The sequence below is a fragment of the Pleurodeles waltl genome, chromosome 4_2 (assembly GCF_031143425.1).
Source record: "Pleurodeles waltl isolate 20211129_DDA chromosome 4_2, aPleWal1.hap1.20221129, whole genome shotgun sequence".
NCBI lineage: Eukaryota > Metazoa > Chordata > Amphibia > Caudata > Salamandridae > Pleurodeles > Pleurodeles waltl.
This window is the reverse complement of record NC_090443.1, coordinates 939,677,557-939,749,645: the sequence shown is the minus strand read 5'-3', so window position 1 is coordinate 939,749,645 and position 72,089 is coordinate 939,677,557. Positions and strand designations below refer to the sequence as shown.

General features: G+C 44.3%; 1 protein-coding gene across 1 annotated transcript; it reads right to left on the bottom strand.

The window, feature by feature from the left end:
* Positions 1-12,322: 12,322 nt before the first annotated feature.
* DMBX1 (diencephalon/mesencephalon homeobox 1) lies at positions 12,323-61,351 on the bottom strand. The gene is made up of 5 exons (XM_069232737.1): positions 61,116-61,351; positions 27,467-27,639; positions 25,127-25,305; positions 24,036-24,390; positions 12,323-13,609 (listed from the first exon to the last, which is right to left on the bottom strand). The coding sequence occupies exons 2-5, from the start codon at positions 27,624-27,626 to the stop codon at positions 13,209-13,211; spliced, it is 1,095 nt and encodes a 364-aa protein (XP_069088838.1). The 5' UTR covers positions 27,627-27,639; positions 61,116-61,351; the 3' UTR covers positions 12,323-13,208.
* Positions 61,352-72,089: the final 10,738 nt, after the last annotated feature.

Below are 72,089 nucleotides of genomic sequence, written 5' to 3'. Positions count from 1 at the left end.
AACCTTTGGTTATTTTTTTAAGTATATATATATATATATATATATATATATATATATATATATATATATAAATATATATTTAATATATAAAATATTATTTTTCTTCGTTATTGCAGGTATGAAGTAACTCTTTATTATTATGTTGTAGTCACGTATCCCTTTCTATCTCTATCACGAACAAAGCTCTTCCATCCCTTCTAGTAGGCAGGTCCTGTCCCAGGGTCTTCCATACCTTAGTTTTGAAGACATTTTAGATTTATTCCTATTGATGTAGTTGATCTTTATATAATCTGACAGACAAATGTGTTTTTGAATTTCATGGTATAGGACAATGTCAAAATGTGATTAATAAATTAGAATATATTTTTATATGGTACGATGACATAAGATGATTAAAAAAAGTTTATTATGTCATATATTGAGAATGCTACAATTTCTAGGTGCCCCAGATACTCACAATTTATTGGTGTCATCCGAGTTGCACTAGTTGTGTTGAGAAAACTGTTTAATGTTAGTACATTTATCTTGAAGTATTTCTACTGTTTTTATCTGTTATTCATACCGAACCTTTCATTTATGTCCACTGTTTGCTCCGACAACATATCCCAGTTATGCATCATGCGCATGAAATATGTTATTAACATGACATGCACTGCAAAATGAGACACTGCGGAGGTCTCATGTCTTCCTTAGTGTTCGTGAGGTTGTACCTGTGTCAACATTTCTTTAAAAGTAGTTGGCATGCAACCTGGAATGTGAAGAGGATGTACAATATAATCAGTTGTTGAGTATACATGATATCAAAACTTAAATGAAACAATGTCAACTTCTCATTTATAGCTGGTCCTGCATCGTTTCTACCAGATAAAGTGGCGTCCTTCGCATAAGATGCTGGAATTTCTAAATTTAGCAAATTTACTTTTTTGAGATATGAATGTTCAACCTGTCTCGCCTGGCGAAGCAAGGCCTAAACTACAAAGGACATTAGATTGCACAAGGAATTTATTTTTCCAATCACCATTAAATTCCTAAATGTAATTTGGTGGGTGATACAAATGTACGACTATATAATTTTACTAACTAGGGAGTTTGTTACTTATTATATTCTCTTGCCACTTTAGCTTTTGGGCACCATGTTACCCTGCACATGCATAGAGCAGGGCATTTTCTAAACCCCTTGGTCATTTTTTTTCTACCTGCCACTCCACTTCCTCTACTCTGGGTAGCCCATTTTGTATACTTTTCTGTCTACATTTCATTTGTTTTCACATGCAAAGCTTCATTTACTTAATAGTGAAAAATTAAAATCTGCCCGGTCCAAAATTACTGAAACCAAACCTATGTAGTCCTGGCATACCGTTTCAGTTCTGTGTGTCTCTGTACCTGATACCGGCCTGAACAAGGGGAGAGGTAAAGATTGGATAACCAGAGCACAGGATGTTATTGGTGCTCACAAATAATCCCAAATGAACAGATTCTGTGAGCTTTACTTTTGCTATTACTTTATGAAACAGATTATTGATTGCGGCCCTAAAGACTGTAAAAAAAACGTTTCTTGACCCCTGATGTTTCAACCTTGTTTTAGTCCTCTCAATATATGTGTAAATTGAAGATACATTTGTGACTATCTAATTTGTATCAAATAAAGCTATATCAGTGCATTAGTCTCCTGAAAAGCCCCGCATTGATAATTTATCAAATGTATCCTCTTTCTTTAGATGCCATTTCTTCTCCTGCTCATTTCAACAAATCTGGCTCCCGCGTGGATTCTTGTTTGCTTAAATTTACAGCAAGGCATTTGAGGGAAATGGCCCAGTGTCCACGGAATCGCCATAGGTTAAGGGCAATGTGATATTGCACCAACACAGTTCCAAAGATCTTCTGCTCATAACACAGTGCCGGTAGTGAGAATGGTGCTAAACACATCTGAAGTAAGCACAGTGATGGATTTTAATGAAATAAATAGCTTGAAACAAAGAAACACTGTGGAATCTATTCTGGCTGACTGTGAAATATGATATTTTGGATGAAAGCTAGGGCTGGAGGTAGCAGTAACATTATTATAACATATAATATCAAAATAAGATATGTTTCACATAAGAGTAATACCAAGGGAATGATATAGACTTTGGTGGACAGGGTCCTCCATGGCAAACGGGTTGGAGTTCCCTGTTCGGCAAACCCTCATTCCACACGTCTACAGCCTAATTTAGAGACGGCAGATCTTAAGTTTTGTATCAACAGAGCCCCCCTTGGGTCACTTGATGGAAAACGTCCTCCAATGGCCTGATGGGGTAGGGGTTTGGGGAGAAAGGACATTGAACCTCCAAGGCCCTAATTAATGTCCTTTTCTTCCTGTCCATCACCACTAAATAAAAACCTTGCAGTGAGAAACAGAAAACATATAATGGCCCCCATGCCCTGGGAGTTAACCCACACGGATTGGGAATCCTTAGCTCTTTGTCTTTTCAGAAACAAGCTCACTTTTAGTAGTTTATTTCTGAAAAAAAAGTTGATGAGCAGCTGTCAAAACAGACAGAGGCTCTCCACCAAACATATTGTACATTGAAAGCAACTGCCAAGGTGAGGATTCTTTTCTATGTAGATATATGATTACTAGGCTGGCAGTCATCTCTAAATTTCACGGACGGTGGTCTGTCAGGGTGATGGAGGTAATGTCTCCTGCCACTCTGAGGCAGTGCTCAGTTTGTAAATAAAAAGGTGCAGGTGACCAAAGCCCTCCTCTTAAAAACGCCGCTGCTGCAATTAAATGTGCGAACACGGAATACTGAGACTGCGTAATCCTGAAGCCATCTCAGGCCTCTTCAATCCATATAAAGCCACCCCCTTCCCCTTCAGCTCACTCGTGCAGCTTTCTACTTTCTCCCTTTGTGACGCTTTTTCGTTTTTCCCTTCCTCCGTCTTTCCCATATGTGTCTTTTGCTCGCAGCAAATGCTTGAGGCCGAAGAATAAGCCTCGGCCCTCAAAAATAAGTGCCGGTGCTCAGCACCGGAAACAACTAGCACAAATTAAGCACTGCTCTGAGGGATAGACTACCATCCGCTGAACTTTAAATAAAGCCCTAAATGTCTTTGGTTCTATTCTTGTTCTTTTGAGATAAATGGCTGAGATAGAAATAGGACCTGTAAACCTGTAAAAAGGGACAGGAATAGGGATTCAGGTCCTGATTCTGAGAGCACTCTTCAAAATTATTTAAATCTTTGCCGCAAGATAAAGCTCTATCTTCCTTGGTTTCTTAATTTTATTAGACGCTGTTCATTCAGAAGACATATGCAAATACTTGTTAACTATTAGCTCTTCTGCATGTTCCTTAATAAAAATACAAGAATATAAATGATCAGCCAATCACTTGAGTCTGCGTTGCTATTTGCTCTGTAGGCATTTCCATCCCTACTAGGTAGAAGGAGATCCCCAAATAAAATGAAGAGTCCAATGCCAGGTGGTGGAGAATAGGATTCAGATTCCTCCACTTTCATTGACATAATAGTTGAAATTTTCTGTTATAAAATTATGTCATTACAACATGTCATGTAATTACACTGCTTTTATGGTGAAATTATGGCATCAGACGACAGGAACTCAAACAGCCAGTGATCGGTTGTTGTTCATCCTGTTTCTAGTGTGAAATGTATCCTAGCATCCAAAAATGACTTATGGATGATTTCATGCTAAAATATGTCTAAACAATGGATTTGCATTTGTGTAATTTTTCATAATGTTCCCAAAATTTAATGTAAGAGGGGCTCTGCTGACTTAAAAAGGTGCTGGCCACATACAATGGCATAAAAAAGTCCCTTATTGTTTTATACTCCTAAGGGGGGTGAATGGTGTGTGGCATTGGTAGTAAAATTAAATGTTTATGGGCATTTCTCGATGCAATTCAAATATAGGTCAGGTTGGGATTTCTTTATTGGGTGGCAGTACGATAATATTTCAAGAACATGCACACCACCATCTGTTCTTCCACCCAATCCTGTATAACAGTCAAGAAATAGCTTCATGACTACTTTTCAATACCAAAGTATTATGGGGAAGTAGATACAATGTGAATCAAGTCCTAATACGATGGTGACAGTGGAAATGTGAACAAAAATGATGCCTGAGTTCTGTCAACATAGTGAAAGAAGGGGCGTTAGTTGGAGACCATAAAGGCGCGATATTGCCATTATCCTATTTGTAACTGGATTCCTATCCTCCTCACACTCTACTTAAACACACCATGCAGGTTTTAATGCGTGCAAACTACACATATAGAAAAACCATAACGAGTTATTGTACGTACAGAATGTTACCAAAACTTGTAAGAAATGTAGGGTCATTCTACTATTCATAGATTTAAACCTGTGACATACTTGTTATACACAGAAATCACCAAAACAGTGAGTGCTTAACTTGCTGAGCTGCCTCATCAGATTTATTTACTTATTTATATACTTGTTTTTCAAATATGTTCTATTTTAGAACTGGTTCGACTGTTTTTCTGTTATCAAACCTTATGTGATCATCAGAAAAAGAGTTTTAAGAAGTGGTCCTGGGAGAGGGGCTTACACTCCACAAACAAGCTTTTTTATTGGACTGAAGGTTTGTGCTCCCACTTAAAACAAGCATTTGCAATGCAATGGGTCTCGCATTTGCTCCAGTTAGAGCTATTAGCATTGTAAATTCTTAACTGGACTTTTCTTGCCACTCAAACTGAAAAAAAAAAAAAAAAATAGTTGACATAAGCGAACCAATTCAAAGTGCTGCGGTGAGGGCGAAGTGAGAGACAAAAGGAAAAAGAAGTTCGCTCGCAGCCAAAGTTATCGACAAAAGTGCAATTATCCATGTAACAGGGTCGATGGCCAAGGCAGTAACAAAACCGCCCTAAGGAGGGACAAACGTAAAGCAGTTACCAACGAAAACAAAGGATTTTTGAAGGGCAAGCCCGTGAATGAGTGATACTGATGGGCGTGCAGTGGGCGTCGTTTAAAGCCCACATACAAACCAACACGTTGGAAAAGCAGCGCTTGTGCGCTGCTATGCTCATTCTAAAAAGTGCTTGAATTTCACGTTTTGCCTTGTGGAAAAGCTTAGGCTGAGTACAGAAGGTCTGATTTGAGTATGGTGACAAGCATATGATCAAGCCTTTAATATGAGACATTAAAACAAAGACAGTAGGCCCGACTTACTTATTGTGAAAGCTATATGGTGAAGGCAATAGGCCTTTACTGATGGATTGTTATCACAGTGTGTTAAAGCCTGCAGACAGGTATTCCATTGTATGGGATATCACAATTCGCCATTTTAATCAAGTGTTTTGGTGTTGGTTACCATCATTGACAAACCTTGGGTGTAGAAGATATACACTGCACTTTAGCACGCCTATCCCCCGGAGGGGCTTTTCAGTGTTTTGCCACACCTAATTGTGTTCTTTGGGAAACATTATGTTAGATGCAATGGTCTGATGTGTTTATTATGAAAAGTTAAGTCAAAAGCAGTAGAGCTGATAATGTGTGAACACATATGTTAAAGACCATAGGCCTTAAAAGTGAACTATTAGTGTACTGTGTGTAGACTATACCAATACCAAGATGGCTGCTCACTGCTATGTTTGTTTTTTACTTTACTTCTGTGTTGCAAGCATAGGTCCACCCTGTGTATGAACCAATTTTTTTCTATTTCCCCTTTTATTCTTTTTTCATTTGCTTATGCTTGCTGGGTTTGTGTGTGTTGTACTGTGGATGGGTGAATGCAAAAATCCGTCAGTGGGAGGATGCATTCATTCATAAGTGCAAGGAGCATTGACAGGGTGTATGCATGGTGAGTTAGTGCATTCCAATAGGACTCGGAAGCTGCCAGTGGGCCTTTACCCCCAACACCGGTCATACACCAACCGACAAAACAGTTTAGTTTGATTGGAAGAAGTATTTATTATGATATATACTTTCAATAAAATTCATAGAAACAATTTATGCAAGTCAATATATGCACATTACTCAAATAAAAACATTTCACTGCAAACTTAATATATGTACTGTTATAGATGATACTTTTTCATTTGTAACCATAAATTATTTATGACAGGATCCCTTCCTGTCCTCAACCTCCATTGGACCACACAGAGACTGGTCGTCACCTGTATCCTTAGGGGGGGCGGTATCCCTGCTTCCTCTGTTCCTTGCCCCCATGCTCAGGGTTCCGCCCCCTCTCCAAACACCAATCAACCAAGGGGTGTACCAGGGCGGCCCAGGGCATGAGCCCCGTGACCACCCCAGTGATCTGGGCTCCCTACCCCCAAACAGGTGTGTCCATCCGCAGGTTGGTCTAGGACTTCAGGATCCTATCTCTGTTGTTATACCGGGGCCCCACCCTTGGGGTCCCCTCGGTTGCTTCTGGTCACTTTATTCTCTCTTTCTGCGCCAAGAGGGTGACCAGGGCCCCAGGGTCCTTCGCCCTCCCCACCAGAAAACAAACACTTAGCAAAGAACCACATGTCTGCCATGAATTGGTCAGTACCTGCATCGGATAGATGAACCAAATCTCTATGAAACATTTCAGGTCCTTTCAATTGTCTATGAGGGATGTTCCACAAACGGCCTGGACCAGGGCAAAGCTTTGACATCTCCGCATTAAGTCGCCTAACTGACACATTGATTGTTCTTGGTTTTATTCCTGGGCCCCATCTTTTCCGCAGCACTATGTGCGGCCAGGCAATGGCTTCATTAGGGAATTGCTTAGCAAGCTTTGTTATTTCTAAGAATATTGCCTCTCTGAGGGCTTTACGACCTAAATGTACCAGGTCGTTGCCTCCAAGGTGAATGATGATGAGGTCCGGGGATTGGAGCCCTGCACATCCACGAGCTAAATCAACCAGCTGCTGCAGCTGTTTAATTCCTTTGCCGCCAACCCCGCATCACCTGAAGGCCACGTCTAAGCTTGTCGCCGGATTTGGTTTACGGAGCTGCTGCAACCGGTACGCCGCCCGACGAACGAATGAATGCCCCAGTACCCAAACCACACGCAGAGCCTTCTACTGCAATAAAGGGAAAATTGTGTGAGAAATAATACAAATTTTTTAGATAACACACATAACCACAGATTAGACCAGCTCCGGCCTAACGTAACGCTTATAACAGTTAGATGACCATCTGCCAATGGCCTTAACCTCAGAGATGGGCAAGCCTGCCCCCGCTGCTAATGTAGCCGTGCCAATCCTGAACGAGTGAGGGGAGTAACCCAGAGGTTCTATGCCCGCTGCCTTTAGTGACATTTTCATTACCTCTGTAAATTGGTAGCGCGACAGACAGTCCCCATTTGAGTGTATGAATAATGCCGTTGATTTTTCTAAAGGGCGCACCTTTAGGTATGCATCTAGGTTGGCTACAGGACAGATAAGAGACCCCTGCGCTGCCCGAAGAGCAATCCTCACCCCTTTTCCTAACTGATCAGTCTTTGATTTGCGCAGCAGTATGGTGGCCGACTTATTATTGATTATTACATCTGGCCACTGGAGACCCCCCGCATGGTCGTTCTTGGATGTACCTAACATTTCCCCAATACGGAAGGCCCCATAGAAGGCCACAGAAAAGGCTGATGTGAATAAGGCAGTCTCAAACCAGAATGAAGTAACTACAGTAACTGCGCCCAGCAATTTTTCTAGTAATTGGGGGGTTATAGGCCGCCTGGAGTCTACCCTGGGGCCCTCTGCTCTTGACCACCCCACCAGCGCCTTCTTAATAATAAAGCCATTGAGTTTAGAGTCTTGCCCTCTTAGCTTGCCGAAAAAACGGATGGCTGACAAGTTGGCCTTTGCGCACGACACAGGTTTACCATTTCTCTTTAAATGTTGCAAAAAGGCACAGATTGCTTCGGATGAAAACCAATCTGAAGAGTTCACTGATTTCAAAAACAGTCTATAATGCAAGAAGGCCCTTTCGTATGCCCCCTTCGTTCGTGTCGCCAAAGAAGACCCTACTAGGGCTGACAGTGCGGGACACCAATCCTCCACAGTGATGTTGGAAACTCTGTCATCCTCTCCGACGCCTGTGGGTGGAACCTCTGAAAATCCTGCATTAATGATCGAGACAAGGCATCAGCCCCATTATTATTTATCCCAGGAACATGTTTCGCCCGGAATGTGATGTTGAGTTTCAAACATTGCAGCACCAGATACTTAAGTAGTCTCAGCACCCATCTGCAGCTAGCTTTTTGTCTATTGATCGACTCAACGACTGCCATGTTGTCTGACCAAAATACTACTGTCTTGTTTCTCAATGTGTCCTCCCAGACAGATACCACTACAATGATGGGAAATAATTCTAAGAATGCTATATTTTTGGTGAGACCTAACTCAACCCAATCAGTTGGCCAATCCGCCCTGCACCAGGCAGAACCTAGGATAGCCCCAAAGCCCACGCTGCCTGCAGCGTCCGTGAATAGGCCAAGAGAAGGGCTGTCGGCAGGGGGATGAGGCCAGATTACCACCCCGTTGAAGTCTTGTATGAATGCCTCCCACACTCTCAAATCGTCCTTTACTTCAGCAGACAGCCTCGTGTGGTGGTGTTTTTCGGTCAACCCTGCCATAGACCTAGCCATGGATCTGGAAAAAGGACGGGACATGGGAATGATCCTCAGGGCGAAATTCAATTGACCCACCAGGACTTGCAATTGGTGCAGGGTGACTTTGGTACGGGATAAGACAGTTCTGATGGACCCCTTAAAAACCTGAAGCTTGTCCAGAGGAAGGCGGCACTCCCCCACTACGGTGTCAATTTCGATGCCCAGAAAAGTGATGCATGTGGAGGGGCCTTCTGTTTTTTCTTGGGCTAATGGGACCCCGAATTCCTTGAACATGGTTGTCAGAGACTGCAGGGCCCAAAGGCATTTTTTAGACTCAGGGGGGCACAAAACTAGGAAATCATCCAAATAATGTATTACATTCGCATGACCTGTACGGCTGGTGAAAATCCACTGTAAAGCAGAACTGAACTGTTCGAAATAACTGCAGGACACACTGCACACCATGGGCATACACTTGTCATAAAAATAGTCCCCATTAAATTGGAATCCCAAAAGATGGTAATCTTCAGGGTTTACTGGCAAAAGCCGGAAAGCTGCCTCGATATCTGTTTTTGCTAAGAGCGCACCCCGCCCCAGACCCCTTAGCAACACTAGTGCCTGGTCTACGGTAGCATAACGCACTGAACATAGAGTCGGGTCTATCGCCTCATTTACTGATGCGCCATGGGGAGCTGATAGATTATGGATCAATCTGAACTGCCCTGGTTCTTTTTTGGGTACTACTCCTAATGGGGAGAAGGGAAGGGTCCAGGCAGTCTCCCTAGTGTGCATTCTTCAGCAATTTTTCTAGCCACCACGCCGGGGTTTCTCACGGCAGACAGAAGATTTCTGCAATGACCTAAGGGGGGGACCTGGGATGCTGGAATTCTAAAACCCTGTGAAAAACCTTTAATCAGAAGTTCAGCTGAAGCCTTAACTGGGTAAACCTTCAGCCAAGGCAACAAAACCTCTAAATGAATGGGAGAAGGCAAGGAAGAACTAGGTACTGGACTTACTCCCCTCCTTAGCTTTGTCCTTCGGTTTCTTAAGGCATTTAAATTCGGGGTGAGAGGGATGCCCACAAAATGCACAGGAGTGCCTGAATTTGCACGTCCCAGGGGGGCGTGAACATACTTTCCTGTTAAACGCCCAGCAAGACCCTTTTTTGTCATTTGAATACTGTGCTGGAAAGGGCTGCTTGCTGGGTAATTTGTTGTTCACGCACTCCAACCAAACATTTACTTCAGTCTGGTCCCAACCAATTGCTGGATCCTCTACCTTTGCCCACCTGAAATCACCGTCATACTCCAGCCAAGCGTTCCCACCGTAAATATGGTGAGCTTTTAAAATTTTGTTCGCATAAAATATCATTGACATACCAATTTCAGGCTTCTTTTCCAGCATGACCGACATAAACACATTAAAACCGAATAACCAATTCGTAATATTCTCTTCTATCTTTGTTTTTTTATCTGTATATGATGAAGCTTTAGCATCTTTATCCTTTGATTCTATTTCCCTTCTCTTAGCCCTTACCAGGCTAAAAATGTCAACAAAATCCCCTTTCCATATTTTCTCTTTGATTTCAGAAGCTACATGTGCGGCTAACTTCCCTGGCCTAGATAGCAATGTGTCTGAACCCGTGCCCTCAGCTGGCGCCGGTGTTTTTATGATGTTAACACCCTGTTCCATGACCTTACCATGTTCTTTTTCAACTGGAGGAGTCTGAGACAGCGAGCCCGGTGCCTGGCTGACACAGGGGCCTGAGTTCGTCACCTGCAATGAAGGAACATTACGCGCTGCTACCAATGCCTCCACCTGGCGCTTAAGTTCAAGTACCGTATTCTGCAATGGGTCACTAGCCCATGGGGTCGTGGGGGGTGGTGTTGCGTTGGCACAGTGAGATTGGCCAACAACTTCGATACTGAGACCAACGTTTGAGTTGTCAGGTCCTGGGATGCCCCTGATTGGGCCATTGCCGCCTGCCCTTGCTCTGTGGTTGTGCTAGCTCCTGGTGCCACTCCCTGCACGATTGGTAATACTTGTGTGGGTACATCCTTGGTTGGTGCTGCTAATGCTGCTACAGAACGCCGTATGTCCGCTAGCATAGCTTCCACACCTCCTGCCGGACCCGTACTAGGTGTCGCCACCCCCAAGCGAGGCCCAGCAATTTCTTCAGAAGGTGCAGCCGCTGCAATACTGGGGGCCACCACAGTGACTAGCTCACTCATAGGAGGAGGGGGGGCGAGGACTGCCTGAGGCGTAGGTTGTTGGACTACTGTCCCCCCAGTCTGTTTTTTATTCCTACGTTTAACTGGAGGAAATGCTGCAGGTGGTGCTACGTGCGCACGGCGCGGGCGTGAAGTGCCTTCCTCACCGTCATCTCCATCTGAAGGGGTAGCCTCCCCATCTGAATCCTCGCCCCCAATTTAGCTAGGACCAATTTCAATAGTTGGGCAAGTTCAGGATCTGTGCCCTTCCTCTTACCCCCCCTCACCCTATTAGATGTCATAATGTAAATGTTAGGTAAACAAGTTATAAGCAGTGTTAAGAAAACCTGCTAAATTAATTAACCTGAAAGGAATAATTCTGTTAACACAATGCCCACAGTACGTTTGCAAAAACACAGTGGCTGACAGACCTATAACACTGTCACGCAATACAGTTTAACAAGTTCAATTGGCGACAATAATACCAACATGAAACAATTATAACATGTGAATAAGCACCATCAACAATCAATATCATAAAACCCCTTAGCTCTAACCATGAAGCCAAGTGAAGAAGGGGGAGATTGAATATTTTACCCAGAATCACTGGACTGCCGATTTGGCCCTAGCGCCACAGCCCTCTCCCACGTGGAACCCAAACAATTAAACCTGGGGTGAAACCCCTAGCAGTTGAGAGCGCGCACAGAACAACCTCCTAAAAACGGAGTTAGCCTCCGTGCGCTCACTCACCTCGCTTTCCATGGAGAAATGCCCAAACACCGATCGATTGACAAGGTCGCTCCCCTGCGCTTGGAATTGTGCGTCCGATCCTCAGGCACCACCGCTCGTCTCTACAAGGTATCTCCCCTGTGCTTAGAATTGTGCGTCAGATCCTCAGGTACCGCCGCTCGTCTCTACAAGGTCGCTCCCCTGTGCTTAGAATTGTGCGTCCGATCCTAAGGCACCGCCGCTCGTCTCTACAAGGTCGCTCCCCTGCGCTTAGAATTGTGCGTCCGATCCTCAGGCACCGCCGCTCGTCTCTACAAGGTCGCTCCCCTGCGCTCCAAAAATTCTATAACAGGCCCATCCGCTCGGGCCACCACGCAAGAAAGAAGAAGGCAGAACCTTCTGGGGGGGGGCGCTTTTATGCCCCCCCACCGGTGCGCGGCGGCCCAAACCGGTCCGGCACTGCTGCCGACCACCGACGTTCCCAATACTTCGGACTTCCGCTCACGCGTCTCGCGAGACGCGCGAGCGGAAGCCCATGGCCAGCCCGCGCACAACTAGTGTGAGGGCCAGGCCCGGCGTCCCCGACCCCTAAGGGGCTGCGCTCCCCCCATGTTGGGGGGGCGCCTTTCCCAACTCACAAGTAGCTGAAGTGGCATCCTAAGCCAGATCTTCTGCCGTTACCAATGGAATGTCAAGATATGTTTTGATTTCACAAGTTTCTGTTGGCAGATGTGATAGACGCAGATCATTTTCATTAAACTAGTCAAGGAAATGAGAATACAACTGCTGTGAATTCAGTTTGAGCCATACAAGCCTTTTTTATTGTTACATTAAACATACTGTACATTGCAAATGTAATATACATAATTTATAAATAGAAGAGTATGTATGTAAATTGCGAGCGTAACGGTTTCTTCAATCTGTATGGTTTACAAGATCCAGTGCTTTCGAGTAGTTTTGTCACTGACCCTTTTAGACCTTTTTTACTAGAAATTTTCTAAAATGGGAAATGAAAGGAAGTGCTTAACAGAGGTAGTCACTAGGCCACAGAAGTGCTACAACAACAGGAAAATGATGCTAATTCATTTCTTGGTCTCCAGCTTTTAACTTTTCACAGAGATGGCATAATTGAGATTTGAACTAAAAAATTCTGTGGTAAAAACAAATCCATACATATTTTCATTTTGCTGAATATCTCCATCTACACATCTGGGAAACCATTCAGGAAATGTCATTTTAAGATCGAGCCAGAAGTGAAATCATATAGAGTAGGTCACCACAATGTGCATAAGGCAGCACTGACATTTACACACAACTGGGGACATGGCACGAGTTTTAGTCTATGTACAAAGCTGCGGATACATTTTTCAATTAAACTTGTACATCAATCACCATTGCACACAACGGTCTTCTCATACCAGTTCTTGAGTATATGTTTACCCAAAATGCCTCTACTTTTTTTCATTATGGGTACAAACACAACTTGAATACATTCTTCTTGCCTTCTCTACAATACTTGTAAGGGAGTCAGTGCCTGACTTGTGCATAAGGCTTCTCAGAACTTGCTCAGATATTCCATCATCTAAAGATGGCCTCCATCGAGAGACAGTACTAAGAAGGCTGCATAATTTTGAAGGAGAACGCCTTGAGGGCCAGGGTGCTCCATCCGATGTCCAGTCCAAAGACCAGTTCCATGACCTGTTTTGCAGTCAGTTGGGTAAAGTGTCGAGTCCAAGGGAAGCCGCATGTTGCTTTGCTCGCAGCCTCAGGTTCTCGATGCTTGTGGTTTTACTGTTCAGGCTTGGGAGGCTGCTAGAGGCCTGCAGTATAGGGGTAGACCAGACCTGCTGGGCGTGAGAGAGGGACTGGTAATACGACTGACAGTGGAGGGAGCTGAGGGGTGCCATGTTGACATTCATTCCCAGGTAGGGTACCGCAGGAGGGCTCCCCATATCAAAAGAGGAGTAATGTACCAAGTTATTGGTGGCCGCCATGTGCTGCCGGAACTGCTCCTGGAGGCGGAAAAGACTCAGTGGGGAGGAGGCATAGGAGTGAGTAGGGGCCATTCCACTGCTAGAAGAAGGAGTCACTGAAGCGCTCACTGGAGAGTCTGCAATATACAAAGAACACAAAATCACTGTTACAGTAACACCAATAGGCAAAATATTGCAAATAAACATGTCAACGAAGCCAGAAGGTAAGATTTAGGTGCTGTGTTGAATTTGAATTTTTTGATACTATGCTGCCAAACTCCCATGGCACCCCTCTTCACATAAAATTACACAGTACTTAGATGACAGTGAGGTTACAGAAAACTGATGCCACCCATTTGTGTATTGATAGAAAGAAACAATTCCATGATTATTTAACACCTGGCCTCTCAGCTGAGTTTACGAAACTGCATTCCACTTGCTGTAATTTTGTATACACGGCAGTAGTCAGAGGACAAGCATTCCAACCTATCATCAGGTCTGAGACTAAGAGAATCTTCCACCAAGGGGCACCAACCCCACTTCTGTAATACCAAGCATGCTGGAGTCATAATACGGTGGCAGGTTCACAAGGGGATGGTCCCTGACTGCCATGCTCAACTCCAGGTGAACATGTTGAGTTCACATTCCCTAGCCGCATGTCCCATTACGGAAGACGCAATAATGACAGCATGTCGCTTGCTTTGAAAAAACTATATGGGCAAGCTTCAATGAGGCGGTCCTTTTCAAGAGGGCCTTATGTCTTTGATCATATGTATGGTGCAAACCGAAAGTAGATAAAGGGCTATGCTAGGCCCAAACACATTAAAAAACGGTGCGTGTGTGTCTGGGTATGTTTGTGTGTGTAGAACCAGTGTGCTGCTATACTCATCCCAAGTCTTTGTGGTGGATCGAATGCCTCCTCCCCCCTGAAAAGAGAGGACTGTGTGCTCATGAAAATGCATGGTGAATCCACACCACAGTCTATGACAGTATCATATGCAGGTAACACACCACAATGAGCCACAGTCCTTCTTGGACAGCGGGAAAATATGGCACGGTGTATGCTACTACACCTTACATAAAATATGTAATGTGCAGGAGCATCAACACGCCCTCTTTCCCCAAGGACAATTTGTTTTAAAAAGCACATACTAAGACACCATAGAAGCACAAGTATTTGTAAAATGATTGATCATTCACCAATTTGAAAGTCTAAATAACATCCTGGCCTATACTATTTAAAGTGTGTCCTGGGCTACCCTTAACTATGGGAGTGGCTTTCTACTGCACCTGGCAGTAGCCCAGAGCACATCAGTGTTAAGAGCATATGTTTCCAAGTGTACAAGTGTTTCCTCTGAAATGACACCCACAGGAGACTGCCATCTGTTATAGGGTGGTGTGGCAATCCCTAAGACATAGGCCTCTTCACTGTATCAACCCTTATAGGTTTCTAACCCTTCACCCATCACAGAAACATTCTGCATACAAGGGCAGTCGTATATTGCAGCCCTAACCATATCACCTGGCCAGGGCATACCACAGGCAGGGGTGTCTTGTCTACCACCTCGCAACTTTGCTAGTTGTTTTCAAGTGTGGCTAGAGACATCTTTATCTGTCCAATGAACCTCATGGAATTAAAAATTCTTAATAAAAATACATACATGTATACATACACAGAAGGGTTTTGGCTAAGCCCTCTTCGTCCATTGGTCTGTCAGTCAAATGTTGCTACTGTCCAGTCACCAATACAGCAAGAGACCATGACTTAGCCCACTTCATCCACTGGCTCACTTGCACTGTTAGTGCATTATTCCTGATCACTCTTAGACCCGTCAGCCTTAGGGTGGTCTTCCCCCAAACGTTTTACCTGCTTGCCTCATATTTGTGCTGATTCTTTTTGTTGGCCTTAGGACTCTGCACACTTCACTACTGCCAACCAGTGCTAAAGTGTGTGTGCTACTCCCCTAAACATGGTTTGGTTGATGTATCCACAATTGGCACATTTTATTTACCTATAAGTCTCTAATACAGTGCACTACATGTACCCAGGGCCTGTAAATTAAATGCTACTAGTGGGACTGCAGCACTGCTTGTGCCACCCACTCATGTAGCCCGTAAACATGTCTCAGGCCTACGATTACAGAGCAAGTGTGGGCAGTTTACACTGCCATATTGACTTGGCAATTAAAACCTCATTTGCATGGGTAACACACCCACTGAAATGTGGAAATGGTTCTCAGAGAATTCACCTTTGAGGCTTTGAGCCCTGAAAGTCTGAAATGTTATTTTGTAAATGCACTTACACTAACCATTGAACATCAGCTGGGTCACTTAATAAGGTCAGCAGGCCTGTTTAACACTTCTGAATTATACATTCCTGAATTGTTTTAATTTGCAGCTACCAAAATTACCAATCATGTTATACACGTTCTTAAGCAAATATCTGAAAAAAAGCAAAATGCAGAAAGACAGCATTTTAAAAATTGTCTAGCTATTTTCTTTGCTGCAAAACTATCTTAAAACTGTGAATTTCCACTACTGGAAGAGCGCCCCCCCAACATGGGGGGAGCGCGACCCCTTAGGGGTCGGGGACGCCGGGGCCTAACCCTCGCACTAGTTGTGCGCAGGCTGGCCGAGGCTTCCGCTCCCTCGCCTCGCGAGACGTGGGAGCGGAAACTCCTAATTTTGTGAACGTTGGGGCAACGTATGGGCAGAACCGGTCTGGGCCGCCGCAAGCCAGTGGGGGGGCTTAAAAGCACCCCCACGGAAGGCTCGGCCTTCTTTCCTGTTGGCGCAGCGGCCCTGGACCTTCTGGCACCATCTTGAGCGGCGGCTGTATTCGAGGACTGGGAGCGCGGCGGCCGTATTCGAGGACGCGTCGGAATTCCTGTTAACAAGGAGTTCAGCAGGCGCGCAGAGGAACCGCTTCAGAGGGGAGTACAGAAGGAGCAGGCGGCAGGTCCCGGGGCACATTTTTTCGCAAAAAAGAGGTGAGTGAGCGCACGGTGACGGGGCTTCGTGTTTAGGAGTGGTGTTGGCTGTGCGCGCGCTCACCTGTTAGGGGTTCCCCCTAGAAACTGGTAGCTTAGAAAAAGCAGGAATTCCCATCGGGGGTCCTGGAAAAACGCAACTTCGCGGTGCGAAAAACGAGTGGGGGGGGTTTTGAGCCTAGGGGTGCAGCTATTAGGCGTGGGTGAATATCTTTTAGGTAGCAAAGCGTGTTAGTGGTGATCCCTTTACGTGAATTTATTATTAGTTATATATGCTGTGCAAATTGAATGTTATTAACTATTGCTGGTGTGATTGTTTGGAAAGTGTATGCAACACGTTGGTTCAATTTTGCTGGTGTTGATTAACACAATTTATTTTCAGGTTCTACAGGAGGGTAATAATCACTAACCTGAATAACTTGCAATTTAATTGGGGGACTGTTTAATAAGATTTCACTTGCAGGGTATCTGTTTTTGGTAAGTGCATTGCAGCTGCTACATCCTTGCTCACTGGGTTTCCCATCTCACTGTTACATTATGGCATCAACTAGGGTGAGGTTGGGGAAAAGGAAGGGCACTGACCCTGACTTGGCCCAGCTTTTAAAATTAGTTTTGGCAAAATTGGGTGACGGTGATTCAGATGGGGGGGACGTCCCTTCAGAGGGTGATGATGGCGAGGGGGGGCCTTCTCGCCCCCGACGTGCACATGTGGCCCCGCGCGCAGCTTTCCCTCCAGTAAAACGTAGGGGTAAAAAGCAGCTCCCAGCAGTCCAACAAGCAAGTGTAATACAGGCAACCCCCCTCCCCCCACCTCCTACAGTGGATTCAGTCCCCCTGGGAGCCCCCATATCTACATCAGTCACAGGGGTTAATCCAGTGCCGCAACCAATCGAGGTGATAGAGGTTCCGGACCCGGCATTAGGGGTGGATGCCATGCTGGCTGACATCCGGCGATCCTTAGCAGTATTAGCAGCCCCATCTGCGGGGTTGCCCGTCCACGCTTCCCACAGTACCCAGGGGGTGACACCGGTGGGGGGAACAGCGTCAGTGATGGGGCGGAGTGAGCAAAATCCCCCAGGAGTGACTCAAGACCCAACAACCCAGGCCCTATTGGAAGTATCTCAGATGTTGTCTAAGCTGAGTGCACCTCCTGCCCCTCCGCCCCCCCCCACAACTCCATGGGCTAGCGAGTCATTTCATAATTCAGTGCAAGATCTGAAGCGCCAGGTTGATGCTTTGGCGACGGCGCGTGTTGTTCCTTCTTTGCAGGTGTCGTCAGCCAGTCCCTGTGTCAGCCTGGCATCGGGCTCGCTCACTCAGACTCCGCAGGTGGAAAAAGAGCATGGTAAGAGCAGCGAACAAGGCGTTAGTGCCACAAAACCACTTGCTTCTGCTGAAGGGTCAGGGGTGGACACTCTGCTGTCCAGGCCAGGGAAGTTAGCTGCGCACGTGGCTCCAGAGATAAAAGAGAAAATATGGAAAGGGGAATTTGTAGATATTTTTAGCCTGGTTAGGGCTAAGAGAAGAGAAGTAGAAACAAAAGAAAAGGATACAAAATCCTCAGCATTTGGCGAGAAAAAACAGAAGATTGAGGAGAACATTACAAATTGGTTGTTCGGTTACAATGTGTTTATGTCAGTTATGCTGGAGAAAAAGCCAGAATCTGGGACCGCTATGATATTCTATGCAAACAAGATATTAAAGGCTCACCATACGTATGGAGGAAACAATTGGCTAGAATATGACAGGGACTTCAGGTGGGCAAAGGTGGAGGACCCAGCGATAGGGTGGGACCAGACAGAAGTGAATGTTTGGTTAGAGTGCGTTAATAACAAGTTACCCACCAAGCAGCCCTTTCGAGCACAGTACGCGAATGACAAAAAAGGTTCATGTTGGGCTTTCAACAGAAAGACATGTTCACGCCCCGCCGGGACGTGCAAGTTCAGACATTCCTGTTCATTTTGTGGGCATCCTTCCCACCCCGAGTTTAAATGCCTTAAGAGATCAAGGGATAAAGTTAAAGATGGGAGTAAGCCCAATGTATAATTCAGCCTTGCCCTCGCCCATTGACCTAGAAGCACTTATACCCTGGTTGAAGATTTACCCAGCCAAAGCTTCTGCTAGATTATTGATTGAAGGTTTCTCCCAGGGCTTTAGAATTCCAGCCTCCAGGGTCCCCCCCTAAAACACTGCAGGAATCTGCTGTCTGCTGTAAGGAACCCTAAAGTGGTCGCAAGAAAAATTGCTAAAGAGCGCACATTAGGCAGATTGGCTGGTCCTTTCCAGTCCCCCCCAGCTAATGACTTTGTCTGTTCCCCCTTAGGGGTAGTACCCAAGAAAGACCCTGGTCAGTTCAGGTTGATTCATAACCTGTCAGCCCCTAGGGGGGCTTCAGTAAATGACGCTATTGACCCGGTCCTCTGCTCAGTTCGCTATGCTACGGTGGATCAGGCGCTGGAGAAGCTGAGGGTTCTGGGGCGCGGTTCACTGCTAGCAAAAACAGATATTGAGTCAGCCTTCCGGCTCTTGCCAGTACACCCCGAAGATTACCATCTCCTGGGATTTCAGTTTAATGGGGACTATTTTTATGACAAGTGTATGCCCATGGGGTGTAGTGTGTCCTGCAGTTAATTTGAGCAGTTTAGTTCAGCCTTACAATGGATATTCACCAGGCGTACCAATCATGATAACGTGATCCATTACCTGGATGACTTTCTGGTCCTAGGTCCACCTAGGTCTAAAAAATGCCTTTGGGCTTTACAGTCACTAACTACCATGTTCAAGGAATTTGGGGTCCCAATCGCTCAAGAAAAAACTGAGGGCCCCTCCACTTGTATCACTTTTCTGGGCATAGAAATTGACTCCGAGGCGGGCGAGTGCCGCCTTCCTTTAGACAAGCTCCAGGCTTTTAAGGGGTCCATCCGGACCGTCCTGTCCCATACTAAGGTCACACTTCACCAACTGCAGGTCCTGGAAGGACAGTTGAACTTTGCCCTGAGAATCATCCCCATGGCCCGCCCCTTCTCCAGATCCATAGCTAGGTCCATGGCTGGTTTAACAGAGAAGCACCACCACACCAGACTGTCAGCTGAAGTGAAGGAGGATCTTAGAGTATGGGATGCTTTCCTGCAGGACTTCAATGGGGCAGTAATTTGGCCGCACCAGACAGTAGATAGCCCCGCCTTCGGTCTATTCACAGACGCTGCAGGCAGCGTGGGGTTCGGGGCCATCCTGGGGTCCGCCTGGTGCAGGGCAGATTGGCCAAGTGATTGGGTGGGCCTAGGACTCTCCAAAAATATTGCATTTTTGGAATTATTTCCCATCATCGTCGCTGTATCAGTTTGGGGCGACATATTAAGAGACAAATCCGTGGTATTCTGGTCAGACAACATGGCTGTCGTAGAGAGTATTAATAGACAGAAAGCTAGTTGCAGATGGGTACTCAGATTGCTGAAACATTTGGTGCTGCGGTGTTTGAAGCTCAACGTCACATTCCGAGCAAAGCATGTTCCAGGGGTGAATAACAATGCAGCTGATGCCTTGTCTCGATCATTAATGCAGGATTTTCGAAGGTTCCACCCACAGGCTGCGATGAGGATGACGGAGTTCCCAACATCACTGTGGAAGATTGGTGTCCCGCATTAAATTCCTTAGTGGTGTCTTCATTGGCAAAACGCACTAGGGGGGCTTATGAAAGGGCCTTTTTGCATTATAGACGGTTCTTGACATCGGTGAACATTCCAGATTGGTTTTCATCAGAAGCAATCTGTGCCTTCTTGCAGCATTTAAAGACCCAGGGTAAACCAGTATCTTGCGCGAAAGCCAACTTGTCAGCCATTCGCTTTTTTGCCAAAATAAGAGGGCAAGATTCTAGGCTCTATGCCTTTGTTATTAAGCAGGCGCTAGTGGGGTGGTCTAGAGCAGACGGTCCCAGAACAGACGCCAGGCGACCCATAACCCCGCAATTATTGCAAAAATTGGTGAGCTCAGTCACCCTGGTTACTTTCTCACAGTTTGAGGCTAACTTATTCACAGCGGCATTCACTGTGGCTTTTTACGGGGCCTTTCGCATTGGGGAATTGATAGGGGCCTCCACGAATGACCACGCAGGGGGCCTTCAGTTGCGCGATGTAACAGTCGATAGTAACTCTACCACTATACATCTGCGTAAATCAAAAACTGATCAGTTAGGTAAAGGAGCGCGGATTGTACTACGGGCAGCGCATGGGTCAACAATATGCCCTGTGGCCAATCTAGCTGCTTACTTGAAGGTACGCCCCATTGAGAACTCCACTGCCCTATTCATACATGCTAATGGGGCCTGCTTGTCACGTTACCAATTTGCAGAGGTGTTGAAGATTACATTACTGACAGCAGGCGTCGATCCGGGAGGGTACTCCCCCCATTCATTCAGGATTGGCGCGGCCACCTTGGCAGCGGTAGATGGCTTGGCAATCTCAGAGGTGAAGGCCATTGGAAGATGGTCTTCCAATTGCTATAAACGCTACATTAGGCCAGAATTAGTATAAGAAGTGATTATTTGTCTTGTCTGCACGGTTACTCGTTTTTCTCACGCAATTTTCCTTTATTTCAGTAGATGGCTCCTCGTGTGGTGTGGGTGTTGGGGCATTCATTCGTTCGTCGGGCGGCATACCGGTTGCAGTAGCTCCGTAAACCGGATCCGGCGGCGAGCTTAGAGGTGGCGTTCAGGTGGTGCGGGGTTGGCGGCTCAGGAATTAGACAGCTGCAACAGTTGGTGGACCTGGCTCGTGGAGGTGCAGGGCTCCATTCCCCGGACCTCATCATCATTCACCTCGGGGGCAACGATCTGGTGCGCTTAGGTCGAAAGGCACTCAGGGAGGCCATATTTCTGGAAATCACTCAGCTTGCTAAACAATTCCCACAAGCATCCATTGCTTGGTCCCACATGGTGCCACGGAAAAAATGGGGTCCAGGAATTAAGCCAAGGACAATCAATGTGTCCGTTAGGAGACTCAATTCAGAGATGTCGAAACTCTGCCCTGGTCCAGGCCGGTTGTGGAACATTCCTCATAGGCAATTAAAGGGACCGGACATGTTTCACAGGGACCTGGTTCATTTGTCTGATCTTGGTACTGACCAATTCATAGCCGACATGCGGTTCTTTGCTAGGTGCCTCTTCTCTGGTGGGGAGGGCAAAGGACCTTTGGGGCCCTGGTCGCCCTCGTGGCGGAAGAAGAGAGACTAAAGTAACCTGAAGCAACAGAGGGGACCCCAAGGGTGGGGCCCCGGTATAACAACAGAGATAGGATCCTGAAGTCCTGGGCTCAACCTGCGGATGGACACACCAGATTGGGGGTAGGGAGCCCAGATTACTGGGGTGGTCACGGGGTTCATGCCCTGGGCCGCCCCGGTACACCCCTTGGCTGATTGGTGTTTGGAGAGGGGGCGGAACCCTGATCATGGGGGCAAGGAACAGAGGAAGCAGGGGTACCGCCCCCCCCTAGGGATACAGGTGACAACCAGTCCCTGTGTGGTCCAAAGGAGGTTCAGGACAGGAAGGGATCCTGTCAAAAAATTGTATGGTTACAAAAATGAAAAATATATACGTATCTGTGTAGATTTAGGATGTGCAGTGAAAACGATTAATAGACTAATTTGCATAAAATGTTTGCATGATTGTAAAGTTGATTTAATGATATTATGATCTTAAACAAAAGTATTTAAATAAATACTTCTTCCAACGAATTAATTGTCTTGTCGGTGGTGTATGACCTGTGTTGGGGAAAGGGCCTGCTGGCGCCTTCCGAGTCCTATGGAAGAGCGCCCCCCCAACATGGGGGGAGCGCGACCCCTTAGGGGTCGGGGACGCCGGGCCTAACCCTCGCACTAGTTGTGCGCAGGCTGGTCGAGGCTTCCGCTCCCTCGCCTCGCGAGACGTGGGAGCGGAAACTCCTAATTTTGTGAACGTTGGGGCAACGTATGGGCAGAACCGGTCTGGGCTGCCGCAAGCCAGTGGGGGGGCTTAAAAGCACCCCCACGGAAGGCTCGGCCTTCTTTCCTGTTGGCGCGGCGGCCCTGGACCTTCTGGCACCATCTTGACCCACCCACCCTCTCCTTAGATTAGGCGGAAGAAGAGAGACTAAAGTAACCTGAAGCAACAGAGGGGACCCCAAGGGTGGGGCCCCGGTATAACAACAGAGATAGGATCCTGAAGTCCTGGGCTCAACCTGCGGATGGACACACCAGATTGGGGGTAGGGAGCCCAGATTGCTGGGGTGGTCACGGGGCTCATGCCCTGGGCCGCCCCGGTACACCCCTTGGCTGATTGGTGTTTGGAGAGGGGGCGGAACCCTGATCATGGGGGCAAGGAACAGAGGAAGCAGGGGTACCGCCCCCCCTAGGGATACAGGTGACAACCAGTCCCTGTGTGGTCCAAAGGAGGTTCAGGACAGGAAGGGATCCTGTCAAAAAATTGTATGGTTACAAAAATGAAAAATATATACGTATCTGTGTAGATTTAGGATGTGCAGTGAAAACGATTAATAGACTAATTTGCATAAAATGTTTGCATGATTGTAAAGTTGATTTAATGATATTATGATCTTAAACAAAAGTATTTAAATAAATACTTCTTCTAACGAATTAATTGTCTTGTCGGTGGTGTATGACCTGTGTTGGGGAAAGGGCCTGCTGGCGCCTTCCGAGTCCTAAGTGTTGTATTCTCAGCCATGGGCCCGAATTTAAGAAAAGTAGCACTGCATCCAATGCTTCACCACTTTTCTTGCACCCCTTAGCACCCCACTACAGCAACCATGTATGGTCCGTCTTTAATATATGGTGCACCATGGAACAGGGTAGGGGCAATAGCGTCAACATTAGTGCCAGAATTTTGGCACTAATCCTGCAGAGTACATAGGGGCCCATTGAAAACAATGGTGTGCCCCCTTTTAATGCCTGCTCTGTGCAGGCATTAAAAATAGCCGCTAAAAATGGCACAGTCTAATCGCATAGATTTCACTGTGACATTTTTGCGGTCCCCCTAACAGGGGAACACCCCCCTTGCATACATTATGCCTGGCGCAGGCATAATGTGGTGCACAGAGTTACAAAGTGGCGCAATGCATGCAAATATGGTGCTGCGAATAAAAAATATGCTAATGTGGTGCAAGGAGGTGCTAGGCCCTCCTAAATTTGGGCCATGGTTGCACAGTGTGTCACACAATATTGGCTCCCTTCACATATTACTTGATAAGGAGCTGATCACAGCATGGATCAAAAGGTGAGCTGGAAACCCCTAAAGAGTTGTTTTCCAAATCTTGTTTGGGGCTTCTGCACAGCCGATGTCCCGTACATGCGAAAACATATCAATATATCCCTGACAGTGTGAGAAACTTTGAGTGTGTATTTTTTTGTAGTAGGGTTTTGAAGTGCCTCCCCACCAGCAGTGCTCTGCACAGTCTTGACTTCCTATGGCCCTGCTCCTTCCTCTGACACAGTGAACAATATTTAGAAGTTAGCAGGTCTTTATAACTTTTGGTCGATATATTCTGTAAAATCATAGGACTAAAACAACTTCCTCTGGTCCACTCACCTAATTTTGGACTTGTTCGCTTGCTGTGGAAAGACTTGCCCTCAGCACTGGTGCTTTTGTCTGGCTTTAGCTCAATGGGTGGGGTTTTGAAGTCTTCCTCTCGGTCTGTATTGTCTTCTGCTGCTGATTCGGCGCCAGACTGGTCTGAGAGAGTCAGGTTTAGTTCGGTGCGCGCCTCGCTCTTCGCAATGTGTGGCGTTTCCTGCTCCGACGGAGAGGTTAGTGCTTCCGGTGCAGGCTCATCATTCTTTCCTTCACTGTGACTGACCTCAGAGTCTTTCTGCTTCTGCAGCTGTTCTTTCTGCAGGCTGCGTTGCTTTTTCCTGAACTTAGCTCGTCTGTTCTTAAACCAGACCTATGTAACAGAAAAAATGGAAGAATATATGTTAAATAGAGGCCCCATTCACAAAGATTTCAGCTGTAAGATGCAGAGAACTAGAACAGCAAATGTTTTCCCTACACTTTAATATAGGGATTTTTGTAGTGGTTGTATGTCCTTCACTAAACCCCTTCCCAACCTTTCCTAAACCCCTCCCCACTTCTCCCTAAACTTCATCCATTAAGTAATAAATTTTTCCAGCTCCCCCCGCCAGTCACTCCCATAATTACCACTAATTAGTAAACTTACATGTGTGAGTATCCCGCCACAGGAAGAGAGGAGAGACAGGGGTGAAGATTTACATTCATAAGTTTGCAGATAGAATTTTGTAGTAGTTTGGTAGTACTGCTGTAGTACTGCTAAATGTACTACAAAATGCAGTGTGCGAATAGGCCCCAAAGCTTTCGGACTTCAGACAGGATATTGGTTTGTGTAAGCAAAGGAGATGCTATAGTGACTCAGGCCTGGAGGGCTTCTGTTATCAGCCACTGAAAGGAGATTGGCTGTATGTACTGCTAGATTCAAGCCTATGACCTTCATATAGGACACAGAACCATTTCATATAGATTATTTTAAGATATTTCATGTGTCCCATTACACATCACCCTATGTATATATCTGGTCAGCTTTTAAGTGACCACAAGTAGTCCGATTTAAAGAACCTAACATATGCAAAGTCTACACTTGCGAATAAACCTGGAGGATGGGGTACCTGCACTCGTGCTTCGGGGAGGTTGGTGCACATGGCCAGCCGCTCCCGCATCACCACGTCTGGGTAGTGCGTCTTCTGGAACGTCTTCTCCAGGGCCTCCAGTTGCTGGGCAGTGAAGGCTGTCCGGCTGCGCCTCTGCTTGCGATGCTGAGATCCATAACGGGCTTCCAGGATGATGTCTTGAAATGTACAGCCGTTGGAAAACAAGTCAAGTGGCCAATTTAATTATTGGAAATGGTGACACAGCGAAACACAAAAGGTCATGTATACAAATGTCTAAAAATAACACATTACTATAAAGTCATCAGTTTCTTACATGACCTACACAGTCAACATGTCCCTACACGCTTAAAATGTTGTGATCACATGATGGTTTTCAAATGCAGTGCACCAAATTCCTAAATGTATTTCCCTTACTTAATTTTATTTGGTAATGCAGCAGAGCAATACAATATCTGTTAATCAGATTACTGGTTACTGCCAGTTTCCACCTTTCCCTGAACTGAAACTTTGACAGTAGTTACCACTAATGTTACAACCAACTAAAGGACAGTGTGAACGTATGCTCAAAAAATAAACAATTAGGAAGAAAAGGTGCATACCACAAATTCTTCAATAGGAAGTATGGTGTCAATCATGTTGCTTCATAAAAGTATTATTATCTTTTTTAAGTGGGTGCATTTGAATTAAATAAGTCACAGAAGATGCCCTAATAACAACAATAGGAGATGCAGAATGGGAGAGCAGTTGCCCCCTAATGCCTGATTACAAGTTGAGTGGAGCACAATTATTGTGTAGGTTTGCTCTCTGTAAAATCATGAGGGGCCTGTTGTTCCTAAACCTGGATTTAACTGATGCAGGGACAACAAACCTGATTTTACTACCTAGAAAATCTAGGTGGTAAAAATGCAGCCCATCTTTAGTTGCCTCAGTCCAACCCCCTTCAAGGCACAATGGGAAGCAGGATATACCTCTCGCAAAGAAATGTCCTCCCCTTCTGTCTAACATCCTGCCTAGCCCATTGTGCCCAGCCTCTCATGCACCAGCCCCAGACATATTTACTACCTGCTCGGAGCAGGTGGTAAAAGTGAGCATAAATACTAACAGAAATGTGAATACTGTGTGGAATTCTGCCTGGTAAAACGTCTGAAAAGTTATCTCCATTCCTTGGGATTCATCTATAATTGCAAAGTACTGGTAGGTTGTTAGCTCATGATACTGGTGCTTAAGGGTGAATAGTTACCACCTTGCAAGTATAGTGCAACTTATATTCGGCTCCAAAAACCAAGTGAATATTGTTCTGCAAGTTAGATCAACGTTGTGTAATTGCTTTATCAAAACATTCAACAACTGAACATACCATAGCAGATATAGATGCCATTTTCAATACTTAATACAATAATTCAACCCAGCATTAAAGTTACCCTGTGTTGTCAATCACGTGATGTGCTAGTTCAAAGAGACTGTCACTGTCCAATTAAATGGTATCATCTTTACTATACTTTGCTTTTGTTTTAGATTGCAATTATGAGCGATTTGGACGGATTATGCTGCCTGAATAACCGCAAAATCGTTGTTCTTATCTAGGTCATCCCATCACTGAACTTGAAGAGTAAAAAGTCAGTTCCTATATGAAAATACCATCCCAGAAAAATAGCCAATTCCTTTCTTAGAATCATACAAAATGCCCAGTGGTACATGTTGATTTTTGAAGCAGAAATCAGTGGAGCAACAGAGTGTTCAACAGCAAGTGTTAGTGCAGGATATTTTACACGTCATACCAGAGTTTAATTTGTGACGGTGTTTTCCAGTGCACGGCATTAGCACTTAATTCATTAATTCATAACTTCAGCTCTGATTTATAGTAGTCCACCACATGGGGACGCTGTTCGCCTATTTCTAAGCACAGCACGTCAGCCGAATGCTAACAATTCAATATACATAAAACTAATAATACTAGTGTGTCCAGGTCATTCTTACAGCTTTGGGTGACTTGGAATAATCTAAATTGTCACATTTGGAAAAGTCTGATGGCATTTGGCAGCACTGGCGAGGCAGCCGCCCCCTTAGAAATACCTTGCGTCCTGACAGTTTTTGTTTTACAAATTAAGCACTGGTCATACTATTATTGGGTAAAAAGAGAGAAGAGGTATCTCTATGTGAAGCGCCCATGGGTCGTGGGAACATGGAAGGTTTTCGTGAGTGACCGGAAAAATAAAAACATTAAATAATGAATCATTCTCGATTATTTTCCTAGAGTAAGTTATGTGTTTATTGTAGGTTCCCTGTCTACCTTCTGATAGACTGAAAGGTAGTATTATGTCAAATAGTTGTTCTTACCAGCCAGTCTCTCTGCCAGGGTCAGGGCATGCACAGAGGGTCTGTATTCAGGTGCATGCTGCTGCTGAGCTTGCTGCGCCGCCTGCTGGTGGAGATTGTACATTGCACTCAAAGAATTCATGGCATGAAGAGAGTACCCATTCACTCCATAGTGCTGCATGATGAACCACCACCTAGAGACAACAAAAAGAGAAGAACAAACGTATTGAGCATTTTGAACCACTCAAACATCATAACACTAATGGCCGGGGTCAAAATGAATTCAAAGACAGTAGTACACAGAATTCTACAGGAGTTGAGTTCCGTGAAAACACCCAGTTGCAATGAAAATCATGTTACAGTTTCTGAAACATTTGGCTTATGTATTTTATGGTTTGTAGCAGCCATCCCTAGGGTATTAGTGCACATACTCTGGGCCAGACATCTTTTGTTTCCTAATGCATGAGGCCCTCTGCAGCAGACACTGCTTGTGTATTAGTACTTATTGTCCCCTAGGTCGGACATCTCTTGTGTTTTAATGAATAAATACACTCTTTGTCAGATATTAATTGTGTGGTAGTACCTCAGTGAGATAAGCCCATCTGCTTTGAATCAAACCTCAAAACTTCCATAAAATGCATCATAAACAACCGTTTAATCTGGATTTATTTTCATATATCATCACTATGTGCCATGTTATATTACAACAGAAGTGCAGAGGTTGAAAATACTAATGTTGTACAACTCTAACTGTGAGGAAGCACAAGAGCTGAATATGTAAGTGACTGAGTGAAAGCCATTAAACAGAGAAGGCCAAGTGAAACATTCCTACTTAGTGACCACATTGGCAGAAGGTGGTTAGATTAGTGTGGTTTGCATTATTTAAGCTTAAGGAATTCCCCAGCAGAATTGGTGGAAATAGCATGTGGTTCTCATATGGGAGGAGTCACAATAACTATACTGAGTGAAATGAGTACAACAGATAGGACTTGAAAGGGGGTTGGAGTACCACATATGTGGCATGACGGTTAAAAGGGATATCTCCTTTATGTTGGAAAGGACTAACCATCTACTCCTTCTCTGGTTTGTTAACTTGCTCAATGCACCAGCAGTAATCCCACATTGGTTCTGGAGGTCCAAAATTTCAGGATAACCATTTTCTATTGATTTTCACTTCTAATCATTGTTTGTACATTTTTATCCTAAAATCTGGTGAGGCTCTTCTTGAACAACGCTGGGCATCCCCCACCACACCAAAATGCCTCAAATAGGATTGTAAACCGAAAGATATACCGCTTTTAAATTTAATCTTTGATCTTCTCTTTATTGCCTTGTTATGTTTCCTTTCATACTTGTTTATTGTTCCTTAAGTTGTAATATTTTCCTTGCAGATTTTTATTTTTTTATTTTACCACCTCTTCTTTTCTTTGTTCTCACAATTATAAGATTACATTTTTCACACCTAAATACAGAATAGTTGACGATGTAGTTAGCTCAAGCAGAATAAGGAACAGAATAGCTGTATTTTACAACAAACATTACCTAACTAATAAACCTTCCTTACAGATTCAATTACTCATAAAACGACAATCCTATATTTATCTTATTAGCTTGAGAGCACCTTTGTTATGTTAAGCCTTTTGCGCATGGCTATCCAAAGGCCTCGCAGTGTTTTGTAAATAACATAACACATTGAAGTCGGAAAATACAGTAATTAGTCAGCAGGAGCCTGACTTTAATATGAAAAATGCCGAGTTGAGAACTAAAGCGAATTTTTAACTGAAGCAGAATTGACTATACAGCTGAGATGCAGGTAAACTATTTGGGCAAAGCAGATTAGCAATTCGAAGACAAAATACTTCGTTTTCCATTTCTGCCATCTCCAGCGTTCCCTAGGCAGTCTGTGAGTTGGCTTTCAGTGCCCTTGTGAAATTATTCAACATTTTGTGTCATATTCTTGGTTTTCAGGTGTTCCATAAACGACACTCATTGTAAACTCCCATGGAACGAATACTGTCCTTCAAGGAGGTGAAGACATGTATGAAACTCTTTATTGTTTTGGCATGTGTTTAGATTTGTAGATCTAGCTGCAGGAGGGAAAGTGATTAGATATGTTACAAAATAATGTTCTATTCATCTTTTGTGTCTCTTTGCTGGAGTATAAATATAGTTGTATTTGAATCGTCTTCATAAAGGTCAGTGGTCCAAATATTTAAATTACAAATAAAAACAAAAAATACATTCAGAAAATAGCTTTTGAAGTTTTGGCTGGGACAGAAAAAGTTTACAGCATGTTTGCACTGGCAGAGAGAGCACCCAACCCACCGCTGATACTCACGCCCCAAGCTCCTTCTGACCTACGCCCAAACCTTAGGGGATATCTCTTGTTCACCCTCCAGCTACACTCACCCTCTCAAATTGTTCCTTCTCGAAATTACTATGTAGAGCGCTACATTGCTCTCTAGTTAGAGGGACACTTTATAAATCCCAATACATAGCAAAAAACATTTGAAATTGAGATAGGCATTGGTTATGATGCATGATATATCTCTTCAATACACTGCTCCAGAATTAGGAGTACACTATAAACCATAATTCATGCATACACACAAGGAATGGAAAATGATATTGACTATGTACATTCAGTTATAATTAGACACCTACGATTTTTTATATACAAATGTAATCTTGCATAAATCCCAATTATTGGGTTTTGTTTATTTCACATCATTTCAGTTTTTCTTGTTCTTATGACTTTTGCATACTTGTTCTATGTGTGGGACTGGTTCCAGTAAAAAACCAGACGAGGGACCAATATATTGAGCAAGTATCCTGTGAACTTTTTGTACCCAAGGACATACATTAAATACAATAACTGCCCAATGTGTTCAGAAGATATCCTGTATGACTTTTCTACGCAAGGGCATATCTTGCTCAGTTTGCAAGCAGACAACCAGCCACATGTAATCTGAGTTATATACAATTTCTTTTTTATTTGTGCGCATTATGAGTGAGGGAAAATGACACAATTTTGAGCACACTTTGATATACCGTATGACTTATTACTCCTAATCTCAAGGTTCCTGCCTCTTACCTGAACCTGTGACATTGTTCTATACTCGTGCTATCATTTTACTACCCATGGTTAAATATATTGTCACAAATTCCTAATGTTCCCCAAATCAGTGGATGCCACTCTTAAGGTTGTTCAATGCAAGTGGCCTGTTCATGGAACAAGCCATTGTTGAAAGGAACTGCACTGTTGTGTGAGCTGGGTTCCTCCCACGGTGAGATTGGCTGGAGTACTTCAAGAAACAGATAGTAATCAGTTCTGTCCTACATCTCTCCGATGAAACAATGCACATCTCATTATAAATTAGTTAATGAAAATCTAAAATTACAGTAAAATATAGTATTGTATAATTGTAACATTCAATAAAATTAGCCGAAAACCAAAATCTCTCAGACTTTATCCTAAAGAGTCATCCTGAGGTGAATTTCTAATTATCATTGTAATATCCTACACAAATTGACTCGAGCACATGCATTGGATGAAACATTCTGATTTGCTACAGAGTCCATTTGTTGTGAAAAAAACATATTTGAATAAAAAATGTCAAAATAGATTATTCAAAAATGCAATTGTCTCTTCAAAAATCAAAAAACACATCAGTTAGCAGAGGTCAAGCAATTTATTATTCACAAATATTACTCTGCGCTGTTCTCAAGCAATAAAATAAATATATTTCGGCACATTTGTCAGTTTCAAGACACATTTGTCAGTTTCAAGTCAGGCACCCTCTGTAGAGAATCGAGTTAACCAGCAATAAATAGGGTTAACTGGAAGTTAACACGTAGCTATCCTGTATGTGCCTTTATGCTTGGTCGACCTAGAATAAATTAAACACTTAAAAAATCCTGTGTAGCATTTTTTTCAAATAAGAGTCATTCATCAAGTCAGCACTGTGTTGTACAAGCTGTCGCATTGTGCTTACATTGGTTAAAATAATCTTTATATTCCATTAACCAAACAAATAAACCAAGCATGCCCACTGGCTCAGCGGAGCACCTTCATTCCTCAAATCTGCAAATACATCTCTTAGAACAGATCATAGGCACTGCATTTTCTCTAACATGTGGCGGGCACTGCATATTGTACGACTGATATTAGGTACTGCATATTTCCTATCTGGAGCTGACACATATTGGATGCCGTATATTAGGCACTGTATCTCCCATGTCTAGTGTCGGGAAGTCCTTTTCATATCTCTCATTCTAGGCACTTCATTTCCCATGCTTACTGGGATGCACTGCTGCTTTCATGGGCATGGACATGGCAGGGGTCCCCCTGTGGCCCCAGCACACCCTTGCTGCCATCCTTTCCATGGCAGTGCAAACAATATGGAAATGCTGGTGGTAAGTGGGATTGCAATCAGTAAGGATTTGCTGAGTTCAGTACCACCCTGGCTGAATACAACCCCAACCGCTGTCACCAAGTCAGGAACAATGTTCCTGGCGCGACGTCGGTCTTTAGGTGGGTCCGCCTGCCAGGGCCGTACTGTGGCGGTTGGACCTTCTGGAAGGCAGCAGTCCGACCGTCACCACGAGTGTCTCAGTCCTCGGTCTGCCACATACATAATGAGGCCCTAAGTAATTCAATGTATCTATGTTTATATTGCTTGAACACCTTTCACTAGCAATTATCCAGGCAGAATGCATTACTCAAATTTGTGATGAAGAATTCAAATTTCAGAGAACCCTATAACAAGGCTAGGTAAGCCACAGTAAAATGTATAGATTAATGTATGTTTTGCATACTATATTTCCATACATGTCATAGAGGCAAGTCAGCTTGCATTTAATTCACTATCTCAAGTTTATTCTCACGCAACATAACAACTGTCGTTTAGCAAATAGATTGACCTGCAAATGGAGTACCTCTTGGTGCACAGGACAAGGACAAGAGTGTATCGAAATGACAGCTGACTGCAAGGTGGGGGGGACTCAGTGAGCATTTGATTAGGCACTATAGGCACAAAATGTCTACAGATCAAAACTATTTTCAATTGTTTCTAAAAGAAATATCAGAATCCAAAATTCACCACGAAGCCTTACGAACCACAGATGCCAGTCTGTTTTTCATTTACTTTATTCATTATAAAGAATTCTTTAAGCTCAGCAAATGATTGGATGGTACAGAGAGAGGTAAGTGAGGTAATTTTACATACATAGAACACATGAGGTTTGAAGATAGGAAGTGCATATCAACTGTAGGAAGAGTTAGTAGGAAGGTGTTTAACAGTCAGAAAAGTAGTCTGTGAACATCCTCTCATGGATTTTCAGGTCTGTAGAGTTAACTGCTTGTCTCAGTCTTGATGGAAGGTGGTCACATCGTTTTAAGGTTCGAGTGGGTAATGCTAGAACTTTTCCTTTCTGTGGTTTTTTTCTTGATGACGGACCCAAGGGTGAATGATTGAGTTTATCTGCTTTGTAAGTGTGTTTCTCAGTGAAGAGGGTCTTCTTTGTGATGGAGATCAAGTTTAATCAGTACAGTGATTTCCAACTGGAGCCAGAGAAGAGGGTTTGCAACACGTCTGCTACCTACCTGTAAGGGTGAAGTGAGGCACTGTCAGTTTTTAGAATTAATGTATTTCCATCCATCACTTTTTGCCTTTCTCAGTGGAAATTATTTTGAACCTATCTCTACTTTTTTAACAACTGATGGTCTGTGAACCGTTTACCTGGGACTTACGAAAAGACAGAGTGAAAAGGGTTACGGTTAGAAGCAACAAAAAAAAGAGAGCACACCACTCTCTTCAGTTGCAAAGCTAGTAAATACTGTGTATTGAACCACATGCAAAGCAGGTCTCAGAAATATTCATACAATACCATGAAACCAGACAGCACTTAGCACTGGGTGCTGAAAGTAAAGGCTAGAGAGTTGAAAAGCTGCTTTAGGTTCGGCAGTTTCCAACAAGGATAAAGAACATGTGAGCCCTTGGGTGGGATGCTGTGCTGAGCTGTGCTGGCACTTGCATTGTCCAAAGCAAGGTTTCTGATAAGGTGCAATTAGGCTTGCTGCTAGGGCGGCATTGACAGGCATAGGAAGGCACCAATCCTAGTGTTTGGTTGCTTCTTAGAAAAACAGAAAGCTAGTTTCATCAGTCTCCTTTGGCCATTCAGAAAAAGCATATACTGAACCCTGCAATTATAGGATTAATCGGTTCAATTTTGTGGAGTCATTTTGTAGTACCCAATATGACACTTTCTTGTAGGAGCTGTCAGATAGATTTTGGAAAGATAAAAGTTTGGGGCAGGATGTTGAGACTTAATGAACAGGATAAGAGTTCCACAACAGGTGATAAATAGGGTGATGTATATCTAGTGTTTTTTTTTTTAGGAGCTGCACGCCATGAACCTCTAGAAATCACAAGGTTGACACTTTGTCCCGCCATTAGCCTCAAGAAAAGTTTTTAATTTCTTGCTATGGGCTAGGCAGTGCTTTAAGTGGAGTTGGTCCTGCCTGGCAATAATTAAAGCTGACATTGAAACAAGTCCCTATTGCGCCATATAAGCACGTCCTTAATTTCACAGGCAAAAACTGTGGCCTATTTCTCAACAATGACCATAAAAATCCTTAAGGTAATCGATGTCAGCAATGCAGTCCGTTTGCATTTCATGTATTTTATTTAATGTTCTATTTGTATTTGTTTTTTTGCAGATGTTGTGTTTCTGTCGTTTTTTTCATGCCATATTTGACTCTTGAATAGTGCATATACCTGACCTGAGTCACCTTTAGGTGTTCAGAAAGACGGCAAGTGTTTATGAAATGGGATTATTGAGAGCTCAGGAGCTGAGGGTAATGACAGCATGAGATTCTCATCGTACCTGTAAGTAGTCCTTGGCCCCTTTGCAAATCGCATAGAGCATAATCACATATGTTCCATTTGTACTTGTGTTTGTGTGGGAAAGTGTGTAAAAGAAATACACACCTATCAAAATAATGAGAGTGGTAAAGGACAGGAAAATGCAGTGCTTACTGGTGAGTGGGAGGATGTTGTTTGTGGGGAGGGGTGAAGTGGGGGACATGAAAGAAAGTACATGAAAAGACAGTACTGAAAATGGAAGGGCTTAAGTGTCTTCCAGAGTGAGGGAAGCCCTTAATTCTATAGGCCATACTTCTTGGAAAGAATTTCTAGCCACACTTTTTGGGCCTTCTTTGCCTCTTTTAGTTACCCCACCTTTTTCATCCAACTTAGGCACTGGGACTGGGTAAAGACCAAAGAGTGGAGCCCTCAAAGCCTTAACAATGAATATGAGTTCAGTAGTTTAGGAGCTGATCCCTGGAAGGATTGCTTGAGGGGCTTTCTTTTTCACACAGATGGGGAACTCCAGTTAGAGTAAATTTGTACTGTGTGGTTATTATTGCTTGCCAGAGAAGGCGCATTTCCTTGAGAGAGAGTTTTAAGACTTGGAGTGGAGCTATTTGTCAAAAACGCGGGCATGTTTCAAGGCTCTTCTGGCTTCAGTTGGGCATCGATTCAAGAACATCAGGTCAGATGTGATGTGGTTAAATTTATTGGAGCCTGAGAGTGATCTTGCACAGACTGTGGGTTCGGGGAAGGCTAGATCATAACTTGTGTGTTGTGTGAGATTACTCACCTGATTTAGTAGGGTCTAATTTAAAATATTAAATTTTTATATTTTATGTTGACTCTACCATGGCAGAGAAAAATGGAACATGCACAACATGACTCTCTACCGATAATACTTACTCTTTTGAACAGGAGTTGAGGAAAGATAGGTGCTTAAAATAAACTACTTCATAACATGGCGTAACACAATATATTCCCGATTATCTTGCAATATTAATGTACAATCATCAATACGATTTGTTATGGTCGTTCTGTGGGTTTAGCTTAGTTTCGCCTTCCTGTACTTTTCAAAATATTTTAGAAACTACATTTTGCCATATCTACTGTACACTGTGTATTACGGTTTTCGGTATTCGTCTTATTTGCTATTTGTCATGTCGCGGCGCAGAGGCCTCTGATTGGCAGGGCATGGAATGTAAGAAATTGCCGAACTAGCTAATGGGGTTGGGCAAAAGCAAGTAGGCCTGGCGTATTGGGGTAAGGGCTTCGTGTTGGCACTCAATCTATATCATGTCATACACAACGTTCACACACAAAACCTTTAGATGAAAGACTGCATTGATATTTGTCACCCGGGATGTCCTCAAAAGCCTGTCTGTCATGCGCCCACTTCCTTGAGAAACAACCCCCCCCCCCCCCCCCCCCCGCTGACGCTAAAATGCGCAAATCCCCCCAAAGCCGCGATGCCGACCGCTTTCATTGAATCAGCTAATAACGGATTTATTTCCTCGTTTACTAGGCGCTGCGAGCGAAGAGGCGGGAACCCCGCCCGGGGGACGTCGTCGACGGCTCCCAGGCCCGAGGAAAAAACTGTTATCCATTAACATCCAATTATCACTTGGTCCAAGCCATTAATTATAAATCAGCCTTCTAATTGGGGTAATTATCCCCCCTTGGTTAATGTGCTGTGACTGATGCGTTTTGAAAGCAGTGTAATCACTTCATTTGTGCAGTGCGGGGGTGGGGGGGTATGCTCTCGTCTCCCGCCGTTTCATGTTCAGCCTCCCCCCTTCATCATATTGGAGCCTCCTTAAAACCTTATTAATTGTCTGGGAAGGGCTCTCGGGGCGTTATTCACATACTTCGAGTTGTGTGCCTCGGTTTAAACAGGGCAACCCTGCGCTAGGGGGGAATCAGATCTCTGCAGGTAGCCCCGGAACACTTTAACACATGGTGTACTGTGCTGCAAGACTGGTGTAACAACAATAATGGTGGCTTCTTCGTATTATTATTATTATTATTATTATTATTTGTGATGCTTCATAATAATAAAGTAAATTCCATCTATGGGTATGATTATTATTATTATCATTCGTGATGATTCATAATCAAGTTAATTCCATCCATGGATATTCTTCTTCTTATTATTATTATTATTAATAATTGTGATGCTTCAGAATAATAAAGTAAATTCCATCTATGGGTATGATTATTATTATTATTATTATTATTATTATTATTATCATCCACGATGATTCATAATAAAGTTAATTCCATCCATGGATATTCTTCTTCTTCTTCTTCTTCTTCTTCTTCTTCTTCTTCTTCTTCTTCTTCTTATTATTATTATTATTATTGTTAATAATAATAATAATAATTGTGATGCTTCATAAGAATAAAGTCAATTTCATCCATGGGTATGATTATTATTATTATTATTATTATTATTATTATTATTATTATTATTATTATTATTATTCATCGTGATGATTCGTAATATTAATGTTAATTCCATCCATAGGTATTATTATTATTATTATTATTATTACCATTCATAAAAGGAATAATCATACTGGTATATAGTATTATTATTTAAATTTAAGACAAATCACTACAGATTTAATTAGTAATAACCATCATAATGACCATTTCTTTGAGACATATGAAATCATTTTATTTGTATGTGGTAATAATAGTAGTAACATAACAACTACCATTAAAACAGCAATAATTACAATATTATACTATTTTGAAAATAATAGTGATTTCCATTTAAGATTACAGGATTGACATCAAATGTGAACGTATGGTCTTATGTATGCTTAAAGAAATAACTGTATTAATTTGCATTATAGAAAATATTACCGTGAGCAAAGTTTTAATGAATTTAGTAGCAGCCTATTGTGTATATCTTAAGGTAGGAAAACTTTTAAACTACAACCAGGGGTAATAAAATGGGTTTATTGAAATTGTTTGTCAGCACTGGATGAGCCCACACAATCTGTTTCTGTTTCAGTTCTTCCGACTTAATTACTATTTATGGCAGAGTTTGCAGAATAATGTGCTGCGCCTTGAATAGGGGCTGGACCTCTCTGTTTTCTCCCGTGTCAGATAATTCATTAATTAGATTTTCCCTTAGACAGCTGACATAGCTGTAGGGTGTGATTAGATATTTATGACTATCATTTACATGGAAAAAATGAGGGGTCAGGCAAGTGGAACCCCCGCCACCACTTTATAAATACATTGACTATGTAAACTAAATTCGACCAGAAAATTTGAGCAACTCAAACAAGCCCGAGTGGAAAAAAAAAATCTCAACATGAACAAAAATATACATTTTGTGTTATTTTATGATCCATGATCCTGAGATGGAAAAGTAACACGTGGGACGTCATGCGTGGACTTTAATCTCTCACCTAATGCTATTGGCTATTTGGGTATATTCGCTGCCTCCACCTTTCAGAGTTTGTATTGAACTGCACGAGGGACTACTTTGCAATTCTAACCTCAGTTTCTGGCTCCTTCAGTATCTCGCTCTAATGTAGTATTAACTTGTTTTTATATAATACTTCATGCCACATTTTTACCATTTCCAATCACCGTAAATACTGGGTGTTGCTGCTACCCAAATGTAGTGATAGTCATGTTGTCTACCCCTGGATAGGCGAGCAGACTTTGCCAGGATTTGAACTTGTGAACTGTTCATCACCACTCGCTTAGTGATCTACCCACTGACCGGATGCAGAGGGGGTGGTCTGTTTATTCTGGATCATAGTGCTTCCAGGTGACTTAAAAACATAATGCTAACCTTTAGGAGGCACCAGTCCTGTATGTGACTGACTCTTACCCAGCCCTAACTTTCAGAAGTTCTTAAAAGACAGGGACCACCTCTTCTCCATTTGAACTGATCTTCCAGAGGTGCAACTGATACGAAAGTACTATGTTCTAACACTATGTGTCCTTTGTTGTGGAGCCCTGCATGTCACTGACTCGCCTACGATAACATGCCAAAGCATGTGCCAGGCACTGCTGCCCAGTGTCTCTAATTAACCATCAGCATACCATAGCATCAGGTGTATGTGAATGCAAAATTTTACTGGACATCTCACTGATACGTCCACATATAAAACTGGATAATTGTGTACCTCACATTTAAAATGTGCAGATAGTGATGCATTTGTCAGATGCAGAAGTCTAATATGCTATACATTGTTTGCATCAACATCTGACGTGCATGGCCATCAGCATGTGTAGGGTGTTGCCATGGGACATTGCACCCAACCATCCGTGGGTGCAAACCCTCTCAATTTAAGGCTTCGGCCAGGTCCTGAACCAAAAATCCATGGGCGATCAAAGCAACTCTGCTATCAACATCATTCTGCCTCAGTGTCCACAATGGTTACTGTGCATTTTCTTTGCCGCATATAGCTGTATTGTGATTTTTTTATTGCTATACATTTATTTTGAAATTTGCAAAAAGACTGTCAAACATTGTGAGAAAAGGGACAATTTCTAACTTTTAATGCAGTATCCCGTCTTCTGGAGCTCCACACTTCCTTAAATCAAAAAAGGTTACGCACGGTTCCAAATGAATTAGAGGGTTTCTTTCAAGAGGATGGTTCCATCAGTAGAGGAAACCGAAATTTTCGAAGCAAGAGCCCTCACTCACCTTTCGGTGACATGCTTCATCATAGGGCCCAGCTCCTCGTCAAGCCGGGGCTGCAATGCCTGACGGGTCCCACAAGGGGGCTCTTTGCCAGAGATCTTTTAAGAATCGTGTGAAGCCGGTCAGAAAAAATAAAGTGAAGGATTGGTATATGAAAACATTTTAAGAATGACTAGAGTTAACTGTTAATATTTATTCTTATGCTGATACCTCTGACATGATTAAAAACCGATATGATGGGAAATAGTAGAATAATGTCCACACACCTCATCAAAACCAGATAGGTATGGTTACTAAGTCTCTTAAGAAGGAATACTAAAAAAGAGACAGTGCCCACAGGGTCCCCTGTGTCACTCAATGTAGTTGGTCAACATGTTTCTCGCTTTCTTCTTGTCAACAATCGATCTAATGCGATTCGTCAGGACCTAATTACATACCTAATCCTTTTAAACCATGGATATTCCCAAAATTAAGGAAATCAAAACCCTCCAAAAACTAATGGTAGGGCCTCATCGGGGTAGTATCAGGCTTTAAAATCCACTCTGATTTCAAAAGACGACGGGCGCTGTCGGGTCACCTACGCCTGCTCCTTACCCCCGGCTCCACACTTCCTCCCTTGTGTCAGGGGATGCTCCATGAGCCCTCATACGCCACAATGTCACTTTTAATCACAACACTTACTTCAGGGTCTGGCATTCTGTAATGGCTGCCACAAAAAAAGTGCTGACATGGAAAAGGTCCCTGCATGATTCTGGAGAGTGTGTATCCATGTCTAGAGTTTCCAAGACAAGTTCTGTATGTTTTGGTCTTTTCACTGCAACACACAACAGTTGGGAAAAGCGCCCGCCCCGCAGTGGGGGGGCGCGTCCCGTTAGGAGACGGGGCCTCCAAGGCCCTGGGGCACTCCCCCCCTTTCCTTCTGCCGGGGGTGCCGGAGTTCGGCCGGATTTCCGCCCTGGCGCCTCGCGAGGCGTTAGGGCGGAAGTCAATCCTGCAGGGGGCATGACGTGGGGCCGGCGTTCGCCGTGCGCCGGTTCCGGCCGGCGCATACTGGTGGGGGGCTATTTAAAGGCCCCCCCAAGAAGGCTAGACCTTCTTTTCCTGTGTGCGGCGGCGGGACCTGGCGTGCGGCCCGCGATTGTGCATCTGCTAAGTTTATGGAGGAGAGAGGGAGCAGCATGGTGCAGCAGGTATTTCACTTTCCTTGTTAAAGAAGATTGGCCATTATGGTTTCTTCTTGGTTGTGCGTCTGCGTTATTTGCAGAGCTTATTTAATGTACACAATAACTGTATGAAAAAGCCCATGACTGGTGCAAGTGATGTCGGTGCGCGCAGATTAGCAGACGGGGTCTATACATGCGTCCTATGTAGAGGGACCCTCCCGTGATAAGGAACCAACAGCAGTTCTCTCCCCCTGCGGTGACGCTCCATTGGCGCCCAGGCTACGCTCTCTTTGGTGATGTGTGGTTGGGTCCGGCGGATGGGCCCTTCCCCCCCGACAATCACCTGCCGCTCTCTGGTGCCTCCACCTCGCCAAGGTCCCTTCTGTTTCCCCGGCGAGAGCTCGCCCACCTCCTCAGCCCTCAACACCGCTCTGCAAATAATAAACCTCCCATTTCCAGGCCGAGGTCATTTGTCAGACGTCTTCTGGTTTCTCTTAGCCCTTCAAACACCAGATGCGTCTATCCGCTGAGAGGGGAGGTCGGGGGAATATAGCGCACGTGCTGCCACGTTTCCCCCAATTCCAGAGAAACCCTTCTTTAGATAGACAGGTTTGCTGGGCGATGAAAAATCTAAGCCTCTTTTTTTACAGGACTGGCTTGTGTTCGCGGGTCATCATTTTAACGATGACCTTGTGGCTTGCGTGTTCTCCAGAATAGTCAAATTCAATATTTTACAGCGCCTAGAAACGAAAAGAGTACCGTTTAAAGCGCTATATAGTGTATTTATATTTAGGTATTTTATAGCGCTCACTACCGGAGTCGAAATCAATAAATTATTACGTTCTTGTCATTTTCTTCGTGCTGCGTTAGAAGAGCCCGCGGGCACGCCCTTTTTGCCGGAGGTCACTGATTGGCCGGAGCAGACACCTCTGCTAAGCCCCTAAATTAGCTGCCTAAGCTCCCCCCAATTATTGCCTGTTTACTTCTCGGGTAATCACGGGCGACGGCTGCAGTTAGTAGCCACAATGGGGCCTCGTCGTGCCTGTCCGTCGTCATTGCTGTGGAATAGTCACGCATTTGCATGTCTCTTCCTGAAACGCGATTTATATAGCGCGGTCGGCGCTCCCTCTCGTCGAGGTTGCGACCGTGGCATGGACAGTTTGCAAGGATCGCCCGTGCGAGGGCCCAGTGTGGCGTGCTTCCTTAATCTGGAAACACTGATTTTCCACTATTGCTCTCCTTGACTAGTGAGGGTGAAAGATGCCAGTTTTCTTACGCAGTATTTGCTCTTGTGGACAAGGCGGTAAGATTTAAGGAGCGTCATTTTTCTAATGATTCACTGTAACTTCTGTTGTATCTTAGTTTTCATATCCCACGAATTGGCAGCAGTGTCGTGTTTTGTTGCTGTTTTTTCAAGACGGTGCACATAAATTGTACCCGAGAGACGAGGTGCGATGTAGTAATGTCTTGGCTGTGGGAGACGGATAGAGAACCAGAAAACAGGTAGACAAATGTTGTCTACCTGATGTGACTTAACACTGTTTTGGGTAATTGAAAAACTAGACGAGAAATGCTCCCCTATTACATTATTGCCCTTTTCAGCGATGAGCTTCCTGTGCGTGTGGAGACTTGAACTGTATAACTCTGTAAACTAAAGTAGGCCCTATTTTGCGGGCAGGGCTCGGGTCGGCAGGGCTGCATCTTCAGTTTCTTTTTGAAGGACCAGGTAGTTTGCACCCGAGTACTTCTACGGGGTGTGAACCCGTAGGCTGGGTCTTTATTTATATGTGAGGGGAACGTGGGGTATAGCATCACCACCTCCAACAAGGTCATCTGTGCACAACGTTTCACGCCTTAGATGTTGATATGATAAAATGCATACTGGGTGCTGTAGTCTTGGTTCGACTAATTGTATAGATGCATCTGCTAGCTATCATATACCACTCCGCCCCCTACTGGAATCGTGGGGTCATGACAACAAGAAGTGAGGTGCAAACCGTGGTGTCTTACTGAATTACCGAGTTAGTCTCGGTATAGTCAGTGCTTTAGATGGAAAAATAGAAGTGCGGGTACTCTGTACCAGAGTACCTGCTTGTTTCTGAGAAGTGCCGGTACTCTCCAATTAAAAGTATTACGTTTTTCTTGAGATATGCCGGTATTCTCCCTCGCAAAATAAAAAAGTGCCGGTACTCAGTACCGGCCCATTTGAAGCACTGCAGTATAGTTTGTTTGAGCAGCAGGATTTCTTCATAATTACCCAGAAATCCACATACGCCAAAGAAGCTTTTTTCCCCCCTTGCCTCAAAGTCCCATTTCAGCTTAGGCAAGAACAGTAGAGCTCGTGCAACAAAGTTACTGCTGATGTCACACAGTGACACATCTGGAGGTATTTCTAGAATGGCACCTCGATCTCCAGTACCCTTGTTTTATGATGTAAAGCCTCTGCTGGGTACTAATGCAGCACTTGAGACATTGAGGTTTCTTCCTAAACTCGGATTACAAGTAGAGGGGCGCAGGCATCACTATAGAGTAGTGGTTTTCAAACTTTTCAGTGTCGCGCCCCGTTCCCCCAGTTGAAAAATAAAAATCATTGGGGCCCACCTTTACCAGGTGAAAGGAGTTTTGAAGTCACTTGAAAGAGGTACCTTGCTATTCGCGTAAGTACATTTGGTCTACAGTTTCTTCTGAACTCAGTACTCTCCTGTGAGGTAGTTCGATCTCAGTTTAGAATCATTTCTTAATCAACACACATACTGTATGAATCCTTGGTGATGGGTCTACATATGTACTTTAACAGCATCCCTGTTCCCGAGTGTAGATTTAGCGCCTTTTTGTTATCAAGGGTTCACCTTCTCGGCAAGACAGAAGAGACGCCTCGCTGTTTCTTAGGGAGGGACGAAAGTCCCCAGGCTGGAGGTGCTTTGTTCACAAGGGTGCTAAGGGGTGATGGGGCCTTTTTTCGCCTGAGCATTTCCTCATGGAAAGCAGTGGTTTGTCCTGGGTTTTTAATACAGTCTCATCAGTTGTCCCAAAAGTCTGTTGGCAACCAGTACTTCCGGGAGCAGCAGGTTGGAGATACTGGTCGTGCTAATTGCTGGTCATTCTGGTTCTAATGTGGATATTTGCAGGTGAAAATTCAATGGGGAGTGTATGGGGAGGGAACAAATAAAATGTTCAGTTGCTAAAGTCATGCAGATCATGTTAGCACTGGTAAGGAACCATGCAGGCTCCAGCTGGGGTGCAGTAAGTGAGCACGGGGGTACACTGAATCCAACGTGCATTGAATTCAATCAAGGGGTAGGTCTTCCTTGTTAGCAAACTCTAATTCGGAGAGCATGTAGGGGGCTGGTTAGCAAACTCTAATTCGGAGAGCATGTAGGGGGCTGGGCTTGGTCGCGTGCAAGCATTAATACATAGCAATAATGTATATCCCCGTTTCCTGCTTTAAACTAGGGGCAGGGACGAGGTCAGCGGTTAGGCCTCACAAAAAGGCAATGGCGGCACCATATACTCCCTTGGCACAGGAGCAATTTTCCTCAGCAATAATTGGAGGGGGCATTACATATAGGTAATTTAGGGTGCCGAGTTAACATGGCTCACCGCAGGATTTGCAATAGAACATGATGCTACTCTGCGTCTGTCGGTGTTCTCCAACCTTTAAAGCCTGGGCGGTAGAAACAGAACCCCAGTCATATACGGAATTTCTAAAGGGGCTCCTGGGGTTGGGATAGCTTGACCAGCTAGGGTTTGCATTATTACCTGTAGTGCACTTCCAGCATTTAAGGAAGGTCTGGCAAGAAATAGGGTGGGAAGGCTCCTTAACACCCTGATGGTGCCACAATGTCTGCATCTTAGGTAACTAGCAATGGGAGCTGGTAGATGGAGCTTCTGTTGTCCTTTGGTTGCATCGCGGGGTGAAAGGCTGATACACGAACATATTTAATTGCCTTAGTGGCTCGAATTGAGGGGGATGGGGGCTCCTGCCCCGGGCCACCCTATCTCTCACCTATGGCGGGTGAGATACACAATCATTTGGGAGCCCATCCCTTCATCCTTTTGAGGTCAGATCAATGAATACCAATTTTACAGTAACCAAGCTACTGCGAGTCCGTAAATGACTCGGGCAATTCAAAGAGGTACCCGTATGATACCTAGTTAGTTCCTTGTCCTTGGGTTCATCGGTATGTTTGGCAAAAACATATCTCTTCGTTCCGTGAATGGGCACTGTTTCATCATGTGGTGTTGGCAGAGAGGCACCGATGTGCGCCAGCATGACTGCACTCACATCTCATGTGTAATTGCACAGCTTACACGAGCCCCTCCCTTCTCGAGCCTTGGGGCTCCTTTCCCTGCCCAATGCAAGCCTAGCGGGGGGCATAGCAAACCCTCGCTGGGTCAATTGCAGGTTGTCTCTCTCTTCCTCATCTTAGCGGGTCGTCTCTCTCTCGCCCTGTCACTGGAACCCCTGTGGTCCCACTCCCTAGGAGGCCTGTTCCGGCCAGAACCCTATGATGCTTCAGCAACATTCTGCTGGGACCACGGCAAGCAGCTGCTCACTTGACTTATAGGCATCCTGTTGGTGGGCAGTTGAAATCTGTAAGGCAGTAACCCCCATTTCCTGTGGGAGAGGGGTGCACTTCCTCAGCAAAGGTTTTCCTTCACACGGGTGAAGATGAACGGGTTCGGTATTAGCTCTCTTCAGACAGGGCGGCGGACTCAGGAATAACTGCGGCTCCCAACTGGTTATTTGGCGGTCATTTCTTCAAGGGGCGGATGCCGCGGCGGCAAACGCCGGTATGTTCTCAGGGGAAGCAGGAGCAAGCGGCTAGGGGCCTCCCCCTGTTTGCTGCTGGCGTTGTATGCAGCCGGTGATGCATTGGAAATTACTATTCTGCTTCGCTTATGCCTCGCTTCTGTTAAACACACTCATGCTTGTTTTCTTCTGTTTCAGTAGCAGGATGGTTTATGAGTGCTCAGTCACTCCTTTGTCTGGCAGGCGGCTTACAGGTTGCCTCCGCTCTGTAAGCCCATGCCGGCAGGGGATGCGCAGCATACACTGTGGTGATCGTCGGGCTGAGAGTCGCTCACCTACAGCGACTGGTCCTGAAGGTGAAGGGGGGCGGGGGACTTCTGTTCCCAGACCTCTTTGCCGTATACAGGTGAGACTTGGTCAGCCCCCTTTTTTTGGGTGGGGTGGGCGAAGGACCTTTTGGGCCCTGGTCGCCCTTGTGGCGGAAATTGAGATAAAAAATGTGACTAGAAACAATAGGAGGGGTTCCCCAAGGTGGGGCCCCCAGGAGGACATCTGGGATAGGATCCTGAAGTTCTGAGCCAACCAGCGGATGTACACACCAGATCAGGGGGTAAGAGACCTCAGATCGCTGGGGGAGAACATGGGGCTCCAGCTCTTGGCTCCCCCCATTACACCCCAGGGCTGATTGGTGTTTGGAGGGGGGGCGGAACCCGAAACTGGAGGACAAGGTACCGTGTAGTCGGGGTAACCGTCCCTCCTAGGGATACAGGTGACACATGGGTCACCTGTGTGGTCCAAATGGTGGTTCAGGACAGGAAGGGATCCTGTCAGATTGGTTATGGTCACAAGAATTTCTCAGTAACATGTAAATAAAAACTGTTTTCCCTGTTGACTAACCTTGTCATGCTTGCTATTTGATGTTTGGCTTATTGAAGTTATGAGTCATTTTGAATTATGTCTTTTTGAAATAAAAGATACTTCTTCCAACGAGTAAAGCTTGTCGTCTCGTGTATTCCTGGCGGGGGGAGCGTGGGCCGTTTTGGAGGCCTCCGGATCCTAGGGAAAAGCGCCCGCCCCGCAGTGGGGGGGCGCGTCCCGTTAGGAGACGGGGCCTCCAAGGCCCTGGGGCACTCCCCCCCTTTCCTTCTGCCGGGGGTGCCGGAGTTCGGCCGGATTTCCGCCCTGGCGCCTCGCGAGGCGTTAGGGCGGAAGTCAATCCTGCAGGGGGCATGACGTGGGGCCGGCGTTCGCCGTGCGCCGGTTCCGGCCGGCGCATACTGGTGGGGGGCTATTTAAAGGCCCCCCCAAGAAGGCTAGACCTTCTTTTCCTGTGTGCGGCGGCGGGACCTGGCGTGCGGCCCGCGATTGTCCCACCCACCCTCTCCTTTATGTTTAGTAGTTTGGAAAGAAGTTGGGAAATTGAGATAAAAAATGTGACTAGAAACAATAGGAGGGGTTCCCCAAGGTGGGGCCCCCAGGAGGACATCTGGGATAGGATCCTGAAGTTCTGAGCCAACCAGCGGATGTACACACCAGATCAGGGGGTAAGAGACCTCAGATCGCTGGGGGAGAACATGGGGCTCCAGCTCTTGGCTCCCCCCATTACACCCCAGGGCTGATTGGTGTTTGGAGGGGGGGCGGAACCCGAAACTGGAGGACAAGGTACCGTGTAGTCGGGGTAACCGTCCCTCCTAGGGATACAGGTGACACATGGGTCACCTGTGTGGTCCAAATGGTGGTTCAGGACAGGAAGGGATCCTGTCAGATTGGTTATGGTCACAAGAATTTCTCAGTAACATGTAAATAAAAACTGTTTTCCCTGTTGACTAACCTTGTCATGCTTGCTATTTGATGTTTGGCTTATTGAAGTTATGAGTCATTTTGAATTATGTCTTTTTGAAATAAAAGATACTTCTTCCAACGAGTAAAGCTTGTCGTCTCGTGTATTCCTGGCGGGGGAGCGTGGGCCGTTTTGGAGGCCTCCGGATCCTAATGCAAGTGGTCCTAGGGTTTTCTGTGACATGGAATGTGACCCAGATCAAGACTCTGTGGTCTGGAAAACACAACATTGCACCCTCCTTTAGGAAACATGAATGCCGTCAGTTAACCAGGCTGTAGAATGGTGGCAGCAATTATAGTGGCAGAGCAGGCCTTTCTACCTGTAACTTGCTTGGGAGGGTTGCCTACTAGCCTTTTCCATGTTTTCAAGTCGGTCTTGAAGTCCCTTGTAAACAGGTCTTTTGGCCATCCATGTGGACAAGGATGATTGCTGGAGTGTTTGTAATCCATGACAGTACAGTAGGATATGTGTTGGGTTTGTCTGTTACAGAAGTATTTGAACACTCATGAATCTTAAGATGGAGGGTTGGAAAGAGCCCAAACAGCAATGCAAAGTACAGGGCTTCTCCCTAATACTACCAAAATCCTTTGAAATGGACCAGGCACGAGGGTGTAGAATATGAGGCAGAGGGTCAGAATCCATCAGTGTACGAGGGAAAGATTGCTCCCTCTTTCAATTGGAATTCTTTATTTTTCAAATGTATCATTATCCTTGAATGATTTGAGGATCCAGATATAATACGAATGCATGCATTAACATTCAAAATATATAAAAGTCATTTTGCCATTAATGTTTGAAGACCGTCTGATACTTTTTGATAATGGAAACATCTCAAAAAGTTTTAAAATAATTCACACCAAGCCAATAAAAGGCACACCGCAGAGTAAAATTTTAAAATTTCATGCAGATTTCATGCCAAATGAAAAGCTAACAAAAAAAAAACAGAATAGCTATGGACAGAATTCCTAACCATATCAACATGTGTCCCAGTAACATATGTTAATAACACATTTATTAGGAGAGCGCAAAGTTCACATTTCAAGTTAATATCAAAGGACAAAGTAATTGACATGAGAAAACACTGTTTACTGTCTCTGCTTTAGAATGACTTTACAAAATAAATTGTGTTATTAGTCAACGTATTTATTCAGTGTGCTTTTATCAATGTGCATTGATTAATACCTAGCATTATGGATTTGGTTAAATAAATTTTTCTAATTACTACACATGACAGAACAGCATGGTGCAAACCATACAGCAGATGCCCAGAGAAAAATGTCCCATTTATTATAATTGACCCCACATGCCTCTCCTGAATCATGGCATAGCTTATTCCCACAATCAATAAAGGTAATGAGCACCATATTCCAATCTGTCCCTGTGTATGTGAAGGTGTGTGTGTATTTTTTCACTGAAAGAAGTAATGGTTAGCGTGTGATATAAGACTTTAACTTACTTTTTTTTAAAACTCAGAAATTAACTAAAAAAAATTATAGTGCCGTTGTGGTTACAAACACCCCCCACCCCCCAAACACTAAAACTCATGCCCCTATCATGAACCCCTTATGACCTTACAAATGACATTGATCATCAAATGTTAAATGACTCTATTGATAACATCACTAATGACATAATATTTGATGGTTTAGTTGATATTAGACTGTGAATCTGTGAACCTTAAAACAATGTAATAAATAGGAAAATAGGCTGAATGCAGTGGTTGGCTGAATGGTCTGGTTGTTCACCCAACCTGCCATGTGTGGCCAACCCCAGCAGTGCACCACCTTGGTCACAGTGGCTTGCCAATGGCCAAGAGCCCTGTACCCAACAACTTCGACTGCTCAACCCCAACCCAGTTAACCCTTTCAGCATCTATTTTTTTTAAATTTTGGATTAAGATTTACAGATACTTCCATCAGATTTGTGAAACTTTACCCTCTTGTGGGCTTATGATAGACCTTTTGCGGGATCCAAGAAACTAGTGTCAATTTGCAGCATCTGCAATTCGGTCAACATGGGTTCATGACACTTGTCATGGATTTGTGGTCTCTTACCCATAATACTTATTCCAGGTTTGAGGCCACTGGCAGGATTTGTGGAACTCGGGCCACGCTGAGGGCCACAAACTCAGCTACAGAGTCTGCAAACCTCACAAAATCAGCAACTTAAAATATATATCTATTTTTGGGATTTCCTTTGAAGTACTCTCAGATGGTCATGGGGGAGAGGGTGTACTCATTTATTCAAAAGAAACATGTAATATATATGTAACATGTTTGTGTGCTATGATTGTATAAAATGTGGTGGTTTAAAAAGCCATACAGAACCATGCAGTATTGAAAATATTTCACAGTTCCCTTGAAATACAGGTTTTATCATCATAATTACAGCACCCAGGCCACTGTGCAGAGCTTTACCCTTGTTAGGGCTGGTAGGATTATGTGGCAATGGAGGACCAAATTATCTGGCAAGAAAAGGCAAATAATTATACAGATGTTCTGCTATTTTATTTGGATCCATTTAAACTAGAAACAATTTGTTTGAAATGTGCAAAATATGTAGCAAGTATGGTATGTTAATAGTTATGCTCTACACACTGCATACATATAAAGCATAAATATCCTAATTCCAGTAAGTGCCCATTGTTAGTTGCATAGTGAAGACAACAGCTTCAACCAACTTTCCCTTCTATAGAAGGAATGTGTTTTACAAACATTGGTATTTTCATGTAAAGTTTTACATTCTGAAGTACATAACTGTATTGTTCTCTTCTTTTTATTGAAGGCATCCACACAATATACTTCAATATTTTACTTTTTTTTTTTTACAAATAGAATTTAAAAAAAAACATCCTTCTGGTAACTACCCAAAATATAATAAACTTGTAATATAAAAACTCATACCAGGCAACACGCATAATATGGTCCAGCTTCTGGCTCTTGTCTCCTGTGACTCTTGCAAACTCTATCTATCTGTCTATCTATCTATCTATCTATCTATCTATCTATCTATCTATCTATCTATCTATCTATCTATCTATCTATCACGACTACATGTAATATATTAAATGTGTTTATTGTTAGTGATTATTGTGCTCACATCTTATTTTGACACTGGTATTGCTGCCTTACAACTGTATTTATTGTCTCTGAACATATCTGTGAAATGTGAGTGTAACAGTGGCAGGCCAGCTCCTCTACATATATCGTCTATAACTTATAGGAGGGTTCATTATCACATAGTTAATGTGTGGACACTTAAATGTACACAGTACTTCTGGTGCAAAAAAATGCTATTAATGTCTATGAAGGTGTCAATGGATTTTATGCACAACGAAACACCCTTTCACATCTATATAAGTTATCTCCAAGGAAATGTGGATATTGACAGTGGTATTACAGCCTTACAACATCCTTTAACACTGGTCAGGATCAGATTAACTTGTGAGCAAGAGAGCCTCCATCAGCCATACCCTCGCCTCATTCCCCACACCCTGTTCACCCGAAGCACACTCGTGTGTGCAGACAGAACATGGGGCATGGCCGTCAGCCAGCTCTATACCCAGGGTCCCTGAAAGCAGTGCTGGCCCCACTTCTGATCACTCTGCTTAACACGCCTTACCCTGTCTTTCTTTAACCTTCCTCCTTTTTACAGGACTCTAGTAGGTGTTTTTGCTAACCTAAGTTTAAAAGGATTTCCAAAATTTTGAAAGTTGGTTGTGAATGGGGTAAATCCTTCCTATGTTTTCCATCTTAACAGTGAGCTTTTGTTTGCTGAAAATTGGCATTTCCACCCCTGCGGACAAAACCCTGTTTCCCTGTGGTAATTAGGATGTAGTGCATAACCAAAGCATGTTGTCACGATGTGGCTGGAGAGTATTACATCTCATTGAATCCGGATTATGAATTCAGATTCAATTTTAATTCTAGGAGCTGGTTCACAACCTCAAATTAAAAGATAGCTCCAAATGTTTCTAGTTAGATTTTCTCCAAACCAGTTAAACAACTTTATAACATACCTGCTCCAAAAGATAAGTTACACCAAGCACTAACTTCTGGCCCAATTTAGGTCAACATCTTCCAGTAGTTTTAGCTGTTTTGTTGATATGCGATTTTCTATACAAATAGAACTTTTGGTTCTCCTTTTATAACTAGTTCCCCTTTAGAAAATAACCTGCATGAAATATTAGTTGAGCAACATTAGGTCATTTTTAAAAACTGTATGCAGATTTGGGAAACTAGACTAAAGAGTTTTACGGTCCAAGGAGTGTTTTCAGTGTAAAATATAAAGAGTCTCTTTTAAGAATAATATCAGCAAATATCTAAAAATGCATTTTAAAAATCCATTAAAACTGAGAGGAGATATTATTTATGATTGAAACCACTGAAATGCTTCAGTTATTTTCAGAAAACATAACCCGACTCAAATGCACTGCTCATGATGTAACTTATGATGTTAGAAATAAAATCACATTGAAATTGTGGTCGGATTCACAAGTGATATATTACATCAACATTGCCATCTTCAGTTACATCATTACTTTAAAAGCAGCTCCAAGGTTTAGGTACACAATTGTGTCCTTCGAAAGAACATATAGAGAGGAAATGATGCACGCTTATTGTGAACCCTTATTGGATATGTCATGCCACCAGAAATGTAATTAAAGTTGTCATTTCACATCATCTGTGTTTGTAGATAATAACACTGATGAAATTCCATTTACAAGCAATGCATATCCTCCTGGCTATTCATTGTAGTCACTCAACTGCAGTACCACTTTCAACACATAGATGTCCTCACAGGTACAAGAAGTACTTCTCGATTCCCACTAACAGCAAGCAGACGTGGAAAATGCATTCATTTGATGCTTTTATTTACACTTGCTTTTCTCTGTGGAGGAGGACAGGCCCCCAGCAAATAACAGGTTCATGTTGTTGCTACTTTTTTATATTTTTTTTTTTCATGAAGGAGAGGTCAAGTGTTTTTTCCTCTCCCAGGATGGGGGATGGCAGGGACAGCTACCAGCTGCCATAAGCCTTCTCTTCCACGGTTTGTGTTTGAGGGGAAAGACCCTACAAACTGACAGGCTCTCGACCTCCAAACTTATTAGGAATTCTGGAGCCTCCTGAAAAAGCCAAGAGCATGGAAGAGATGGTAGCTGTCCCCGTTTCTGCACATAAATCACCCTATGTCAGATGAGTAGACTAAAATGTGTTTCTATTTTCCTATCTAGGCTTCCGGCCTCTGCTTGATGCTAAGCCTTTGAAGTGTGCAATGGGGAAAAGTATATCATCGACACAGGTTCGACCTCTACAATTTCAGTTTACAATCGCAAATTCCAAGTATCATTAAATATTTGAACTTTTGTTTTTTTAATTTCCCTAAAAGGTAATGCATGGATTTACACCAAACCAAACCCAGAAACTAGGCTGGCCCCAAAAAAACTATCTCCTCGCTCAGGCTTGGTGTGAATCCTTTCAACAGATTTTGCTGTGTGCTTGCGCAACATATTCTATCAAAGTTTGAACGGGAAATGCAAGTTTTGGATTATTTCTTTATCATCAGCTTATTTTTTCCAGAATCAGCAGTGGGCGCATGCTTTTTCTGGAAACTTTCAAACAGCTTCGTCCGACGGTGTCAACGTTTAAATTGGTGTAATAATACGCTCTTTCAATGTAGGTGCAACTTAACCACAGCAAATAAGACGTGATGGCCTAAAAATTCTAATACTAGAGCGTGCATTGAAATTATGTAAAAAAGAAAATGCGATAAATGCTCGAATTTTTTCTGTCTGATCTCATGTATTCTAAAACAATCTTTTAAAAATGCCTGTATATGTACATATATGCATGGCTTTACGGCCAGCGGTCTTCGTTTACTACTCCGTTCAAGTGTCATTCACATTGAGATTCCATTGGCAGAGAATATCTTGTGTGGCCATGGGTTAACCCACTTCATCAGTTGGCTCTCTTGCGCTGTGATGCAGTTACCTTATCTTATGTGCACAGCATCCTTAAAAAGAAGTGTACTTCAGAGAAAGGGCTAGTGTGCCTTGGCTGCTGGGCCGCTCCCTAGTTTTTCACTATTTTTGCATTGGCCCATATTTTCCCATATGACATTGTTTGTAAAGTATAAATGTAAATAAATTACATTCTGGTCAAGGCCAGACCTATTGGTTTTGCAAATACTTGTTTAAAGCAGCTAGCAGTGTGTCCGATCTCTGTACCCTCCCCTTGGTGACATTCTGTCAGCGCTCCTTTGCCTGATGGATGGGGATGCGGAGATGGCGTACAGAGTTGATTACTCAGACAGAAGGTGCTATGCTAAACATTTACCTTTCTGCCTATGTAAGTAGCTGCATTGGGCACATATTACTCCCACCACCCCTCTTTCTGTTTATCCCAGGGCCTGAGGGGAGGCTGAGGCGGAGATGTATGAGGGCTGTTTGTGTAAAATATGCATCCCTATCCCCATTTGGCTCAGCATCTAATGGAGGTGCAAATAGGTTTCGACTTCAGAGCCCTTCATTCATCACTGGTCGAGGCACTAGCTCCCGGTCTTCCTCCAGGAAGGGAGCACGTGCACCCGGAAGACATTCCCTTGTCTCATCCAAGGCAGTTTCATTACAGATTCACCGGCAGAAATGATTTCTGATCTTACAGAGCTTTTTATTTCCTAATCAGACTACTCTCTAAAATATTTAGAATTTTGCTATTTTTTGTAAGGAATTGTTAAATGAATTACTTCACTTCTCCTTTTAGCATAACAAGAAACTAAGCTCAAAGATGTGCACATATTAAAGGTAATTAAATGTTTTAATTTTAAAAAGAAATAGATGGTATATGTTTCAAAATATGAAAAACAAATGTAAATGTCCGTTTCTTTCACATATGATAAAGTGCATCCAACTGTGTGTTGTGAAGTAATTGCAAGCCACTAGGGAGTTAAATGACAAAAACAGAGGCCGAAGGCCGAAAGAGGAGTTCCTTTTATTGCATCAGGTTTTTGCATGAGGCTGCTTTTCACACTGGGCTATGGCAGCAATTATTGTGACATCATAACCCAAACAGGAGAAGATATTTCAATGTGACAGTTATTTAATGTTATTATGGCACTTGGGGAACTATATTACAACCAGACAGTATGAAGGCAAGTGTGTAGAGTTAGTGTGACAGGCTTCCGTCTTAGAACCTGTCTCTGCCCTCCTCCTGAACACTCCAACGTTTGGCAGCAAAGCGGGGTGAAGCTCACAGACATAACATCCTATGCCTCACATCACACATTCTGCTCATCTGGGGAAACAGCCCAGATCTCCAGATGAGGGCCCGAGGCCCATTTCACTGCCTCCTGATATGCTGGGTCAGTGTCTGCACTTGGAATATAATGACTTCTCTGCTTATGTCCCGTTAGACATCGGGACAGGGTCCTGATTATGTGTTTACGATATTACAAATAATGTATAGTTCCCTAAAAGTGTGTTACCCCTGATAGGCTCCAGGCAGCAGAGTCAGGGAAGCCAAGTGCCCAGTCCAATAATCTCATTACATTGCCACAGAGTGTGCAGAAAGGCCGCAATGACACTGTCATGTTTGAGACCAAAGTTCCAAGCTAACAGAGGCCCCTGTGATAGATTTAGCATCAGAAATATATTGGTTTATTTGAAGATTAATAGAGTCGAGCTTCCTCAGTACCGGAGATTGTGCAAAGGTCAAACTCTCCCGAGCATCCTGATTCATATGTCATAAGTCGCCTGACGTCATCCATACATTTATTTGACTTTAGTAGAATGGAATATTGTGGAAAGCAACAAACATGGAACAAATCAAGTGTTACACAAATAACAGTGAACATCTGCAGACACTTAGGGAAATAACATGGTCTTGTGGCCGCCTCCCTGATCATAGAACTCTGAAAAAGAGTTTCAACTTTGTCTTCGGCACGGGATGGAAAGTATTGTAATTTTGTAAAAAAATATTAAATGTCCTTGTTTCTTAAATTATAATTGTGCCTGGTTTGAAAAAACCTCACAAGTGGCCTGTTTGCTGCCTAGTCCTGTCACAAATGTGTTTTCACCTTCCTTGCCCCTTGTCCCCTGGCACATCCTGGGTTATGTATTCTGCACCTTCACTATACTCTTATGCACACAACCTCTTCCCCGGGTACTTCTGCTACAACAAGATATTGTTCCCTGTCAACTTTTCAGCTTCTTTTTGGAATGTCTCATTTCAAAACTTAAAAATATGAAAGGGGCCGAATCCCGAAAATGCTGTGTGGCTCAAAACAACACCATTTACATTTTTTCATGATACAAAATTGTGTTTGTTTTTTTTAACAATACTTCCATTATGTGTGTATGAAGCTGAAGCAAATTACATGCTAAAGACGGGGCTTTTTGTAAAAAACTACAAATCCCTTAGGTAGGCATGGAAAGACCGCCCAATACTGATGCAATATACTTAGTCCAGAGTAGGGTAGAAACCTTTCTTTCTCCAAAGAGCAGTGATAATGGCCTCGAAGAACCTTTATTCAGTGGTCAAAGTCCTGTGTCATTCCAGTTAATCCACAGACACTAGTGCTTCTGAACCCTGCATTAAGTCAGACATGCATTTAAAGGAATAACTCATGGGGACCTTGTCATTCCCCTTAATTATGGACTGTCAATCAATGCAAAGCCTCATCATTTATTTTTTACCATAAAATAAAATACATATCAAGTAACCCAGATAACAAAGATAATAAAGATTGAATGTGCCATCTCAGATGTTGCTGATATTTACAAACTAATTAACATGAAACTCGTGTGAATGAATGATCATGGGTGTGAGAAAGAGCTTGCAAAACTATTAACTCTGTGTTATGGTCCTAAAATACTTGGGTTCCGGCAATAGCTCTATAAAAACCTGTCTCTAATTTCCTCATTGCAGGGAACGTGTGACTTCTCTAAATGCATGTAATAATAAAATGACGTGGTTTCTCAACTGTAATGAACTATTACAATTGAGTTCTGATATAACTCTAACTTCTGCCAGCGCCATCAGCCAAGTTCAATATCAGGTCACAGAGCATAAATAGGGCTGCTGTTTAAACAAGGAAACAGGAACTGGTATTTTCTTCTCTGGGTATGTTTTTCTAAATCAAACATTGATGAACAGCAATGGGGATATTCATATAGCTATGCCTATTTAGTACGCAGAGGAACAATAGAATCTCTCTGCATTTTCCTGCACATTCTGAGCCATAGTATTATTTAATCTAACCTACATTAAACTGATATAGTTTTTTTTTTAAAGTTACTAATTGCTTTTTGATGTGTTTAATTTTGCACTAAATTCCATTTTTATTTCTTATCTGCAATAATACTATCCCTTTCATGTAAACAGGAAGTCACCAAAGATTTAAGTTGTTTGTGAGAAGTTGTGACCATGCATTATAAGGAAAAAAATACCCCATTATGTACATTAGAATGAAATTGCAAGTAACTTCGGAGTTCCATGACCTTATAACTGAACTCTGCCTTTGGCATTGTTGCTATCTATGGTCACAGAACTCATCGGGGTCTTCAAATATCTTAATAATGTACAGCAGGGGGTACTTTTTCCCTCATATTAAATTGATCAATTGATGTTGTACATGAGCTATCTTTTATGTTACAGACAGATTAGTGCATCTAAATCACTTTTTTTTTTAGAAAACAAAAGTGTGTAATTTGAGTTTAAGATTATAATAGTTTTTAACTGTTGTTGCATTTCCATGGCCTATTTTGTACAAACTGACATGTTAATAGTACGAAACGTGTTGACTATCAGGGTCAAAAACAATATGTAATTCAAATGCAAGATATTCTTGATAATACATTTTGGGATATGAGGTATTCTACAAGTACAAACACACATATGTTAAGTAAAAACAAAGTGTCAGAATGACATAATTTATATTGTGTAGGGCAAATGAGGCCTTCAGTAATGGAACTTTTCTAGGTCTTCGCTTAAGATAAATGTTAAGACACAGATACGCGCATTATCATTGCACACTCACTTCAGCTGCAAGTGTTCTACCTGCTTTCTGAAACCTACAAGTCGCTTTGCTCGCTATACAGAGAGACACTTGTCTGCCAGGTTAATCAATTTAGACTGTGTGAACCGCCCATACAATGCGCATGCAGTGGAGGTTTAAAAGTATACCCATACCAACAGATAACTGGTAAAAGTCAAAAGTACCCCAAAGAGTGGTTAGATACACCATCATTGTGCACATGATATAGAATCACTAGTGCACGTTATGTTTTTTTGAAAATATTTAGAAAAGTTGTGCAATAAATACGTGAAGCCATCTTTTTCATTTTTCATGAATCCAGAAGAAATAGGTTTCCTCATGAACTTAAAACATCGAGGGTTTGCAAGTATGGAGCTCTGGTCCTTACCCACACCCTCTCCCTTTCGTTTGATTTTCCTGTTTGTGGCTGTGTAATGCCCCATGTCCAGGTCCTCCTGGCTGTCACGTTCTGCTTCTCTCTGGCTAGTGATTCCTCCCTGACCTCTCTCGCCTTTCCCTTTACTCCCAGTGGGGCCACTTACTGATTGGCGCACTCTTTGCCCAGCATTTCTGTTTGTGCTGATGATTAAAAAAAAAAGCAAGACGCGTGCTCGGGCTGTGTCTGCAGTAAAAGTAGGCTCCCTCTCCCACCTGCACCTCAACTACCCCCTCCCGTTCCCCACCAACCACGACTCACAAACACACGCACACATTAGTTTCTCCGGGGCAGACCGGCGTTGAAACTTCTCTCACCCACCCGTGCGCGCACACAGCCCGCACTGCGCGTTCACGCAGTCTCTCCTCCAGTCCCCGCCCCGGGCTCTCTCCCGCCGGGTCTGTTTGCTTATTAAAACCTCATTACGGAGACGCGGCCGGCCCTCGCGCAGCCGGTGAGCCCTATAAATTACGCACGCCTCTGTCCGAGATTGCGCCCCCGGGGCCAGAACACGAGGCCCCGCTCTTTCAAGGGCTCGAATATTAAGTAAGTAGGATGTTCGGGGGTCGGCTGGCGCATCTCGCACCCCAGGGAAAACGCGGACAAAAAACACGCACACTTCAGACTGCGATGATCTGACTGAGTGAGAGGCAGGCCGGGGCTTGGATACATTAGTTAACTCTTGGGGCGCCTAGAATGTATCCGGTGCGCGACAGGCGCTAGTTTCTTTGAAGATGTTGATTTCTTAGGAATAAATGAAAAACAGGTCGGTTGACAACTCGGTGGGTTGAGCACCAGTTGTAAAGAACTGTGTGCAACCTAAAAGCAGTGCTTGAAATGGAAAGATTAAAGTGCAGGTACATTGTGCCAGAGTACCTGCTTGTTTCTGAGAAGTGCCGGTACTCTCCAATTGAAAGTATTAAATTTTTCTTGAGATGTGCCGGTACTCCCTCTCAAAATAAAAAAGTGCCGGTACTCAGTACCGGAGAGTACCTGCCCATTTAAAGCACTGCCTAAAAGCGTTATAGTAGCTTCGGCTTTTCATCCGCCAGTGGTCGGTAAACACCAGTACCGTCTGCAGTGAGTGATAACAGCACCTAATATATCATTGTCATTATCTTGCACGTGAGGGTTCCTGTTTGTTCCTAGAGCTGGAGCCTTCTGGCAGAAAACTTTCGCTAAACAATGCAGTTTGCAGAGAATGGGTCTACGTTTTCCATTCTCAAAAAACAAACACATGTTAATTTCCCATCCTCCCTGCAAAAATAGTTCTTTCGCTGTGTTCTCAAATTCAGAGCCAAGTTACTTCGCTCGGTATAATATTAGAACCCCTAGTTTTGAACAGCCCCGTCTCCTTCGCTGCCCCCCTCCCTCCCCCAACCCTCTGAATTTTCGGGGGCGCGGATCACAGTCCGCGATCCAGTTGGTCTTTTGGGATTAGTGAGATTCAGGCTTCATGAGCGAAACACACATTAAAACCCGAACACAGAAAGTGTCCTTAAACTAGACGTTAATGTTCACTGTGGGACGGATGCCACGTTTCTCACATGGGCTGAGGTTGAAGAATAATCTGTGATGGGCCCTGAAGGCTCCAGGACATAGGCGCTAGAAGCAGGGGTACTAGGGGTGCTGCAGCTCCCCGAAATAACCAGGCCGAAGTTCAGAAACTGAATGAGCGACAAAGAAGTCTTGAATGATTCTGTCCTGTATGCAATGCCTTCAAACACGAGGGTCAAAGGCCAGGATACGTCTTCTGACAAATTGCTTCCTAATAGTTTAAAAGGGGGATTGGTGCTCACTTTTCTTTGACTGCAAAGTGAGAGGAATTTGTAAAGTTAACTCTGCGACAAGCTTGCAGCGGCACAGGGAGTGCCAACAGAAACATCTCAGAAAGCAGCATTTAAATACTTCCAAATGAACTATACAAGTATTTCAAAATATATCAGGCGCTGGGTAAGCTGAAAGGAGGCACATTTTTAAACTCTGAAGTGTGGTGGAAGAAACGATTTCAACAGACTCAAAATGAATCAAGGCGCTTTACTTGGTGATGCACAATGATTAATATTTGCGGAAACCCGTTTTCCACACATCATCATTTGTGTGCTGTATAGCTTTATCAGTAGAACTGCACGTCTGTGCAAATTTAGTGGGTGTTTCGATGAAAAATGTGCTGTCTGTGAATGACAGACGGTTACCACAGGATGCTTCTGTAATACATTTGGAACAGTCACCTCCAAAATGCATCAGCGGACACATACTACCAGTGCACTGCTGAATTGGTAGATTATTTGCTGTACTTGTGTGACTCTTGGACTCTTCACAATCCCCGTGACTTCAGTGATGTAGCACTCTGGGCAGCTCCCCCACATACACTTTGAAAATTGTTCCAGCACAACTTGCCCGGGGCAACGATTTGCACGTTGTTCTAACCTGGTAGTTAAGAAGCTACAATGTAATATTTCTCTTGTTGTCGCAATAGTAGTTGTAATTGTCACCGATAATAATGACAGCAAAACCACTAGCAACTTGTATATTAATTGGAAGCACAATAGCAATTATACTAATTGTTACAGAGACACCAAAATGTGGCACCAACAATTTCTGCCAACCAGAAGTAACCATAGCTGTGGTATTATCGGACAGAAGCAAAGCAAGAAGAGTACCAGTAGTGACTGCAATAGCATTACTAGTTGTGGTATTACAACACACTACTACCACACACTAGCAATAGTAATAATTAAAGTAATAGCGAAACCAATGCGAAATGTGATACCAATTGTCAACATAACAATAGTATTAGTTATAGTAACAGCAATACCAAAAGTAATACCTCTAGTAAGCCACAATGCTACTGGTAAATCGTAGTATCGATGTTCAACACAATTGTAATAGTTATAGTAACAGTGACACCAAAAGTAAGACCTCTAGTAACCCACACTCTTAATAGTAAATTGTGGTATCAATAGTAAACACAATTGTAATGGGTATAGTAAGAGCAATACCAATAATACCTCTAGAAAAACACCATAATAAAGGTGAATTTTGGTATCAATAGTAAACGCAAATGTAATAGTTACAGTAACAGTAATGCTTATGGTAACAGCACCACTAAGGCACAATACTTATAGTTAATCGTGACACCAATGATAACTGCTGTTACAATCTCACACCATCCGTCAGCCAGCGTGTGGTACAGCGCTGCCTTGACCCCCAGCTAGGGATGCACTTTGCAAGCACTACATATTCAGGGCGCCATCCAAGAGGGACAGTAGGCGCTGTGCATAGCGCCCAGAGGAAGCTTGACTGAACCAGCTCCCCGTCACTGCTTCTGCTAACCCAGGGCTGCGCTTTCCTACCTGTTACATGTGATGTATGTTCTGACCTTTGGTGAATGTATTGTTGCCCCTACTTCAGGACCGATGGACGAGTTGGAAGCTAAGTGGGGTCAGCTGTGTACTGTCTGTCGGGCAAGAGGCAGAGGGGGTTACAGGCCTCGACTGCTGCCAAGAACTTGGGATATTTGTACTGAAACACCATTTCCTAAGTATTTTTGGCAACCGATGCGCGAGAGACGTGGAGCGCCCACAAGTAAAATTCCACTTGTGACTTGTGCACATATGAGCTTCGTGCAAAAGGCAGAGAAGCCACGGTTCAGTGCACAGGTATCAGCCACACAAAGCTTTGTTTTTGATTTTCTTCCCCGTTTAACCATCTGACTGTTTCTGCTCGGAACTTTCTATGCAATGAAGTGTCAAACTCTGCAAAATACTTCCCGGTGACCCCTCATCTCTCCCCGACCGCTGCACTGATAAGTTGGTAGGAAAGGACGAGGCTTCAAAAGTTGCTCTGTTCCACTAAAAGGAAAGAGAGGGGCTGGGAAGATAGACAGTCTGCACCCCTACCTTGTGGCCGTGAGCTGGCGGGGTCCCCTCTGAGTGGCAGCCGGTCTGTCCTCGGGTCTCCCGGGCACCGGGCTGCGGACGGCTGTCCCAGCCTGCAGGACCCCTCCTGCTGCACCGCAGCTCCCACAGAAGCCACCACACGGTGTACTCTCTCGCGCTCTGTCTCTCCGGTGCCCTCCTTTACTCCCTCCTCCTCTGGAGCGGTCTCCGGGCCACAGGAGCTGTCATCTGCTGGAGGCCGGGCTCCGGACAAGGATTTTTAAAAGAGCTTCTCGGGAGCTTGGAGCAGCCCTGCTGCATCACCACTGGTCCCCCCGCCTGCCAATCACAGGGGGCGGGTCCCAGAGCATGCGCCTTCCCTCGCGTGGTCCCAGCCTTGTACTCGAGGCCATCCAGGTGTGAAGTCCAATTAACTCGCTGTAAGGTGATGGCAGCCACTCCTTGGATGCAGGGAAGGGGCAGGGGACCACCCTCGTGATTGATTACAATTTTGAGACGGGCATTCCGCGCAAACATCAGTATATAGCAACTGAAAATGGTGACACTGATTACTTTCGGTTCATAACAGATTGGAGAGATCTAGGCGGGTACAATTACCATTTCTAAATACCTCCACTGAAGGCTCTGCTTTGTGAATTGCACGTCCACTGGGCAATAATAATTGTATGGAAAATGGTGTAAGTAAAGTGCTTTGGACAGAAGCGCTACATTTATAGGTTGTTGCGTTGCTTGCCTTCCGCCATTGATATGGTTTCGTGTACTGTAATTTCACACGTTGAGGGTGTGTAAACCGCCAACTCTGACGGTGATCGTTTGAGTGTACTTTATAATACCTTGTTTTAGATAGCGCATTATGCTGCGTTTCTGTGGTTTTGAGCGCTAAATTCCTAACGTGTTGCTTGATAGTACATTTCCGCTATTCGTGTTTTCTCGAACATTATAGAGTTGTAAAAGATACTGTTTGGCTGCCTAATACGACAGTAACCTCTCCTGTGATTATTATTATTATTACTAATAATAATAATTAGCTTCTTTCTGCGCTTTTACCTTTTTAAAATTGTATACCATTGTACTTTATTCTTACTTAAAAAACATTTACCACGCCCTTGCAAGGCCTAACGCACTGTGCTCTGCTATGTTGTCTTACTTATGTCGCGCTGTGTTATTCAACTCTTTTAAACTGTTTGTACACTCAGAGGGTTTCAATGCGCTACGGTGTGAAAGCGGCTACTGTAAGGAGCCAACTAGTTCATTTAAAAGCGATGGACATCCCCGATGTTGCGCAGAAGACTCCCTTGCAATGAGTGCGGGTGGGTCCAAGACCCTGGCAGTGACCGGGGGTGTCGGGAAGGTCTAGCAGGCCGCGCATGCGCGTGCGTCCGTTGGGCGGCTTCAGAGGCGCAGGGACCCGACCGCATGAGCTGCCCTACAGCAGTGACCTCAGGGGGCCTCGGCTGCTCTTCACCTTGTCATTCTTTCACTTGGGCGGTGGGTGGTTCCTTCTTTTAGAGATAATGTGCCCAAAGTCGTGTGTGATTTTCAATCCGAATATTGATAGGACTTGAATTGTCACATTAGTATATGGTTCCATCTAAGGCTCGGCAGCGGTACCTCAGCACTCATACAAGGAAGGCTTTCTGTATATCGGTGGTAGTGAATTATTCTGGGCTACTTACAGACCCACGCTTATCTTCGCGCAAACGGTGCATATTTACTGTCGATTGACTCGTTCATCCATCCACCCACCTCATCCTATGTTATCCATCATCCTGCCCGCTTGAGCACACCGGTCTGTCCTACTTCCATCTATGGATGGGCAAGAATTGGTGCCTATGGGGTCCATAGGTTCCACTTCTCACCGATAGTCCCGGAACTCAAAGACTAGCAGTGTCTCGATGCCCTTCCAGCGGGGCAGCGGACAGAAGTGTCTGAGACTGGACAGTGCACTGCTCTACAGGGGCCACGTGAGGGCTTCAGTGGCACCTGCTGGGGTTGGCCTCCCCAGCTCACCACCTGCAGATGGCTACTACTGGACGTATGGCCTGCCCGCCCTCTTCGTTTTCAGTTGCAGCTTAAATTAACGTTTCATGTATCCAGTAGACCATGTCTTGTTGAGGGTCACCTCTGGTACAATATTTATAAGCCCACAATCCTGAAGCAGAATCTCTTGGAAAATTAATATCTCAATTTTAAACACACACCATGAAATTAATCGTTTTCCGGGGGTTCAGACAGTTGGGAACTATTCAGGTCAACGATACGCATTTAATCCACACCAGAAGGATAAAAGGCTGGGTCAGCCCCGTCGATATTGAATCATATGCAGGTCTTTGTTGCTGCTTGACCCTCGAGCTACTGTACTTCTACAAGCCCGTTGTACCTAGCCAGCAGGCAAAGGTGTGTATTGTACGGCGATGACTCTGCCATCCCTATCCGCCAGCGCTGCCCTTTCAGACCGTGGCACCTCAGACTACTTGCACAGCAGCACCGCCCTCCCTGACCGCCAGCGCTGGCACTTCAGACCGTGACAGCTTAGGTGACCTGCACGTCAGCACCGCCCTCCCTTATCGCCAGTGCTGCCCCTTCAGATTTTGACACCTCGTGCGAGGAGCACCACCGCTGTCCTCTGCCTTCCGCCAAAGCCACTGTAGGCTGCGTGAGATTCCAGCCGGGCGGCACAGAAGCCAGTGGCGGAGTTAGGGCCCCGAAGACTCCCGGAGCAAGCCAGATAAATGGGCCCTGGTTTTCCCAGCTCGGTAGTAAAACAGAGCCGCCACTGAGGCGCGGGGTGCTCCTTGCTCACCTGTGCCCTGGTGCCACTGCACCTGCTGCACCACTGACAGCGACGCCCCTGACAGCAGCAGCACACCCCCTCCGGCTCCCAGCATACCCCCCTCCTGCCAGTGAGACCCGGCCGGGCTGAGCTTTTGGCACTTATGCCCAGGTGCCACTGCACCTGCTGCACCACTGACAGCGACGCCCCTGACAACAGCAGCACACCCCCTCTGGCTCTCACCATACCCCCTTCCGCCAGTGAGACCAGGCCGGGCTGCGGTTTTGGCACTTGTGCCCTGGTGCCACTGCACCTGCTGCACCACTGACAGCAGTCCATCCCCTCTTGCTCCCAGCGCACCCCCTCCCGCCAGTGAGACCCAGTCGGGCTGCGGTGTTGGCAGCACCGTCTAGTCAAGCGGCGGCTCTGTTTACTCTTAGGCTTTGCAGCGCTGCCCAGAAAGAGCAGCGCGAAGCGCCGCGCACAGAAGCCTAGGCGCTGGCTTTTGAGTCGCTGGCAGCTCAGAGGATTTGGGACGGGTTGGCGGGGTGGGGGCGACAAGACGCCATCCCGGGCTCCAAAGCAGCCCGTCTTCAAATGACTGCAGCTAAGAGGATTAGACCAATAATGCCCTTCTCTCTTCCACGTTTTTCTTCTTTTTTCAAGAAAAGATTTCTTCTCCCAGAGCAAAACCGTTTAGGCAGGAATTAAGGTTAAAAAAGGGGGGGGTTAGAGGGCGGGAAGGGCTTTTCATTTTAGACAGGGTAAGAATTCGGGATTACGAAACCGGTTGTACGGAGCCGAAAACGTCTATTCTAATAGCGAAGATGTTTTCCACTGAAAAGCAAAATAAGAAAAATATATTTAAATATATTCAAAAGAGTAAACGCAATGAATTAAGACGAAATGAGAGACGAAGAAGAGCGAGAATCTCACTCCAGAACAGGGTACATTAACTGACCTAAATTAATACGGGTATTTCTTACATCAGTTCAGAATTTGACATTTTTATTAAAAAAAAAAAAAAAAGCGCTAGAATCACAAGATACCATGTTAACTTTGCTATTTTAGTTTTACGTCGGTGTTTTCTTTGAAACTAAACTCTTTGCGAATTTCTTTTCGCGTTTACAGGTGGCTCTGTTTTCTTAGGCGCTATAACGCATATGCTGGTTGTGGGACACTATAGGTGCGCCCTGGTTCTGTGAGACGAGACACTTTAATAACCATGCTTTTAGGTTGCGATATAATGTTAATGTTTTTTGTAAGACACTTATATCTGCCACCCTTTTATTAAGTTTCTTAAAAGCTATAGCTATGGCGATCACGCTTTTTTGTGAGATGTGATTGTGTAAATGCTTAATTGTGTCACACTACAGTGAATACGCTTTTTGAGTCGCGGCGTCAATTCATTAATGTCAGTAACTATAGTGGTCTCTTCTCCGAGACCTTGTGCCACCAACACTGTTACTGCGAGGCGCCATAAGCCGTCACGCACTTCTGTGGGATTCTATAAGGACCTCACCTTCCTTTGAGAATCTATACTGTCTGCACTTTTTGTAAGACACTGTAGTGGCCATGCGCTTCTACCAGATGGTATAGTGACCGCGCCTTTTATGAAACTGTGCACAGTAAAACTTTTTTTTGTGTCTGGGGCTACAGCGTCGGGGCTTTTTGGGGGCTTTCGGGGGGTTTGAATGAGACGTTAAGGTGACCTGCTTTTTGTGTGATATTACATTCTTACCTAATTTGTAATACGCCATAATGTGACTAGGATTTTTTCATGAGGCGCTATTTTGTCCACATCAATGAAGCAAACTGGATTCCCCAATAAAAGACACTTCGCAGGAATGCACTCCTGGGACAAGAGCAGCGTCTGCTGTGCGTAGACCAGACGTGCACTGAGGGACGCATCTTTTTATTCCTTCAAAATGTAAAAGTAGGGTCTTGAGTACAAAAACTCACATATAAAACCTGGACTGGAGAGGGTACTCACGCCTCACAAACGCATAATTTGAGATTACTGCTGGTCATCCAAACGATGGCTTCGAGGCGCCTGGGCCTAGCATGTCTCCGAGGTGGTCACTGCTCCTTTCATGTGTGTGCCTGGGTCGCGCGCTCGGGAAGGTGCAGCTGCGAGTGTCCGCGTGCGGCGGCGGCAGGTGCACGCGCGGGGCGCACCGGCGGATTCGGGCCCGGAGGTCAGGGCGTGCAGCAGAGAGAGGGGGACCCTGGCCGGGGCACGGCCCGCCATGATTGTTATATTATGTCCCCACATAGGGTCTCTGGGTGTCTTCGAGCTGAAGCACGTGTTGTTCTGAACACATTAGGGAACCCGCCAACTGCTGAAAACTCAAACTGGCCGGTTCGGGTCTGCAGCTGGAGACGGTTTACTAATCATATTTATTATAAGTCACTAAGTACATTCTCAAGTAATGAGGAGTGGGGGGTGGGGGGGGGCTGTGAACCCTGCATCTGAGAGTCCTAGAGGCCAGTAAGTACCACGAGGAGCGGGTACCACGCTTATTATTTAACTTCGAGGTGAAGGGAGCGTTTTCACTACCTACCAGAATAAAAGGTGCCCTCCTTTTATTCCGACAGCCGAGACCCGGTTGAAAATATAAATATGAGCATGCCTTAGCATAGGAGGAGTCTACATAAGGGGGAGGGGGGTGTAAAGAAGTGGGGCTCGGGTCTGGCTCTGTCTGTTTCACGGAAAAAAAACGAATTTTAGTTAATTCCGCGCAGAATCCCAATTGGAAACTAAGAGGCCCATCTATGTACATCCCCCTTGCGCCGGTGCGCCACTGTTTATTTGGGAAAATGTGACTCACCGGTAGCGCAAGGGACTTGTAAATTAGCCCCCTGAGTGTGGCTCTTGGCTTTTCCATTCTTTAACAAATACCTCTGAACAGCATGAGGTTCCCCTAAAAGCGGGGGTCACCGACTATTTTAAGATTATGAAGCCACCCCGATATCGATCCAATACGGACAGCAGGATTTAAGCAAAACATCGTGCAGTCTTTACGCAGTGCTCACTCAACACCCCTCATTTTGCCCAAAGCACCGAGAATTGTACTTTATTCTATAAGGCACTCTATTTTCTCGTTGCTGAGCTTTTAGCCTGTGTTGGGAACTTTATTATTATTTCTTCTAATAAAATGCCCCTTAAAAGGCAAAAGGTACATTTTAATAGGGGTCTTTAATTCTTAGGGATATGGATGAAACTCGTTTATACCGGTCTTCAACTGAGCAGTCATTTCCAGGTTTATAATAACTTTTGTTTTCAATTTTCTTTTTAAAATATTGTTTTAAGACAACCAGTCTTTTAGATTTATCTCGCGCTACACACATCACACACCGGATTCGGGTGCTTTTGTTATGAAATTAAAAACATCACCAGATTCCCTTATCAGTTCTTGAGAAGTGACTAGTAGGAGGTAAAAATTATACCAACTGGTGGAAAAAAATGCAGAGCTGCACGCATGCTTTCAGTCTTTCTGTTAGGCACCAAAGCCACGTTTACGATTTCGATTTTTGTTATACTGCAGTTAAGTGTCGTCCTCGTTAATTGTTGTTTGAACAACCACTTGTAGCGCATATGAATACGTTATTTTTCACAACTACACACTTGTGCATGTGACCACATTATCGCCGAATTTGTCTCAATTTGGAATGGACTCAGTTTCGACTTTCAAAGAATGTTTTTTTTTTACAAGGGATTTTTTTTTTGTTTAAATCTTTTTTTGTTTGTTTAAACGCCCTATTTCGTTCCGATTTCTGTAGTTGGGAACGGGAGGGTATCCCGTTAAACTGTTATAAAAGCGGAGTTTTAAATATAGAACTTGGTTGCCACCCGGGTGTTTCTCCCGAAACTGTACTCTGGTCGTGTAGCCCACTAAATCTTATTTTTTAAGGCCTCTAACTTCTACTTATTTTCTTACATTATTATTTGTACTTTTCCTTGGAGAATCGTACTTGTGCGTTCTTCGGTGGCGGTATTAATGTGAAAGGTGTTCGGTAAATAAGACGGTCTTACAAACACTCATCGCAAATTGAGCGCAAAAACGCCGCACTCTCGCAGCGCGCTGTAATTATTACTGCTAACCAAAGCTCGTCGCATACCGGGATGTGCCGGAACGCAGCGCTGTCTCTCACCTGTCATTAAATACTCGGGGCTCCGCTCTCCCGGAATTGCACAGGAAAGGCCACCCACACCTAAGCGCTATTCCACATGGACCCTTCCAACTTTTGTTTATTTTGCATCAACATGTACCTAAAGCGAGCACCGTCGCACCCGGCATCTATGAACCGAGGGGCATTAAACTGATGCGTTATTCTGAGAGTGCACCTTAGGCCCTGTGAATTAACCAGTAGGATGTTAACCTGAATATTTCGCTTAACCAGTCTCTCGGGCCTGTTTTGTTTCCTTCCTATTGACATTTTTTAAGTGCTCCTGCGTTTTCCCGGCACTTTGTCCCTGGTGCCCACTGTATTGGTGGGAAGAATGAAAAAAGAAAGGGATTAACTTGTGAACTTCTAAAAATCAGAAGTTAAACGGGAGGCAAATCTAGGCCACGGCTCAATTGTGGGAACTGTTTCTTAAGCAATTAAAGCGAAGAGAAATTCCTCTCAGCCCCCTTCTCAAAGCTGCTTTCTGGGGGGATTTGGGGCAGGCGGACGCCCAGTCTATCAAGGGGGCTTTAGAGAGCGCTGATACAGAGAGGCTCTACTCGCCTTTCTTTAGGGGGGCTCTTGCGCCCTCTCTATAAGACCCCTGACACTCTGCCTTTTAATCTTGTTTATAAACTTAAACTCCTTCTTAAGACCCCCTCACCCCTCCCAACTCCCTTTCTTTCATTTTTTTCCCGGACTTTAAGGGAACACGTTTCCAAGTTGGGTTCTGCGAAATCAGTACACTGAACTATAATATACATCTATTTACTGAAACGACACTGTGCTTTATTTCCGGGCAAATATCTATTTTCTTAAATAAAAAATCTCAAACTCGACTCGAGAAAGAACCTAGCTTGCACGATTTTGTCCCGAAATGTTTTGAATTATTTAAATATATTGACTTTTGTACTGTTTCCTCACCTTTCCTTCGAGAGTGATTGATGTGTTCCCGATGTACGTCAACATCTCGAGAGGGTTGCGTACAAATCACGCATATTTCTTTAAAAAAATACATTAGCCAAAGAAGTGTGTGTTGTTGAGGGCACCTTTGTTTGCACTGCTGATTTACGTGTATAAATAGAATACCATTGGCTGCTTTCCCGCTTTCCGGTGTGTTTTATGTACAGTCTACAATGTAAAATTGTACTTCGCGACCAAAGAAATGTGCCGCCATATCTAACGAGATAGCTGAGTGGGTTTATGCGCCACTGTAGACATTTGTATGCGACCTGCAGTTAATGGACCCGTTTCGTCCAGAAAAAGCCACCCCAAACGTTCATCACTTCAGAGTGCATGTAGTGAGTAACAGTGACTTTGGAACCCCTCATGCTCGAGAACGTGCCCAGGTCACCCAGGAAAAAAATACTTTGATGCTGAAACCAGTGTGCACAATTTCATCAAGTTTCCATTTTAACAAAATACTCGCTATGTCGTTGTTAGAGTAAAACGTATTCATCGTATTAAGTATATTTGTTATTTAAATGTCGGCAGTCGTATCGCGACATTAACTCTATCTCCGACGTGCCGCATATTAGCGGTAACCGTGTACCTTGCACCAGGCAGGCAGTGTGTCTGCACCTGCCCCTCTGTCCCGACTGGAACATGAAATCTAACATCTGCCGGGTATCTACCGGCCCGCGTTAAACCGAGCGCCGCTCCGTGCCCCCCTGAACCATCTTACACACGAGCAAAACGCACAACACCTTGGAGTCGCCGAGCCCGGCGCCTGTCGCGAAATTAATAGTCCCAACTTCATGAATACATTACGTCCAGAATTCAAAAGAGGCCTCAGCCTCCTCCCCTGTATTCAAGGGTACTCCAACATCTGCTCATTTAAGGGCAATTAATCATTTTGATATATGGTTTAAAATTGACTGCTTCCCGGGGACCAGTTTTTGACAAGAATAACAAAGCAATTTGCCAGGAGCCATCTCCCGGACATGTTATTAGCGCAGCCTTCATCTCGGAGTTTCTCTCCCCCACCCTTCTTAAAGTCCGATTTAGGGGCCTGCTTAAGGAGCCCGGCCCCCCGCTCCTTTATGTGCCCCCTTTGATGCTTCTCAAATCCTCTGATTCCTGCCACGGCTGCGCATTCCCCCGTCCCTTAAACCACTCTCCGGCTGCGCGCAATGTCACTCGCGCGCCATTTCTGTTCCGCGAGAAGGTGACCTGAATGTCATTGGACTGGTCTGCCTACCTGGTAAAGCCCTCCGTTTCTGTAACTTCTTGCTGCCCTGATGTTTGCCAAGCAAACTAGTACATCTAATCGTGTGTTAAAGTTATGTAACAGTAGCCAATCTGGACACCATTCTTGGAGCAAGACTGCGTGAGTTGAAGCTGCGCAAGCGCACAGAGCGACCCCAGAAATAGGTCCAGATTTACTATGGACCTTGGCTGACGCATGGTATTCATTATACAATAAAAAGTTGTTATGGACAGAAAAGCCCCCAGTTTTTCAGTGTATAAAAACATTCTATGCTAATTAGTGTTTGAGTTAGGCAAGAGTTACTGGAATGGATCTGTGCGAAAATCCACACGTTTTGATGCAAAACCAAATCTACCAAGATAGCCAGAGTGGGCCTTGCATCATAACCTAAGACGCAGTTGAAGCAAACGCGAACTTGGAGAAAAGCGTTTATTTCTTAAAAAAACAATTCACAGCGTCCATTCAGAGCATGAGATCGTTCTGCGGTTCCTATGTATAGGAATTTTCTCTGGAAGGGCATGATTCCAGAACAAATCATATGCTAGACAGTGCACACACATACTGCTGCGCCATGGTGTGGGGTTGTGTGTTGTGCAAGCCATCACAGGAGATGACGAAATCAGAAAGACAATCTTGGTAACTGTGGCTATGTCCTGTATTTTCCCATGTGAACAATGCGTCCAGCATATATGGCTGCTGCACTGCCTGAAAAATGATTGCATTTGAGCCGTAGTAATTTTTGGTAAGGAGAAAAAACATCTCCGGCCACATTTTCATAAAACATAAATACACAACACTAATGTAAAAACAAACAAGTTGGGGTAACATTACATTAACTTAGAATGACTAAGGTATAACCCAACAATTAATAAAGTGTTAGCTCATGATTAGTATCCTTACAATCATGTCCCTACACTGGATACCATCTCAATACAGGGAAACCAAACCGTGGGAACTCACTGGCAGGGTTTTCAGGTAAACAGAGGTTACTGGGATCCAATTGTGATATTTGCGGCCTTTTACCTCTGATGGCCTCAGATGAAACCCTTCTCAAGCAGCAACCACAATCCCTGTCAAGGTGAGGCACAAGCAAACCCCAAATTAACCTCTGTTCACCCCTCTTTTAGATTGGCACCGAGCAGTCAGGCTTAACTTAGAGGCCACGTATGAAGTATTTATGCAGCACATCGAGCAATAATATAGTGAAAGACAACACAAGAAACATCCCACATAAATTTAGAAAAATAGATTAAACTTTAGTAAATAAATCAAGATCCAAATGACAAAAATCCAATCAGTAGAACCAGAGTTATACAACTTTAAAGATTTAAATGAAAATAGTGCAAAAAAGCACAAAGTGCCAACTGTGGATATCTGGTGGAGCTTGACCAGGACAAGCTCACAAGTTCAGACCGATTGAGATGGAGAGAGGGTCAGCTAGAGGGACCCAGTTAGGCCTGCTGAACAAGAGTACCTTAAATTCGGGTTGAGGAGCTTTCCGAGGTCCTACGGGAGGATGCGTTGCGCAGCTAAGGCGATGCATCAGTTCAGAGAAGCTGCAAATCTGTGATACAAGGTCCTGCAATGTCATTGAAGATCCTGTCGATGAGAGCTTGTGATCCGATGTCCGGCATTGAGGATGCGTCACACAGTTGAGGTGATGCTTTGGTTCAAAGGAGCTGCGAGGATAAGATGTGAGAATTTACATCTAGACTGCCATCGGCAAGAGATTTGCGATTCGAGGGCCTGCAACAGGGAAGCTTGACACAGCAGCAGTTCTGGTGCCGGCTTCGAGGTTGATGCAGAATTCTTGCGCCAAGAG

What these genes read in the sequence shown, in the direction of transcription:
- DMBX1 (XM_069232737.1), bottom strand. Translation starts at nt 27,626, where the DNA reads ATGCAGCACTATGGAGTGAATGGGTACTCTCTTCATGCCATGAATTCT. An exon ending in CCTGGCAGAGAGACTGGCTG is followed by an intron (nt 25,306 to 27,466) that starts GTAAGAACAACT and finishes GTACATTTCAAG; the next exon opens with ACATCATCCTGGAAGCCCGT. An exon ending in GCGAACAAGTCCAAAATTAG is followed by an intron (nt 13,610 to 24,035) that starts GTGAGTGGACCA and finishes TGTATATTGCAG; the next exon opens with ACTCTCCAGTGAGCGCTTCA.